Source organism: Mya arenaria, chromosome 4 (assembly GCF_026914265.1).
Source record: "Mya arenaria isolate MELC-2E11 chromosome 4, ASM2691426v1".
In the NCBI taxonomy this organism is placed as follows: domain Eukaryota; kingdom Metazoa; phylum Mollusca; class Bivalvia; order Myida; family Myidae; genus Mya; species Mya arenaria.
Window position 1 is genome coordinate 36,427,341 of NC_069125.1, and position 72,089 is coordinate 36,499,429.

General features: G+C 33.5%; 2 protein-coding genes across 3 annotated transcripts; both read left to right on the top strand.

Annotated features, from left to right (window-relative positions):
* The first annotated feature begins 14,758 nt into the window (after window positions 1-14,758).
* On the top strand, window positions 14,759-48,897 carry LOC128232716 (proton-coupled folate transporter-like). Of its 2 annotated transcripts, none has more exons than XM_052946425.1 (2): window positions 14,759-14,878; window positions 45,531-48,897. In XM_052946425.1, the coding sequence occupies exon 2, from the start codon at window positions 45,608-45,610 to the stop codon at window positions 47,108-47,110; it is 1,503 nt and encodes a 500-aa protein (XP_052802385.1). In that variant the 5' UTR covers window positions 14,759-14,878; window positions 45,531-45,607; the 3' UTR covers window positions 47,111-48,897. The 2 variants fall into 2 exon arrangements, with proteins under 2 accessions (XP_052802385.1, XP_052802386.1); XM_052946426.1 differs by lacking the exon at window positions 14,759-14,878 and adding an exon at window positions 25,762-25,792.
* A 9,180-nt stretch (window positions 48,898-58,077) lies between these two features.
* LOC128230784 (asparagine-rich protein-like) lies at window positions 58,078-61,059 on the top strand. The gene is made up of 3 exons (XM_052943224.1): window positions 58,078-59,284; window positions 59,325-59,751; window positions 59,793-61,059. Exons 1-3 carry the CDS (start codon window positions 58,078-58,080, stop codon window positions 61,057-61,059), a joined length of 2,901 nt encoding a protein of 966 aa, XP_052799184.1.
* Window positions 61,060-72,089: the final 11,030 nt, after the last annotated feature.

The window sequence follows — 72,089 nt, forward strand, 5'->3', positions numbered from 1 at the left end:
CAATTAGTGAGATTATGTTTAAGTTGGACAAAGTACAACCGTCATTGTTTTCAACGTAAAGCAATGGTCATCAATTGTGCCAAATAAAGCGATGAAACTAAATGAACGGTCCAACGGTAGGTAATAAAACTCTTATTTCTCAGGTCGTGTGTTGCAAGAAACATTTTTGAGACACTGCATGTTAATGAAAAATAATTCAATTACATTGTACCCTAAATTGGCTTGAATTGTATCAAAACTTATATTTAATTCAAGATAATATTGATCTTTGTATAAGAAGGATATACGATAAGATGCATTTTTTTTATTTCAACAAAAAGTAATTTATTTACAAATAGAGCTCATAAACACAATTTGTAACCCGTTTTATATTGCGTAACCTACTCATCATTGTATTTGAATTTCCGTATGTAACGTCTTGGTCTTGTCCTATTGCAAACGATTAAGTTTATACATAGCAAAAATAAGGTATTTAGCGAGCACTTGCATCATATAATCTAGCTTTTTGGGAGTAGTTTATACCAGTTAGTTTTTAAAATGCCATTTTTCAAATTGGATAAATGATGAATATTATACGATCTGTACCGGTACATTATGTTATCTGAGAGGTGTGCATCCCCTCGACGATGTATACTGATGTGATAGGGTTTCCTAACACCACACCAAGTTTTGAATATCCGATCGTAGTCGCAGTCGTTGACATCATTTTCCAAACGTGAAACTTACTTTTCCCGAAAATATGAGCAGATGTCATACCCATTATTTTCTAATATTGTCTGAGAAAGCAACATTTATTCCATGGAAACGTGATAAGGTTTTCCATTGAGGAATAAGTAAGCTTTCCTTGTGTACAATAATTATTTCATGTAAAGAAAATGTCATAAACAAGTATCGTTTAATTGAGTCGAGTGTACTCATGTGCTATCCATATATCCTTATTTTGGAACGCTGATGACAATTAATATTTCTCAAAACTGTTTCTAATTTCAGCAATAATTTTCAGACAAGATCATAGTTGGTTTTTGAGTTTGAAAATGCTTTTCCATCAATGATCGCCTCTTCAGCTTATTACTAAAATAATCATACACCATTCAAAAGTGTTTAAATTGCTATTTGTTTAGCTGAATTATATATTATTTTGGTATTCGAAAAAAACGTTTGATACTCATTTTGAGTATTTAAGCGTATTTCAAATAAGTAATTTAAAGTGTCGGCATAAGAAATACTCTTATATTAAGTTCAACACCATGATTTGGTCGGACGAAACGCTGAGTGTTCATTTTTTAGGGCTGAAAGTAACACAACCGTTTGGTAACTGCTCAAAAGACAATAACTTAATTTTTTCTAACTAGAGTTTAATTGCTGTTGAATGATCATTGAGCTTTTATTTCAATTTGAGCTAAGGCATTGTTCCTACTGCATACATTTGTGTCCAACCGAGATCGTCACGACGTAGGTATATATACCGGATCACTCAATAAACAGAAGAAGAGGCAGATAGCGCTTACATTCGGGCGATTTCGCAGTATTTTAAATAACAATTATTTAGTAATTTAGCTGTCGCAGATAAATAGCATGGAAATAAACTCGACGAAATTAAATATTTTGTAAATGTTTGATGATCAGACGTATTACATTGTTTAGTCTTATTACAATGCTCAAAGATCACATGGTTTAAGAAGTATTCAGTAATAAGGTCTAAAATAAGATATTGGTCACAAACAATCTACATCACAAGATAAACAATCACTAGAATATTGAGTTTAGTGTTTACGCTCTGTCAGGTAACAACTTCTTAAGCAAACTATTAAAATGCCTAAGCAAATCGTGCAAACCGCATTGCGGGAGAGTATTTTCACAGTAAATGAATTTACAGACAATAGAAGTATGATTTTTAATGCTAGCAAAGTAGTCCCATGAGAAAACATAATTATTTTCATTATTATCAAAACACTTATTGTAAGTTATCCATCATTAATCAAAAGTTTCTGTATGCATGCAATGAATAAAAATACAACACAAACAACAAAAGGATTGTTTTGTTCTGGAAGCGAGTAGAAATTTAATCTGGAAGGAAGATCCTGAGAAGGCACAAACAGGCAACACAATTTTTTAAAATATCTCACGGTTTGATTGAAACTGTTCTGTGTTCATAATGATTTAACACTGTCAACGCCCGTTACACTGGTATATTTTATTTTAAGGAATCAGTAGGACGCGTTTGATTATCTGGAATGACAAGAAAAAGTAACTACACTGTAATTGACCTAGTCGAAGTACAGGGCGGGCGACTTATCGTGAATTATGACCCAACACGAGAACAACTTATTGTTATAGTCTTAGATACAGTACCGAAATTGTAAATTATGGAGTTTCATTTAAATGTCTTATTTAAAGTGAAAATAGACATCTCCAGTACAGGTTCACTCTTTCGTTGGGCAGTAATATCTTATTTTAGGTTAGTCAAACATTCTTCTCTATTTTTTTTGTAAAAGATACCAGCAGCCAATTGTATAAAAGTTGGTTAGATTTAACCGCTGGGGAAAGTTGTCCAGCGGTTAACTTTAACCAAGTTGGTCATTTTATCCAAACCGTTTATCCGTTTGTATAAAGGCAGAAAATGCGGCGGCTAAGTTAACCAACTTGGACAAATTTAACCTAACCAAAAACTTCATGAAAATACCCACAATGCACTGAAAAACATGGCTCCGATCAGTGCTTGTTTACCGCATTTTTCTCTTAACATCGTTGATTTTTTCGGCATATTCGACGACATTACGAAAAGGTCGTTGAATTTTAATGAAAAAAATACCGATCAAATCCATTACAGCGATTAACACCACAGAAGCGTGAACATGTACCTATTATTTTAATATAGACCAATATATAGGGCTTATGGTGTACTTTTGAAAATGAAAATATAATATATCATGGTACAGTAGTACCAATTTAATAAAATCGCACTTACCTTGTTTCAAGTGCATATTTCCTCTTTATAGAATTCTGTGCATCGGCAGATGTAATGACAAACCTCATTAAATCTGCCCAGCATATTAAAATGGTAAATATTCAACCAAATACCTGAACAAACTGTCAACAATGTATACGCTCCTTCTGTTAAAAATAGTTTGACAAATATTACGCATGCAACATCTGAAGGGATTAGCTCATTCCAGAAACAGTGGTGTTGAACTTTTACTTTGCACAATATGGTTGGTATTGCAGCAACTAAAATGCATGAGCATGCAAACATCATTCATATAATCTTCTTCAATATACCGTAACAAGTTTTAAGAGAATACCAGCTGCTAATAAATTGTATTTGTTAACCCTAAATAAAAAGGACCACTTTCATTAAAATGCAATGGCTTCGTCCATTCAAGTGGGTGTGTTTTGTGGAAGATGCCATCTAAGGAATGTATAGTCAGTTTCAACTTTGTCCTTGAAAATATCAAATGAGTTTTGTATGAGGCCATTACTTTGCTACTAATTTAATATAATTATCATGTTTTTTAAATGTATGTTATATATTATATGATATTCAAAATAGCAGTTTTGACTGTAATAGTTTATGGGTATTATTATTCAAATTTAAACACAGTTATATCATAGGCAACATTTGAAATCAGTAATAATACAGAGACATCATTAGTTTACAATATAACTCTCTCAGCATATAATATTATATTACACTTAACTTATTCACTATATGGCCTTAGATAAACCATTTTTGATTCCATTTCCACTTACCAGGACCACAAAATCAACAGACATGGAATATAATTTCTTGTCTTTATTTCCATAAAACAATGTAAATAAAATCAAAGTCAATGTGTAACAACATACACATGTATTTAAGATTAATCAAATATTTAATGTATGTGTTGAAGATACATGCAAATTTGTTAAAATAACAACACACTGTGGTTATAAAGTAATTATTTTATCATATTTGTTATAATAATTTTTTTGAAACCAACCATTTATCATTTAGACAAAATGTTCTTTATTTAAACCATTTTTACAGTAAATGCAGTCCTGTGTCAATATCAGAAAATGTCAAACATTATATTGTTTAATTTCCAATCCAGCCATTAACTGTTAAATGAATAGTTTACAAAGAAAACTATTCATGATAGTGAAATTTAAATATAAAATGACTTTTTGGTACATTCCAATTAAAAACAATAATCAAACTAAACATTGTTTCAACATGACAAGTGCTATTTGTTATTTCTTTTATATTACACTGTTGGTACTACCCGTTAGTATGATAATTTGAATAGCAAGAAAAATATCTAAGAAAACAAATCTAATGAAAAATATAATAATTTAATTACAATAAACATTTATTATTTAACCCTGTCAATACAAGACGTTGACAAATAAGCCCTCTGGGAGCAGCAATTTGAAACGTTTCCTATTCCTCTCATGAACTTTTAAGTTCCACCTTGTGGTATTTCCTAAAACAGGAGTTTGCCAAATGAACTTGGTCATCCAGTGGCTACAATTTGAAGAATAGTTAAATGAATATGTTAAATCATAACAATCATGTATGTGCGTTTAGGCATTTGAACATATTTTAAAGGTAGATGAATGATAGTATTGCCAATAAAGGGAAAGCCTCTTTAAAACACCATGAAAACTAATGCACTAGTCAGTTGTAACCACGCCCCCTCCAGGTCCGGGGAATAGTGGGGACTTTGACTTTCGGTCAAGCAAACCCCGGGTAAAATCCCCGCCCTGCGGAGACAAACAGCTGGTAAAATCCCCGCCAAATGTCCCCGCACCTCAGGGACCCTAAGTAAGGCCCATTCCCCGCTATATTATTGCGAAGACAAAACCACCGCATTCACTCGGCACTGCGGTTCCACATGGAAGGTAAAAACACGGCCCATTTACCCGGCTATCCCCGGTATACCCCGGACCTGGGGGGGGGGGCGTGGTTAATATTGACTGGTGCATAACCTACATAAGTTACAAGAACTGGAATGTCAAAACATGATTTTAATGCAACAGAATGCAATTTGGTATCTAATGTACTCCAATGTTCAATTTTTAAACTATTTGATAAGCAATAAAGCAGAAGTATCGAAATCCATGCTTTTTTTAAAACTCCATTCCCTACTGTAGCGGACAAGTCTAGAACTAATCAACACTAGTTCTTCCGACTTTGGCTGGTAAAACCACTCAACTGAAACATAAATTTATTATAAACAATATGAGCTAAATAATGTATCTATCTTTTTATCTATGACATGTTATTTGAAGGATAGAGTTAAGGTCTAAAATCACAATTATGCTTACATTTACTCATTTATATCACGTACGTACGCACGCACGCACGCACGCACACACACACTTCTTTATGTGTTTTCAATAATATAATTACATACTACTGAACAATAGCAATTATCCTTCTTGGTGCCTCTACCAGGGTGTATTAAGAGAAAGTTGTAGAAATGGACTTTAGAATGGGTAAGATTCCTTGAAAATGACGTCATTGCTGTTAACTTTTCTCAATGTTTACCTGCGGTTTATTTTGATTGTAAATATGTGCAAATTAAATAAAATATGTTTAAAGCGAGGGTATATCTATACCCAGTAAGGGCGAGACCTGCAAGCTATTGTTGGTCTCGACCCAGAGTCGTGACTTGTGTAAGATTATGGAATAATATGCACTCAATAACAAGGTAAATATCGTTCTCAAAATGCAGCTTGTTGTCACTGTTTTTGTTTCAAGGTTCCGTGGATAAGTTTCATGCATAAATTGGGTCACAAATAAGAAATTAATGTTTTCTTAGCTCTAAATTCATGACTATCATGGATATCGATGTTATAACGTTTGTTTTCTATTAAGGGAGAGTCCATGTGTCTGTAAAATAGTCGAAATAAGTTAGGAATCGAGCTTTTTTTGTGTCTGGTCCGCCATCTTTGTTTTGGATAAGTCAGTTACCCATACTCCTAAGTCGGTTACATTTTGTCTAAAAGTCAGCCGAATCACGCGCTGGTTAGGATAAGTTTAATTTTATACAATCGGTTTTCGGATAACTTGACCAAATCAGGGAGATAACCAAAAGATAACCGCTGGATAGGACTTATCCACGTTTATACAATTGGCTGAGCAGAAGTCCATGTGGCATTTTGAAACAACAACAACTTATTACCGTTATAGGAATAACAACTTTATTGAAGACACCAAACCTCTTATGTATATAATATTTTAGAGGGTTTACACATCGTTGTATTCGACAAGACAAACAACAATAACGCGCGACAAAACTATCAGCTACCGTCGGGGAAATCAGAAGCAAGTGTGGATATTGATGACGCTAATGTTCAACTTGAGAAATAGCCCATCCTTGTCTTATCTTTAAATTACCGTATATTGCTCCCTTCTCTTTGGTCGAGAAGACTGACTTAAAATGTCTGAAATGCGTGTTACAAAATTATCAGAAAATAAAACAAAAACAGCATAAAATGATTAAGAAAACGGTTTAAATGTTAAAAGAGTAGTAGAAATATTAATAGATGGGTAGTTAATTAATGACTTCCTGCCTAACAATTCTTGATTAACATCCTAGTTTTATGTAGTATATATTGCGCGTTGTTTGTGGAGTTTTGTGTTGTTGTTCCGTGATTTTGGTTTGTGGATGATTGTGTTGTTGATCTGTGTTTTTTGGCTTTTTCCTGTGCCATTGAGCCGGGCATTTGCTTTAATCTTTGAGGAATAGTCATATATAGTAGTATTTTATATAAATGTTGTTAATAGTAAGTATTGTATTCATAATATTAAAATGAAAACTAAAGGAACAAGCCCAGTTTGCGATTATCTACAAATGACCCCGTAAATAGGTAAAAACACAATGACACTAAACAAAAGACACACAATGTAAAAAAAAACACCACAGACACACGGCATAATAAACAACACATGCATACCATATCTTATATCTTACATTGCCAAATTGCTTTCTGTATTTTGTAAAGACATTGTATTTCAGAAAATTAAGATGAAAAATGAAAGCACAGAAGAAGAATGAGGTTTATCTTTAAAAAAATGCCAAAGATACAAATTTTGGAAAATGAAACACATTAACGTAAAACAAAAAAAAACACAATATGTGCATATTTTTTTTAAAAAAACACTTCCGTGGATGTGGCCTACCGGGAGCCATATTTATTGCTATAACTAAAGTTCGACTTTGACCATTGACCCATTGACCAAACATTAATCATGAGTAATCTACTGACCACTGTCATTGTATATATCACACTTAAGACTCAACATTAATCATTAACAATAAAATGATCGGAACGGAACGTGTGTGACGACGTCAGACAAAGTAATCCATATGAGTTGCCAATCGTGGCAGACGACACAAAAATAAGTAATAAACACTGTATATAAGTGTAAGGTGCTTCCACGACGCCTACGTTGACAACTTTACACGATGTTCACACCAAACTTGACTTTTAATTTCTGTGTAGGCGACAAGCAAGGAAATAATGTTGACGCCGATACCATGTTCATGAGATTTAGTATTTATAAGACCCTTGCTAATTGATATACAGTAAGCAATCTGATATAGGCCATGAAACAACTACCGATGAATACCCCATCAGGGACCTACCAGCCTTTTCATCTTTTCAATAATGTGAAACATTAACTTCAGAGATTGTGTTCAGTCGGTGAATAATACCTTAAAAGCACAAACTGAAAGACATTAAATATTGATTGTCACAAACCTAGTGGAAGAACAGAATAACTAATGTAATCTTTTGTCGGGTTTGAATACTGACTTTAGATACGTCAAAATGCTATCAGTTTTTTTTTGTTTTTCTGTTAAAGACAGCATATCCGAATTTCATTTTGAATCAGACTTTTTTAAAGTCAGAAAATGACATAATTATATAATAATAACATCAGAAGACAGGAATTCATTTCACATTTCGAAACGTCAACGCTGTAATTGAATTTTCAAAGTTTTTCAGCCTACTCTAAAACAGTGCAAATGGATATGTAACCTTGTTATTGAAACAAAAGCAACTGTATTTATTGGTTTTATTTTTATTAGATAATGTGAAACCAGGCGCAAATTAAGTTGTGGAGTAAAAGAAACGCAAAGGTCTCATAAACACTTGTAATGTAATTGCTTTTCCTGTATCCACCGTGTAAATTGAAGATACTCCTTTTCTTATTTTAATGAAAACTAATAAGTATTTAAACGTGAGAGTGATCTAGGAGTCTAGTTGTCCGCCTACCACCCACAATAACTTTAACGCGTTATTATGAAAACAAAGTCTGTAAACATAGCAATAAAAGCAATACAAGCACGTTACCATAGTACATTATACAGATGTCCTCGAGTCGGTGCCTTGCACTAGAATCCGTGATTGACATGCTTCTGTGTTATTTTACGAATAATATACTGCAGTGATAAAATGTAAACATCAAACAAATATCTCAAACTCTATCTGGTAATTGTGTCTGCTGTTTGTTAAACATCGTTCTCACAACTTCAATGATAGCTGGCACCCTTTGAACGTGTCTAGTAGATCCCCCATCGGATAGGCTAGACTTTATATTCCAAATCAAAAACGTTTTATCGCATTCTGTAAATGAATACTCCCGCTTTAAGAGATATAAACAAAGTATCGCGTACATCTAATAACATAAAAACATCTAATTTTCTGACCGTGTTTATATCAGTTCACAATTTAAATATGTTTATTAAAAGTTGATTCATATAATGCATCAGCAACAACACGTAATGTAAATAAATTGTTGTATTAACGTCATTGAAACGTCACTGAATCTTAACATATCAATTCTCCAATGATCTAACTTAACACTAAAGGTTTGGGAGCTGATAACTTCATAACCCAATGATAGGCCATGTAAAACATGCAGCAGGTATAAAAGGGGTATGCAGATGATTTCACAAATGCATGCAGTGACAGATGCTCAATATATTGAGTTGTTATCCGACTGGACAAACATGAACCCCTTTGTAACTCCCGTTTCGCTGACCACTCCAAGACGGCGTGACCCCAACATTTTTCATAAATATGTTTTGATGCATGTCTGGTTTGTCAGTGTTTATTGTACCTTGTTTGTCTCTTTGTTTTTTTGTGAATTAGACTAAGCATTGTGCTTTTAAAAGGATCTCTGCTAAGTGTTTTGTTCCTTGGCTTGCGCCTGTAGTTTCCATTTTAAAATTGTAAGTTGAGTCGTTCTGAGATTTAGCTCTCTAAATATGCTATTGTTATTAGATTCTTCGTTTAAAAATGGTTTTGATGGCATCTTGATGTGTACCTGTTGGCTTCATTACTTTGCTTAAGTTGTATTTCTTGAAGTTTAGTTTACACCATACACGAGTGGTTATAAATTGGCCAAGCTAAGCGTTGTCCATTTGGTGCCCACAGGCAATATTTATAAGTGACTTTAGTGGGCATTTTTGAATGGACTTATTTCTTTTTAAAATCGATCATACTCAATCAGTTGATAAATATTTAAATGGTTATAAGACATTGAAAAAAATGGAAATTTTATGTGAATAAAGCACTTAAGAGACACGTCTGGGATGTGACGTATTGTTTTTGAGAAAATAAGAGAGTCCTGGGACGTGTTTGATTGAAATAGAAACTCTTTTTATGGACGAAAACATGCATATTATCGTGTATTAGACATATTAAATCGGATAAAAATGCCCAAAGATGCAATCCTTGCCTTTTATATCAGTTGTAATGCGATGTCCAATGGGCGAAAGTCAATCAATTGCTAAACATGAGTGCGCGCATATTGAATACCAGTTTCTTGCATTTGTTTATAATTATGAATATTATTTGCGATATTGTCAGTAAAGCAAGGGGCGTGAATTAAAAACGAACTAAGCCAAAGTAATGCGACATGTTTGTATCTGATCATTGCAGGCACGTTTCCAATGCCTGAACAAATACTACAGTAATTGTTTAGCTGAGTAAAATATCAACATTGGCTTAAAGTTTACAATAGAGACGTCTTAAACTAATAAACAAGAGCAAATTAAATATAACAGTTTGAAATCTAATGACTACATGGACTAATTCATACGAAGTCATTTATCAAGAAGACGACGCTATGGGCAAGGTCACAAACACTTATGAGTCTGTTTTCGAAAAGTTTATCAAACATAAGTTTATTAGTCTTTAAATTATGGTATGTTGTCTCAGCACTTTTTCAAATAGCTGGTTCTATCAGTAATGCCTTCAATTATTACTTGAGAAGTCAGGGCTAAATTAAAGTGTGTTCCGAGGCGTTGAAACAGTTCAAATGAATATATTATTGAGTTACCAAAGTCAGTTAATCGACATTACCAGTGCTTTAAGTTGAAATTAGAAAATAGCAATTCAATCAGGTTTAAAAAAAATCGATTAGACCTGTGTCACTGATACATTGAATGTTAAACACACAAAATAACCATTAATCAAAGCCATGGAAAAATAATTAATTGACATTTATGTATAATGCATGGTATTCCTGTGATCCAACACACCGAGGAATGTTTGAATAGACAGAAATGTATTTGCACATTTAAGAATTCATATGAAAAAGCTAAAACATATTTTGTCAATAAATTGATAGTTAATAATATGCATTTCGAGTAAATCATTCAATGGCATTGTTCGATTGATATAAACAGATGTGACAGATCATTTCACAATAACCTTGTCAGAATATTTCGAAATGATTAATTTACATTTGTTGTAATAAAAACCGTTCCTTTCTCCCTTGTGTATGTCTGGCGCCAAACATTTACCTAAAAAGACATAGAAGTAACTTAATTGGGGAAGCAAGGTCTAACATACAACATGTGCTATGATTTCTCATATATTATGTATTTCAATATGGTTGTAATGCTCATTAAGCAAAACATTTCTGAGTATTATTTAAAATGGTTATCATTGAATTGAGACCCACAATGTCATTATATTTGTGATAAAACAGGCACATGACCATTGGGCAAAAGCTTACTCACTGAAATCTTTGTTGATGCGAGAGCATGCTTGTAATTAGACACACACACACGCACACACACACACACACACACACACACACACACACACACACACACACACACACACACACACACACATGATCAATACAGGATTCTAGGCTTGTGTAATATAAGATACAGCTTTAAATAATTTTATGTTCAAAAGCACAATTACAATTCGTTAGAAATATGTATTGGTACATTTGGGTCGGTTTATAAAAAGGTGACATTAAACTATGGTTTATTATCACAAGCCAAATGCCAGTATCATTAGCTGTATTTGAATATATATATGGAATACAACAGAAACGAGCAAAGTAGTCAAAAGATTCAACATAAACCCAGTTTAATGGCATCATGGAAGCTGCAAACAAACTGAAACACATATGTGCTACGTTGAATTCAATAATTTCATCTCCAAAACGTAGCGCATATGCCTTAAAGCATAACGTTTTCAAGATTTACAAAGTTAAAGCATGGACAAGGGATATATGAACCAAACAATATATTACAACAAATTACGCTGGAATGGAGACGGTAGCTTTGAAGATTATTCGATGTATTGCTTCTGTCACTCAGTCAAGCTGCATGTACTGGAGGAAATAATTTTATGCTTTGTATAATACTTTCACTTGCCAAGGTATGCTAAGGTCAAGTCAATGGTATTAAGAAGTGTGCCCTAAGTCAAATTCATAAGATGAAAAGTGTTTAGTTAAACGAATGTAGTGCTGAACGTGGTTCAAAATCTCGGAGTTGTTCGGTAACGTTGCATTTTTAGACAAAAAAAAATGTTTTTTAAGTGACAAAAGCCTGATAGAAGATAGCTGGTCGGATAGATGTTTTGGAGATAGGGGACAGGTAAGGGTGAAAAGGTAGGCATCTTCAATTTCGCCACACTGACAATATTTTTTGAAATCAAGTTTTCATTAAGATTGCTAAAGTACATCCAGAGCCTTGCATGAGTGCCACTCAAAATAAGAAATTAGAAATGCATTATTTTTGCGTTCATCGTGTCCATTTGTTGGTTTTTAATACCCGCAATTAACTAATTTAACGGGAAAGGCATGCGTTCTCGAATAGTAACAATGTTAATGGCCTCATTGCTATTTATTTCGCAAAGATCGAATAAATAGGGATACGTCTCTTCGACTTTATTGGCATTATTTAAAGGAGGTGTTTCTTTGCGTCATTTTACATTTTACTAGCTGTTTCAAGGCGGAACCTAACAATCCTTAATACACACACCTAGTATCTTTATATAATATATATGTACTTTGATGTGTGTGGAGTTTTGTGCTGTTGATCCATGTTTCTGGTTGTAATTGTTTGTTTTTGTATTCTAAGTATATTTGGCGTCTTCCCCTTTCCCATTAACGGGGTTTATGTTTTAACTTTCGGCTACAGAGCTAGTTTCTGTAGTTTGTTTTCATATAAATATCAAAATTATTGTTGCACACACACACACGCACGCACACATACACACACACACACATATTTACTTTTTTGCATGGTAACATATCGTTACAACAGACATGTAATAAAATATACAGGCAACTGGGTTAACGACATGACGGAAAATAATAAATAAGACAATTTTACCACCGGGTACAGTGACAAAATACTAACAGGCATGATAAGAAAATCAATGTTATACAAAGTTTTACAGCTTAATAAGTTTGCATGTATACTATTGGTTGATTTGCTAGATTTGTAGTAAAATCAAGTTCCTTAAACTTGCCACGGGATATTTTATGAATGGAAATTCGTTGCGTTTTATTGGCTAAAGGTACAAAAAGCACGTACAGGAATTATGCCGGGATTATTGTATCAATGTTTTTTAATCAATTTCGCATTCAATTAACTTGAAAAGGTGACGAGGTCAATCATCATGAAAGTAACTACCAATATACTGGGGATATTTCCTGATTTCAGTTTCACAAGTGGTCATAGAAATATCACTTTTACATGATCATGAGCATAATAAAATTAGATCTTTAACTGAATTTTCTCTTTCTTTCATGCTAAATTTAGTGCATTTAATAATATTTTTTACTTATTGGCTTTAAGTTTATTTTGTTGGGAATCTCACTTACGTACCGGAAAAATCAGGACAAGTACCTCACGAAATAGTTCTCCATTTATTTATAAATTATCTGATTCCTGTTAAATTTCGAACAATATCTGCTTATATTGAACTATGAACTCTATGTTTAAGTTTCATGATTAAAGTATATTTTACGGTTGAAAATAAATATTGTTTAAACGGCGTCTGTAGCGATTCATTGTTTTACTTAGACAGCTAAAGGGCAGCATTTTAAACCATCTTCATGTTCATTGGAACTTTTTTACTTGATTTTATCACTGTCATTGTCAACACATTGGTCTGATTGTGAGTAAAACCCTTATCGTTAACAAGCTGGGGCACCCGCGAACTATTTGTCTAGACCTTATGGATGGACTTTTGTGTTGTTGGTAAATTGTACGGAAAGTTAGTGGAACTAAGTAAGGTAGATAAAAATCATTCAAACTATGATAAAATATTGCAACAATTCGTCGTCGTTTGGTCTTTGTTTTTGTTTGTAATGAATATGAATTTCATCATAACGTTGAAGCTCATTCAGCATCAAAAACGTGATTTAAAAAAAGAAACTATAATTTCCGAATAATGTTTTTGACTTTACAGGTAAGTTATATATAATTATATATTGATTTCAAATATAATTTTTACACTTTTTTGTTTCCTTAGATTGTAATATCTTATGTTTGACTTTTGCTTTAATAAGGATACGTTCATATAAAATTATTAACTTTATTGATACACGTATGGCGTGTGACCTTTTTTCTTATTATTTATCAAAGTAAGCAAAATTCATATCCTATATTCATAGGCAATACTAAGAACATGTCCGATCGTTATCAGGCAATAAGCTGTTTGACTTTCAAGACAAAAACTCTTTTTTTTCAATTAAACATCAACATCCAACGTCATAAAGGAATATTTAAATAATAGTTATTGATGAAAGGGGTAAACTATGTTGATAAATATGGATTTTGCAAGGTGAAATTTTCCCAAGCTTTTAATTCCAACACTCATTTACTTTTCACGTTTATTTCTTTGAGCAAATCCTGAGAAAGATCATGGCAAGGCAGTTTATGACGAATCTCGAAGAATAAGGTGTAATAATACATAAACAGTATTCCATCTATTTTTTTCGACTTTCTTAATTATAAGCAATACTTAATATGTTGACGGTTACTGTATACTGCTTAACACCTTTTTGAATACCATGGTACCTGGCACAACGAAAACCAACCTTGTTAATAAAATAAATAGAAAATAAACAATTCTGCAGAAAAAGCTAATGCGAAAAGGATCGTACATTGTGTATTACACGTGTAGTTTCTGCTAGGCCTTTGAGCCGTTGTGCATTTAAACGTGGTAGTTGTTATTTATAAGGCTTCATGCTTGTCTCTTTGATTTTCATTATATCGTCGTACCAACGATGCGTTTTTTACAACGCTCGACAATAATGCTAACAAAATCGCGCTCTACCTTAAAGCAGAAGCAACAGAGTATTGAAGACGAGTGACAGTATTGGTAAATGAATGTTCGATACATAATTTGACTAGTCGATGAGAAATGGGCGGAGTATATAGAGCATTGTAAATAAAATGGCTTTCCGGCGTTTGCCACGTGGCATCGGTTCCTTTATTCATGACTTTGATACCATTATCCTTCTTGCAATTTCTTTGACGAAGGGTAGTCTGTGCGAAAGAAAGCGTGTGACTCGCTTTGCTCCGCTGGATTAAACAGGTTGATCTCAGAATAAATCCAATAGGTGAGTTTTCGTTTGCAAATTGTACATATTAAAAACAATTTTTATTTAAAGTATTTATGAAAAAAGAGAATTTATATGAAACAAATGATTTGAGTAATTCGTATTCAAACAACTATAAAAATGTTTGGTAGCGAGTCCGTATTGAAGAGAAACTATCATTAGAAAATTAGTAGATTTGTTTTGGTAGAAATATCTGTAAAATATTAGTAAACTAATTTAAGAATTTATACACACTTTTCAGGACATAACATGCTTTGTTTGGATTCTCATTAAGATTGAAATGATTTTGTCATAATCTCTGTAGACCAAATTCGTGACATTTTGTTTCTCTAAACATTTGATGGAAAAATCTAAGAACATATCGAAGAATGTATTCATAACTGAATGTAATAACATGGAATAATAATATTAAATAAGATTAAAATGGTTATATAATTATGTCCTAATATCCGCGAAAACTATTCGTGTAAGTCTTTCATTTGTTAAATCAATGAGAGATTCATTAAATTGATGTGAATCATAATGCAAACGTTAATATAAAGAGTTAAACTGATATTTCATAACACTGCTTATATATTTACAGAGAATTGTTTTTTACTTATGTAATACACTATCTGTACTGTTTTGTACTGTAAAACAATAGTAAAGTGGGTTATTGTCAAAGCTACTTTATTTTCTTACCTTTCATGTTAATTTTTAAACTAAAAATAATTGATTTTTCTTTTGTTTTTAAGTTATATTAAACAATTCTTAATGAATGAAATAAGCAAGGAAATGGTCGAAAAATTAAATACATTTTAATCAATTGAATTGAAGGAAGAGGATATTTAAAATAATCGTTGTCAAAAACCAGGAATTGTATAAAAACTTGAAAACATATATTAGATTCTTTCACAGACAGTCTGTAAAATATTTAAAAAATAGGGTTATACATGTATTTCATCAAATAATATCAACTATCTGGACTGAATGGATAAGAAAGCCGTTTGAAGAAGAAACTGTTCCTCTTGCGCTCCAATTCTCCATCCCACTTGTTTGAAGTGGAAAGAAAGAAATGATTTCAAATTGGTTTAAGGCAAAATATGCGAAAAGAATAGCTATAAAGCTTTAGGAGATTTTGTTAATAAAGCAAACTTGTAAATTCGTTGTATTTTGTGGATTACAATGAATTTGGCTGGACAAATGTGTTGTTAGTCGTTTCAAATGGAATTGGTTTGATAAGGAATCTATAAATATAATTCTTCATACCAATCTACTAGTCTGGTACAACAAGTAATCTGTCCTTTAAATCGCAATGTCAGATAATTTATAAAAAAAATATAAACAAAATGTGTTTCACACTTAGCTATATGATATATAGCTTATTATTTAGATACAATTAAATAGAACCATGATAACATTCTACTCCTCTTTCTTCCCTGATAGTAAATGAACAGCCTACGATATTACTTTGTAATTATAGTATATTCTACCTTTAGATAACGATTATGGCAAACGTTTCGTTTAGTTTCCAAGAACCAAATATCAAAAACATAATTAAGTTGCGATTTGGGGGGTAAATGGACACGTTAGCCAAGTGATATCTCTATGAAAAAATATTGCAGAAGAATCTGTAAGCTGACAAAAACAAACAGACTATTATCTTGCTTTCTATGAATGTGAATTATTTACAAATCAAATACCAATATTCTGCAAGAAAATATGTTATTGAGGCATTATTCCCTGTGAAATGTTATCCGTATAAACTTAATATTCAAACAGACACGAAACAAGCATTAAAGTCGTACTTAAGATAGTATTATATATCTTTGAACGATGTGGTTGTTCAGAATATAAGAACAATACATGGGGGGGGGGGGTGGATTCCTCACTCTATCTTAAGCTCAGTATAATGGTTTATATGATAAATAACGCTGTTAAGCTAATCCCAATACTTCATTGTTTTGCCATTTTCGGCTAAATGATGCCTTCGGATGAGTGATGACTTGTTTTAAGGTTTTTAAAACGATGAATTAAAACTTTGCTGGAGAAAGCAAACCAAGGTCTTAGTTTCTCGAGAAGTTTAAGTCCTTTAAAACAGGATTAAGCTAAGCTCACTATTTATTGTGTAAATTATGTAATTAGTTTCTATTAAAGAGTTTTGAGATGTTATAAGAATAGAAATAATAAACAATGTTTTGGTATTTCAAGGAATCCGGCGGCACAGATGTTCTTGGATAAGAATGAAATGTATAAATTAAACATTTTTGTCTGAATTTAATAGTGATTGCATCTATATTCAACTAATCGCACGGGTGATTTATTCGTTATGAAGAAGTTTTTGCAACGCATTTTAAAAAGGCAAATCGTATTGTTAAGTTAGTACTACTTATAAACTAGCACGTTCGTCGAATTTTAATTTATTAAAAGTCTGGATCCATGCAAAAGCGGCTTAGTGTTTTACCTGCGGTTTTTTAAAGTGTAATTGATGACAAAATATGTCATTCGGTTTTTAAATATAAAAATCAACAAACTTGACATCACATTTCTTTCAATGGATGGACAGTTTCAACTTTCGGTTGATAACTATTGAAACATTCACAATATTAACAATTGAGAGTGATTTGTTTATTACCATTGGGCTGGCCGATAAACATAATACTCGAGTATTAAGGTCATATCTTAAATATATAAACGAATAATACTTATGTGAAAAAACTATAGAAACAAGCTCAGTAGCCAAACGAAAATAAACATAAACCCCGTTTAATGGCACAGAGTAAACGTAAAATGACATAGAACACAAAAAATATCACAAACAAGAAACATGGAACAAAGCTCCACAAACAACACATTGCATATATACTAAAGTGTTAGGTACCGCCTTCGATCGGACAGTAAAAGGTACGTTGACTGTTGTTTTTTTCAACCAGTTTACGTGCATCGACCTCACTCTTATCCCAACAATCCTGAATAAAGAAAAAACCTAAAAGGTAAGCCATAAAGCAGACACAATACTTTTAACAAATTACAGAACATGACCGAAGCTAACGTAAATAACACTGACAACTCTTTCACGAAAATGGCTTTTCACGCAATGTACTTTTTTATTTTTCGTAAGTTGTAATCAGCGGTGTCACGACACCACACTAACATTTAAGAAGAATACAACTGTGTTCACTTAATCAGTACATGGTCAGGCAAATTGTCAATGAAAATATGTGTCACCTTAGAGTCCGTGAACATTTAAGAACTAAACTAAACACAAAACTATAGATCTTTATATCCCAAATATTATTTTATTTTTACGATTCTTAAAGTTATAAACGAAAAGGTTTCACTTGGTAATTTGAATTTGAACTTCATTAAGACTCGCATATCATTTCTGCCAAAGTACTGTATATACGCAGTTGCAAGCCTCGGTAGATAATTATTTGAACTTTCAAAGGTGTGTTATATCTGAACTTTCCAATCAGATTCATTTGGTGGTTGTCCGAAAATCCCGAGATAAACACCTATTAATAATTTAAATATTCGCTAAATTAAACAGTAGATCATGATTAAAAAGATATATAAACACATACCAGAACATCAACGAAGCTGTTGTTAAGAGCTTATTAAAGAAGAATAACCAATCGCACAAGAAAAATGGCTCTTCTTGCATTGAACTTAATCATGTTGAATGGACATGCGATGTGGTCATCACTTTACCCCGCAGGTATCAAGTGGATGGTCCTATAAATAATTTTGCAGGATCAAAATAACAAATGATCAGTAATAGTTAGGCAGACCGTGTCACACGTTAAAGAACTCTACAAACATGTTTTTCACAAATTATGTTTTGTTTATTCTTAGTTAAATGTTCACTGTTATTAAGGGCGAACTAATTTGAATAAACTATGCAGAAACTTATTGCAGCTTATTACATAATTTAGCTTTTGCAAACCATTAAACAATTTCTTCAAAATTACTCGATAAATCGAATATGAATTTTATCCACATCGACAGATGTTACTCGGTTTTTTTTCAGTGAGCTCTGTCTCTAGGACTATGTAATCGACACCAACATCTTTATTTTAAACAATGGGGCTCACGTAGCAAAAGAGTGCCTCGTAAAATGTTAAAATTAATGCTTTCGCAACTGGAACAGGAGGTTGAAGGATAAATTGGTTGCGGCCATAGCCTAACAAAGACGAAATGAAACAAATGGTACCAGTGGCTTTTTCCCTTGGTGCGGTAGTAGGGTAGTAGGATTCAGCTCTGAATTGAATTCCGGGAAGTTGTCTTTCGTGAGCATGTTTTTACACCGAACACGTTAACGGACCATTTCATATTTATTCTTTATGGAGCATTTTGCTGCTTCTTCGAAGGACCTCATTGTCCCACATGATTACTAGTTAATTTGTACTGAGTTATTCTTGATCTGAATATTTTGCATACGTAATGTCACAGGGAAAATACAACCATTTAGATCGACTTGCCAAAGCTTTTAAAACCAACTATTTTCAACACCAACGCTAAAGATTGTCTGCGATGATTTATGTATAGTATTTCATATGCATAGATGATGCTTAAACCTGTTACAAATGATCTAATTGCATGCAAACTAGACATTAAAGGCATCACCAACTACACGACGGAAATTGTTTTTATCATTAAATTAAAGATCCGGTATCTGTTGTAGATTCAGTCTGCGATCCCTGCAAATAACAATATAGTCAGGTGAATAGTTTGACATCATTTGATCGTCGAAGACAAAAATCTATTCATTCATTAATATCTTCGAATATATCACATACTGTGAGATACACCGTTGACATTGTGCGTCAAATATGAATAACATACAATGATAAACGACATTCGATCCATATAATATAACTGTATTAATGGGAAAAACCATCTTAACACAAAGATGGTACAATTAAAAGTAGAAATATGAGAAATGGAACGGCAGACAAATTGTTTATTACTTGTTTTTTAAAACCTACTGCCAACACTACTGTTGTATCTTAATCGACACTATTAATGATTTGTAAATACAGTCAAAACTCGCTTTGTCGAAGTCGTTGGAAGCTCGGGAATAACTTCTAGATAACGAACGTTCGATATAACCGAAATACGAAACAGTGTGAAACTCAACCGAAAAAAGTAAAAATAAAAATCGACATAACCAGAACATCGAGATAACAGAGTTCAACATAGCGAGTTTCTACTGTAATATAGTCAATCACAAACATTGGGAATGCTGCTGGTTTTGAGTGGCCGATTTTGAAGCAAGTATTTTTCTGCCTTATTTAAAGTCATGATTATACAATGCAAGCTACATAGACAAGATCAATAGTCAAGCAGTTAGGCAAAAAGATTTTGATTTACAAGTCTAGGGCCCAAAGAACACTGAACGGGAGACACATAACGCACTATCAACATGTTTAATCTCCTGTAGATGTTTTCAACACTCATTTGTAACAAACATCTTGTTATATTTGTATGGGCATCTTAAGTCAAGCCTAAATGAAATTCTTAACATTGTTATAATATTGTGCATTTCCATTAGATGTGTTTTAAAGTTTAATGAAGTAAGAACATTATTCTCAACTGTCGGATTCTGCAGCCGTTGTATCCATTCTATTTCAGACATTGAGAAAGTATTTAATGTGTTGCATTGTAACTTTAATTATAGTAGGTAAGCAATTGTACATCGTATATGAAATTCAACCGCATCAATTGTGAAAGTCATTTTATCCAAAACAATTGATAAGCAGCATTATGTTCAACTTCATATCAGTATATTGCGATGTGTATAATATTTATCTTTGAAAAGATCATCCCACAGATAGTATCCATATATATGCATATACGTTTTGTGGGTATGTTCGGAAACAGTGAGCTTAAAACAACTGTTTTATTTTGCTGTTGCTGACTGAAGCCTCTCTCAAAATTCGGATATTCTTACGAGCATTACTTTTATGACAAGTGTCGTTCGTGACAACGTGGAACAGAAAATGAAATAAAATAGTTAAGGATTACCATCACAATTACATCAAATAAGGGTATATAATTACCATGACAACTTGATATTTAACGTTACATGAACATACTCGTGTTACATAAGTTTCCTAATCGGTCATGTACGTTTCATCAATAATTTACTAAATAAAATCCTTTCACAAGTAACCGATATCTGCATACTTCAAGGACATGCTTATTATGTATTGAGATGCTGTTGAGTAGTGATGACTATTGTTTGTTTACAAAATGGTGTGAATATGCCACCTTAATGCGCATGCCATTTCAGGACTTACGTCATGTTTTGATTTGGCTTATTTTCCAGACAGTACAAAGGAACACACTCATTCATTTCCACAGCCTATTGAACATCGATAGTGTCAATTATCATTGGCAATAATAAAGGTCGCAGTGGACTTCATTTTTTCTAGGAATCTTGATGCTTACATGGGCTTCACAGTACCTTTTATACCTATATACACACTTAGAAATAATTATGATTCATTACCTTATATAGTATAAATCTGATGGCATGTTAATTTTTTAAAAAATGCGAACAATTAATAGAAAACGCACATTTGAGGAGAACGATTTCTGAAACTGATATGTAATTAATATTATCTGATTATGTGCAAATTAGTAATGAATTTTATATGAGGATAACTAAAAGATAGGTGTCAGACGTGTCGGATGAAGTTTTAAATATCAACCCTTGTATTGATTTGCAAGCTCGCGTCCGCGCGTTCACACTATCTGAATGCGCGAACAATACAAATCAATGCTTGAAAAGCACAAACTGAAGTCTTCAATTTCGGAAAATAACAATCGGTTGAAATAGACTAAGGCAGGTCCAGTTGTAAATACAGTACTTGTCTGTATGTTCGGCAAGTTTCGTTGTTTGATCGGTTGGTATTATTGTCCGTAAAAACCCTTAAAATCAATATATATATATTAATGTTGAATGAACATATCATTTATTTTTTCCATGAAGAATTGACATATTGTGTATCTATGACTTTTGGCGAGAACTTACACGCGTTGTTCTACCATGCATTACCTTTCGGCAAGGATTTGACGCGTTGTCAAACCGAAACCGTGTAGACAAAACTTCAGACGAGGACTTTTGTGCGTTGACATACCTTATAACCCTGTCTCCGGTCGAGGAATTTGGCGCATTGTCATACGATTTAGACCAGTTTTCTATTCAATCTTTGCTGCTTCTGAAATTTTTATACATTTTTTCCCTTTCACCTCTTAACTTGACGGGCTTTTCTGTGTCCAACAGAGCCTTGTTATACAAAAAAGAGCAGCCACGAACATCAATTAGACTTAACAAGCAAAAAAGTATTAGATTTAAGCATGACATCTGATATGTGTAACATATAATGCGAATAAGTTACATTCCCTTAAACATAATCGGTGGCTAGACTGTATTTATATAATTGTAACAAAGACAAACGATATTTTTCGTAATAGAATACTTGTAAGTGGTCTATGACGCTGTTTTCATACGATACTATGACGTGTTTTGGGTCTCTCACTCCCGTCCAAGCTTATTGGTATACCGACGTTGAATCTTTAAAAAGGATGCCCATGTTTCATTTCTTCTTTTGGGCTCCGACATCTTGAGAATTGATAAAATTAAGAAGAGTTAACCCAGTTGGCTTTTGCTCTTTGAATTACATCAAGCAAAAACGTCATATGCTAATGGAAGTTAAACGTCTCTTCAAATCTTCTTCAATAAGACGTTTAGCTGCTGCAATATTTCAAGGCGAATGCTTGCCTTCCAAGCTTTTCCCCTGTATTGTTCATGGCATTATTGAGCCTCCCTGATAATCTTTTTCACCGGTATCGATGAACGCTTTAATATCAGATATATTGATGCGTTATATGACTATATCCAAATCTCACCGTTGAACATGCTTACACCATATTGAACATATTCAGCACGGTTCTCACTTTTAACTTTTGTCAAGAAGTAGTGATGAAGCTTTTAACTATATCTTATATTTATTATAATATTATTTTAGTGTTTTCTGAATTTCAGTCCAAAAGTAGACGGTTTTTCAGATTCCTGTCAAGAAATAATAGTATAACTGCTTTCAAGGGGTGGAGATGACTTGGAAGGAGATTGATATTTGTTACATTATTAACAAATGTTGTATGTAATTTGCACGAATGCCATTCAAGACATAATACCAATTTACTAGATAAAGCGAATCAATGTCTCAAAATCGCCTAATTGACGGTATTGCATATTTTGGGGATTCGAGTTTACGCTAAGAAATGTTAATGTCATTTTACAATTTATTTGACAGTTCGACGTATTTCTGATAGGGTCGCTACTTAACCATTGAAACGAATAATTTAAAATTTGACAACGTTTAGCAAATTAAAACAAAGTCATTCTGAAATGTACTAAACGATTAATTTTAACGTAATATACAGTGTATACCACGTGATAAATTACGTCATGTATGCTACGTCTGGAGGTATCATTTTGCTTATAATGAAGACTTAAAACAAAGAAAACATGTCTTTTACTACATAATTTTAAATATATCTATGCCGCTTAAAGAGCACCGCCTTCGTTTCATAACCGGAGTTTGAAAAGGTGATTAGTTTCTTTAAACCCTTCGACAAAGCTGTTTCCAAACAAATGTTTTGACAGTGCTCCGTCAGACTGCCGCTTTGTAAAAAAAAGTTGTGTCGAATAGTTTTTAGAAACTATACTCTCAATCAAACTCTGTTAAAAGACCAAAGGCGAGGATCCGTAAGCAGAGTAGTCTGCGCTATGTTTCATTTTAAATTGTGACAAAATAGTGGACTTTACTTTGTTTAAAGTCTTCATTCGAAGCAAAATAATGCTCTCCGACGTAGCATCTGTGACGTTATTTATCACGTGGTATACACACACTGATATACCTGTAGCATTGAGTATATTCAATATCAGTAAAAATCATGAATCCTGTTAACACCAGCATGGTTCAATTGTCATCTTAATATAGCAGCAGAGATGTTAATGTGTTTCTTTGAAGTACCGATATCATATTGCTGATATTAATCTTTGATCTATGCTTTTTTGAATGAAATTTAATAATGAAATAAAATATTCTCACGAACGATTTAATGAAACGTACTCTTGTAATCAATTTAAGCCATTTTGACGATTGTTTGTTGCTGTTTAATTTCTGTTAGTCTTGCTGGTATTTCTGTTTTTTGTTTAATTTCCCAAATGGATATTAATACGATTACAAACATAAGTATACAATAAATACGGGCCATTGTTGAGAAATTTCAAGCCGGTATTACTTCCGAAAGTTCACGGGAATTTTAATTCACCAACTCATGGATGCAAATTATCAAACATTTAGGCCAATATAAATCTAGATATATAATAACCAAACTTGAAGGGATATTGCAAGTAGGACTGAATGTAAAGCTCACAAGATATCTTACACTGTGTCGAAAACTCGATGAATACATAACTTGAGAACAAAGGACTTAATAATGATAATTTCTACCTGGTGCGTTTCGATAGAATCTCGGTTCATTATAAGAACATGTAATGAAGGGTAGCTAAGGACGTGACTCAAAGAGCAGTTGTTATGATATTCATGCATTCTTGACGAGTTTCATAACATCTTTCGACGGGTAAGCAGGAAGTGTTCGGTGTACTATTATCGGTTTGTTTCCATTTCATATATTACTAAAGAACAACACATTGTCAGGTACATTTAATAAAACATTGGAAACAACAAGAACAAGCGCAAGTTACATGCTGTCACGAACCTATCTAAATGCACATAGAACAAGGTCAAGCAAACACCACACATATAGAAAACACAATGCCAAATAGGGGGACAAGCCCAGTTGTCGAAAATTCATATAAATAAATCCTTTTGAGTGGCACAAGGCAAGAGCCCAAACGACAATGAACTATAGACACAAACATGCTGCAATCACAAACACATGTATAAACACCAAAAACAATCTTTTGCAAACAAATCAAACCCTAATCAAAATTGATTTACCATGCCAACATTTAGGATAATATAGACAGAAGCTGATCTACGTCTTTTGATACTTACACAATAGTACACATACATTCACTGACTCTTTGAAACGACATTTTATAACATTGACAATCACTTTCTTTGGAAATTTAATTCCATTACATTTACGCGAAACCCCCGCAATAACATCCATAACATTTTGTTTTATTTGTCTGCCAGAAATGGGATGAATGTGATTTGACATAATTTGTTGATAATGCAGAGGAATGCAATTATTGCGGTTTAAAATTTTAGAGAAATTTGGATTTTGAAATATGAACAACATTAAAACCTTTAAACTGATAAACCAATGACAGATTTATTATTCGTATTTTTTATCTGCTGACATGTGTGGGCAATAAAATGGACACGCGCATGATGCAATTAGCATAGAAGATTGGCCTTGCATACACATCAAATTCTGTTTTGCTGGTGAACATGACATCTTAAATCAAGGAAGTCTTCGAAATAAGCTATCACCCTCACGGTTGTCCTTATCGTTATAGTTGAATACCATTGCTGACTTAAGGCGTTTTATAGCAACACGCAGTATCTACGGTTGACTCTTTGCACGAATTATATAATTGTATATTGAAATTATATTCAATAATGTTTATCTCTAAACCTTAATGGGTTTAATGGTTTATCATAAACACTAATTTAACAATGATGACATGCATGTTTAACAAAGTCACTCTTTATTATCTAAATATATATTTATATATTTATTACGTACATTAATATTAAGCTTTTGACGTCTTTTTTACTTTAAACATGATAACATTAACATATTATAGGAGGTATTGACCACAAAGAATGCCCCTTGACAGGAAGAATGCTACACGCACTGTCATTCAACACGGACAAGAATAATGTAAGTTACATATGTTCATCTTCGGTCGCTTCAAGTCTTACGATGCTCATCATATTCGAGACCAAATTCTTATCTAGCTGGTAAAGTAATCATGTGTAGCAATTATCATTAAAAACCCCATTTAATATGTTAAAGTCAATCTGTGTCCTTAAACTATCAAAAACTGTTCGATAAAGACGACACTATCCATTGAGCAAAAGATCAGAACAATTGTATGTCTTGTTGAACATACTTAGCCACAATGATTGTCACAACTGTCAAATCACTAATACAGATCAGACATCGCGTGACCATTAGACAACGAACATAAAACAAGATCCAGCATAATTCGGATTTAAATACTTGTTTGGAAATGTTCCACTAAAAGTATTGGCATCACTGACTTGCTCATATTAATTATGTATTAAACACAAATTATTCATTAATACATGTGCTGGGACAAGTGTAATTTTCAGCACTCGCAAAGCTGGTTAATCACTCAGTGAAAAGTGGCTGATCCTTTCTAGGAGAAACACTTGCTTCTCATCTATTTTTAGTATTAATAACATTTTTTTTCTTGAATTTGTGTCTACTATATGACAAGGAAGTCTTCGAAATAAGAGATCAAAAAGCCAGCCCAAACACAAATTTGGCCAGCCCAATAGCGTTCATATCCCTTATAATGACATCATTAAAGTTATAACTAATAATAACTGAAACACCGTGTGTCATTGAGCGAACTAAACATCAAATGAAAGCTGCATTCGCCGATGGTATTAAGGCAAATCCTAACATATATTGCCAAATGATCGTTGTTAACCTTTTCTTTGTCTTTTTAACCCATTAAACAGGATCACAGCAATAAATTGTCTGCTGGGTTTGTCCCTGTAGTTTCAATTGCATTAATGTACACTATAATCTACCAATAAACGAGTCTTCCGAGGCTCCTCTAAAGAATGATAATCATGCTTACTGGTAATAGCGCAGACTTTAAATGATTATATGTTGAGATTAACGGTCGTAAATCCGAAAAAAGGATTCACCATAAATAAAATTTTCTTTCCAATGTGTCAAAGCGACAGGATCGTAATGAAAATGTGTTAACGGACGCGGAAATAAATAAGGAAGTTTTTAATTTCACCGAGACCTTTGACAAATTTTGTAATGTCATGCAACCAATGCTTTATAAGCGTAAGCATTAATAGGGTGCATATTGCCATTACAGTTTGTAAGAATTGGCCAGACGTATTTTTACGACTTAACTAACAAATATAAACGCTACATGATTAATTGACAGTGACATGCATATTAAATTACGTGTCTAAGCCATAAATGATGCGGAGTTTGCTAGACACTGTGTACACAAATTGCTGTTAAGTGTATCAGGATATGAACGATAGAAATTACAAAATGCTATTTCTCAGTCATGAAGTAATGTTATCCGTGTTTTTGTGTTTTTCTTTAATAAACTATTTTGAAAATCGACAATGTGTTGTTTAAAACCTTCCGATTATGTCAGCATAAAATATATTTGATTGAAAAGTGACAAATTCCTGATATACGTGATCTATTAGGCATAGCCCCGATTCGTTCTCATCCTTTATTATGGCTATCGTACTGGTCTATGAAGGTGGCCATAAAGTATTAAACATTTAATTTGTTATGCATTGTCATCCTAATGGAAAACATTAAACGTCATTAAACTTGGTTGGTAAAACGGTACTTATAAATCTGTAATTTTCAATTTGTAATCTCAAACATTCTCAAAAAAGCAGGATGTTAGGGGTGATTTTTTAAGCTACTGAGCTCATCACAATTCCCAATGTTTAAGTGAAATGCTTTCATTTCGTTTTGTTTTTGTTATTGCTATCTTTAAATTCAAGCTTTTAAACTGGTATATAAACTGGTAAAAATATGCATAAGATACAATAGGAGCTACTGAGAATATACACCAGCACCTCAGTGTAAGTATATTATTTAATCATGAAGTTCGCTATATATGCAAATGTTTTCAATGTTGTTCTTTAGCCGCATTATATTTTTTTAGAATGGTTACACCCATTCTATGTGGTATCAATTTGATATGGATGTTACTGTGTAGACAAAAACAAAGTTTACACCCTCAAACATGGTTTATTAATAAAACTTTGCTTAACCTTTTTGAGGTATCAACACAAATGAAGTGAAATAAACATTTAACGTTTAGAATTGTTAAATTTAAAGCAAAGTAGCTATATATGTAGTTTTTCTCTTAAAATCCATGTTAAAGTACAGTTGTTCTTAATCATTGTTTTTCAAAAGCTGGCAATTGGGGGTACCAAAAAATGGCAATTGTAGTTTAATAAATTTACCCCTCTTAGACACGTTTGCAAGTGTTCTCTAGGATTTGCATAGGATTTAATTGCTGTTTAGCATGTAAGTAAAGGAAGTAAAAACAAATGTCTAGTTTGACCAGTTTTGTACTTTTTTTGTACGTTGGAATATAAAGTGTAAAGTTCCAGTCTACCCAAGATAAACGTTAAGTATTCAGTGTGTTTTATAAGATAAAGTAACATATTGTTATTCAGTCTTATAATGTTGTTTTTTCATAATTTATTCAAGTTATATAGAGTTGGCAGTCTCAAAGTAATTTTAAAACTATCATACATTTTGTAAAAATAGTAAACGTTTTTTTCGTTGCATTTGGTTCATACCTTTTGATATATAAGTCTGAATGAAAATTGAATGACAAGATATTAGCATATTTATTAAAGGACTGCAAACATGCAAAAAAACATTCAACCCACATTAGAAGACAATTCACCCTGTTGCTTGTTTAGAATTAATGTTTATAATCAATTGTTCTAGAGAACGTTTAAAATTAGTTAATACAAGTTCAATTTCAATTGTTCAGTTTCTAAAGGCCACCGGCCCAGGACCTGTCGTGGACTGGTGACTTTTAGCAAAAAACAAATACTTTATTGAAAAAAAAACAATTAAAAACAAATACAAAGAACTTGAGCATGAGGCTTAACAAACCAACATGGAAGGTGTCCGCTTCATGTGTTATGCCTTCATAGCACGTGTACCATTCTGTGATTTAAAATATGACTGAACTTATTAAATGAAATTTTCTTCTTGAATAGTGCCTACAATTTCCTTTTTTCTTGCTAAACGTCATTAAACTGCATGTAACAAGACTTTCTGTTAGACATTCGTTTTCTTTTATCAACACAAAGAAAGCATGTGACCTTAGAACTTAATTTAAACTTTGCGACAAGTGAATGTCAGGTCAACAGCGGAAGAGAAGACCAATTAGTCGTTGATAAAATAAAAGAACATTGCAACCAGGCAACACATATTTTACTTCACAAAGTACTCATTTTCATTAACAACAATCTACAAATCAATATCTAACAAAAAGGACTTCTAATTGAGAAAAACAACATTCTCCAGAGAATTCAATTTCATCCCAAGAGCCTGTTATGTCCGGTAAGGTGGGGGATTTTCCGACCGAAGTTCGTTGATATTTGTACGTTTAATCAGAAAATACTATTAAAGCGTGGGAATTCAAATTCGTGGTAATATATACAAATAACGATTGGACATGAAATGCGAGCAAAACAGGCTACAAAGATAATGGATCTTATATACAATAACAAGAGAACGTAGAAGCGAACGCCAACCCTCATGGTTTTTGTTCATTTAAATATATTAAGCAACTATGCATACATTAACATCATATTCAAGTGTGCATTCTAAAGCGTATTTAAGAAATGTCTGTGAGGGTGTATGCCAGTTACATCAGTAGAAGAAATTTCCAGACCTGATCATAATATTGTTTATTATCTGTAGTGTGTTAACGTATTATTTGTATTTTTTAAGTTCAAAATGATTCCCAGTATATTTCTGCATAATATTTAATATTCCTATTAATATAAGGTGCAGTCCTTATAATAATTGAAATCACTACAAGTTCTACTTGCAGCTTAGCTTTTTATAAATAAATCTGACATTATAAACCGTCCATATAATTATATCCGAGGTTGTTATCGGTGAAAAATTGTCGGGCTCCGATAGGAGCATCATCGAAATGATTCTGTTAGACTTCACAATTCATTCAATGATGAGGGTAAATCCTAACTTGGCAGGGTGGGATCAAGCCGCAATTGATTCAATGAGCGAGAACAGACCTTAAAGGAAATATAAAGAGTGAATGAGCGCATCCTTGAGACGGATAAATATTTCAATTAACGTCCGCTATAATAATGAAAGTCGTGACATTGAATCCACTCCCGTTCAATCTTTAGAATTCTGTCCCAGATTTAGTATCTCCAATTGGGGCATGCTAAAAACCCAGGCGGACTAATTTGATAGAAATGTCGTAGTAGGCTTATAATTATGCGTTATTGCTGTTTCATGTTTGAGGGATGGTGAAAGCTTGGTTTTGTGTGAATTGCAAAGTTTTGTTCGAGAACAACACTACCTAATTCGTCTTTTGTTTCGGTAATAACGCACCAACTTTGAAATAACCGACACATCAAATCGGACGATGACGCAATTTCTAGAGGATTATAAACGTCCCAGCTATAGGCTTCCCCCGCAATCTTTCTTTTGTATTTTTATAGATAATTATGTGTTTGGAAACGTGTGAATCCAAAACGAACAGAAGCTCGTAAAAACCTTATATATAATGCAATCTTTTTGAGATATGACATATTGGTTCAGCTAATTATAATAATGAACGCACGTTGCGTTCTTTGCATATAATTATCGTGAATGTTCAACGATATTAAACTTTTGCTTTACTAAAATATACATATTTCACATTGGTATAATCGGGCGTCATTTGGAGACTTTTAAATAAATGATAAAAACTGTAAAATGCTGTACTTAATATATTCATAATACATCAAATGATGTCATTTGCTTATCTAAATAACTTATGACTTAAGCATTAAAGAAGTCGATTGTTATGATCAAATTTCGCGTTATAGCTCTATTCACATTTCATTCATATAACATAAGTTTAGTCTGAAAGAAAGATACACAGAAATAAAAAAAACAGCACAGTATTGCTTCAATTTCAGCAATAACAGGTGCAGCATGTTCAACAATATGTAATTATGAGTAATATTGTTGACATGAATAATTTGCAATATAGCCAAAATATTTAGCTTAACTATTAATCACTTATAAATGAATATGACATATTCATACAAACACACATTTTTAACCATCACTTGTAAGAAATACACTATAATAAACATTGACGCGTTTCCAATATTACAATGCAAACTATATGGACAAACTCTGTAGCCAAATCAAAAATGCATACCCTGTTTAAAAGCAGACTACAGGAGCCTAACATGTACTGAATAAAGGACAACGAAACATGCTATGGTTATGTGCAGTACAACTCAAAACCTACACACTTTAGTAATCAAGGACTTTGTAAACTGTAACTTTTGAGCTACCAATTCGTTGAAATTTATTTCGTTGACTTAACAAAATAAGATTTTAGAGAGAAAAACATAAAGTATAACCACAATAATCCAAAATCATAATATTTCTAGACTGACAAAGATTAGAATGTTTCTGCCGATTATGATTATCTGTATTGAAACATATCTACCCATAGCCGTCATGTTTAGTCATATACAAGTCCTTGTTATACTTAAGTGGACATTTGCAATTTACTAAGTTACTTCATGTTTATTTAATATTTTATACTAGTTACACGTGTGCCAAAGGGTTCTTTCTCATAGAACTTTAAACTCATCATGGGAACATGATGTTTATAATGCACAGCTAAAAAAATATGGATAAGATATGTACACATTTGGAGATTTATAATCGTTTATTTTCAGGAATTATCCATTGCCTCAACATATCTATACACAAAGAAACACTTTGCAAATACATGTTGTTGTTTTTTGTTATTGTTCTTAGTCTAGTAATTTGGACATTATAATTTTAATGTCGATGTTTATATTTTTATATTCATTAACAATGACAACTTTGCGGAAATACCTTAAATAATGTACTATTTCTTTTTAAATTTCATAACTCTAAAACTCTTATGATGTAAAAATGTCTCTTAATAACAATAATGGCCAATCTAGGAGTGATTTTGAGATAATAATGATTATGCTTAAAACAATGGGCAAATTTGTCCACTAAGTATCATTTTCGTTAGTAATTTACACACAGCTCTTCCCATTATGTAACCTAAGCAACCAATCTAAATTAAAATGGTCTTTAATTTGCACTTTTTTTAACCACAGAACACCATACGACCCATTTAGTAACACCGTCGCCTTAATTATATTATCATGTCATGTCAAAAAGTATTCTTGAAAATACCTGCTTATTTAGCGGTACTAAAGTATGTAGGCCTGCGACAGAAAGCCTAAAAAATAGTTTGCTTTTTGATCACTGGATTCCTTAATGGTATAAACCTCACTGCTAGAAAAAGCTGATGAGAGAGGTTGATTTCATTTCCCGAATCATGTAATAAGTGTCACCTTGAATGGCTTAATTCAAAGCGTAAGATATGAGCGTAGGCAGTTGTGAGAGCTTTTCCGGAGCTGGAAGCCGTCATGTTTCTCAGGAATAAACTAATCTGAACGTAAAAGCCAATTGGATCTGAAAACAAGGCGGTTACAATGTTTTATTGAAGACTCGTGTCCTAATATTCAGCTTTATAGTCGCTTGTAGTATGTCCTGTGATCAAGTAGGAATTCAAAAGCCTGAATCACTTACGGTGATTAACGATACATGTAAACCACGGATCTGGGGCTGCGTTTAGTTAAATTTACTCGAAAATGTTAAACTACTTATTGGAGAAAAAAGATGGTAGCTATGATAAGCTGAAAATAAATAAATAATAATTGTCAGATCAAAATTAATAAGTAGAGTTTCATATACAATCTGTACATTCAAAATGAATGCCATCATTAGATGCATTGGACAGACTACAATGTTCCCGCAAATTCTATCTTATGTTAATGTTGAGCTAAATAGTGGAGACAAATGGCTATCGAATTAAACGTGTTTTTTTTCTCGTAAGACAGGCTGACACGGGTTTGCTCCGACTACCAGGCGCGTCCATTCCATTATCACGTCTGGTTTTCTAAGAAATATGTTCTGCCATACATTTGGTTGACGTCGATGTTGTCGTCATTGTCGTTGTGTAAAACAAAGTCACTTCTGTACCAATTGAATACCTGTCTATTTGTTGATTTCCCTAAAGATCGCTTTTCATTTTTTTCTTGCATAGAATAATGTTACATTAAACAACCCGCATGTTGTATCTTTTTATTAATTCCAACAGCTATTCACATACTCTTCAAGTTTGGAGGTAATCTTTCTGTATGTTAATGAAAGGCCAAAATGTTGTCTTGACAATCCATAACATGAGGCTTGTGAAGTTATCTGGACAAAATCGACAGAAAAGCTTTCTGAATAGAGGAAAACAATCTTGGGATACGTGTTAACATTATCACTTGTCCTTTGGGAAATGAGGAGAAGGTGTCGGCGAATCATTGAACATTTTTAAGATGGACAAGTGACATCCGTCACTGTTTTCATTGAAATTGTCTTATTTTGTGTCAAAGATAGCGTTTTATCTGAATGTATGGTCATATAGAAGTACAACGTTCATTCCCCATTTACTCTTATGTAGCGTACATGACATGCATAATTAAAAAAATGTTTCTCAAATCGTATCAAATAACAAAAATGTTTTAACGACTATGAATTTTAGTACAAAAAGGTGCCAAGTTCTGCGCCCCAAACAGGAGATTAAGATACAAATTTTAATCTTAATATTTTGATCATGTAGAGATAAATATGTTAACGACAGTTTAGAACATACAGTTTACTATCGCATCTCAAAAGGATTTTTAATCGCAAAACAACTGGATAAAGGATTATACACCATTTGAACTGTACCGACAAGTATTAGATCGGAGAAATTGCACCCGGCGATGATGTTTACCGATACTCGGAAGTACACCCAACCATTTCACTTACGTACTTTACATCCGATCTAAGTCCTCGTCATCAATTTACCAGAGTAAGAAATGAGTTTTCCTGATAATTATACCAAATGTAATACCCATTATTTACTAAGAGTGTCTGCGACAGCAATCTTGATTGTATGGAACCGCGATAAAATTTTCCATTGGGAAATAAGAAAGGTCTCTTTTTGTACCAGCACTAAATTTGCTTTTGTGTGAAATAAATGTCACCAACAATTATCGTTAAATTGGTTCGAGTGTCCTAATATGTCAGCGGTATATCCTAGCTTTGGAACGCTAATGAAAACTAATAATATGGCAACAGTTTCTTTATTTTGTCAGCGCTTTTCAAGGTATAACTTAAATAGTAGAAATTCAAAAATGAATAAATGTTTTAATGTCTATTTATATTCCGATTCATTATTTTTGTCATTGAAGAAACGTTTTGGGAGACTGCGTCAAAAATATGTCAACAACTCAAAGGAAAACGGATCATAATTTTAATCGGACAAAACGCTGAGTTTCACATTGAAGGGCTGAAATAAAAAAACGACTGTTTTTGAACTACTAAGAAAACAATATATAGAGATTCCTCACGAGCGTATGGTTAGTCTCTCGTATGGATTTTTTACCTTTTTAGCTGTTTCTTTGCGCGTACTCCATGTACAATTGTGTCAAGTCAAGATGAATTAAGTATATTTAGCGGAACTCTCAATGCAAAGAGGAAGCGGTAAATCCGTTCCATTCTGGACGATTGACTGTTGCTTTACAACAAGAATTGGATATTAAGTTGTATGGCATTTTATCAAACGACACCAATAAAAACATATTTCAACAAATTACGAAGCAGCAAAGTTAAGCAAGATTATACATTTCAAGTTTATTGTATAATTTGTTAGGATATATCAAATACAATTGAATTAATGAACAACAAAACTCATTACTCGCCTTATTTATACTCTTGTTTTGTTTTATTCTGATGTTGTTCTTGTGTAGTTGTATCCGTCCTAGCTCTTTAAAAATGAGGTTTTGTCAATACCTTGATGACGGCGTCATCATGGACATTAGTGCCATCCGAAATGTTGCTATTCGCTAGTTTTATCAGGATCAAAACCTCAAACGAAAATTATCTGACGACACATTACTTTATTCAAATCTTAAATAACCCTTTGTCTACCAGCAAGAGCATAATGCTAAGTTTGTCATATTAACGACGATGTGGCATACTGAATATATTTGTAAGGTATCAATTATACCACACTTTAATTATGGTTAAATCAAATTGTATAAGAAGAAACAATCACTAGAATGTATAATCAGTTTTGTGGAAAGTCCTGTGTATCGTTGAGTTCTGTCAATTCAAACGTTCTTCTGGTAATTAATTAATAAACTTAAGACTGTGGTGAATACTGGATTCCTCGGAGACAAATAATCAGATAATTAAGTCACAGTCAATAAATATTGAAAGAAATATATTATTTTAATGCTCGCAAAGTGGTCCCATGAGATAAACATAAATTGGTGTTTATTTCTATTAATCAAAGCACTTAATCATAAAATGGTGTATATATGACACAGACAAACAGAAAGAACAAAAGGAATTGTAATTAAAAGCGAGTATAAAAGCAATCTGGAAGCTGGACGAAATGTACTCTGGAAGTTAGAAAGCATAAAAATAGTATGAAATTCTCACACGGTTATGAAACTGTTCATTTACCATAATGATACGTGTAACAATGTCATAGGTGGAATTATATTTTAAGGAATCATTAACATGCATTCAATTATTCCTAAGGATCAGCTTAAACAGCTACACCTAAGATAAACAAATGGAAGTACAGGGCGTCTTAGACTAACAGTACTTTCACTTAGGTTCTTAAAGATGCACTATTACTCCCAAATGAGATTTAACACATTTACTACAATTGTTTTAATTTTCCCAAAAGGATGAACAAATGTCGAAAACAATGGTTCTTATAAAGGATACCGCGTTTAATTTAAAAGAAATGTGCAGAAAACATGGTATTTCTACCTTATGAGACCATTGGAAATCGCAGTAAATCTTTTAGCATTCACAAATCATTTAATATTTTTTGCGTTTACAGCTATTAAATACACTGTTATAAAAGTGTTTATGATAATTAATATTTTCCATAAATGCATTATTAAGTATGTAGTTGAGGGTGTATCATTCAAAATTTATGTTTGTTTCACTTGTGTGTGTATTGATTTTGAATAAGAGTGCCTAAGTAAAACACTGAATCGTGACACCAAACAAGGACAATTTGTGGTAATACCATAACGCTGTACATGTATTGTTAACTTTGGTGTCAATTGAAAGTAGTTATGTCTTCTTTAAGTTAAATAAAGTACATATTATAGACCAGAATTTCCTAAATATGTTTGTTCTAATTGCGTAAAAATACAATAAATGTTGAATTTGGAGAGGTGATTTATATCGGTAGGTTGTAACTTTATATCTTAGGTTAGTCTTCCATCCTACAATGTTCTTGTCACAGCTCCCAGAACTCCACATTCTTTGAAACAACAACCACTCCTATCTGCTTAAAGCATTACAACTTTCGTGCAGCCGGCAAACCTCTTTTGCATATGGTATTTTAAGGTAGATTACAGACCGTTGTCTTCGACAAAACAAAACAATCTATTACGCGCGTTAATACTATCAGCTGCCTTTAGGGAAATGAGAAGCGAGTGCGAATGTAGTTTGCGCTGAATGTTTAACTTGAGATATAGCGCCTTCTTGTGTTATCTTTAAATTAACGGAAACGGGAGAGGGTCAGGTCCGTCTCCTGCGCTTCTCCAGACAGACTAGATGTGAGTACAGACACAAATAGAAAATAAACCGAGATAATGTATTATACGACATGCGAAGGCTTAAACATATTTTGTAAACATATTCAAACTAATGATTCAAAGATTATCCCTTTGTGCAAATAAAACAAAGCAAATAAATGTAAAACAATGTTTTCAAAGAATTAGAGGTTTTACGGACATCCAAAATCACGATGCTTTTACTCTTGAATATAACCTTATTTTCAATTTATCCTTAATACTATTGTACCGATGATAAAGGTTCGAAACCAAACCTCAAAGCAAATTTCTGTACGAAGGTATTCGATGGTGTATTTATGTTTTTATCATTTCAATTCGGACATTTACAGTTGTTACCTGGGACAACAAAGGGTCAAGATAGGTACCAAAAGATTTGACTATGCCTTTATTTAGAGGCCCTTCACGGCCATACGTTTTAAAATCCATGACATGATTACTTTTAAGCCTCATTCAAAATGTTTATTTCACACTTTGTCTGCTTTGAGATTTTTTAAATCATGACATGTGTGTATATTGTTAATATCAGAAGAATTTCGCATAACAATTTGAATCTTTTAAACACATAATCGAAAATGCAGCAATTCAACTGTCCCTGTTCATGTGAACTTGGCACTTTTCCCACAAAACCAAGGTGCATTCATTGATTCCAAAGTGGTTTTAGTTGGTATAAGTGGGATTTAAGGAAAATAGATTTAGTATCTGTAAAATAACTGATTTTGGGAATGGCAGATCAGCTCAAATAGGCCAACTGTATATGAACTCAATTTTGGACTTGCGCATGAAGCAACTCAATTATTATCAATATATTTGAATAAACCATTTAATAGACATTTCCAGTCACCCTTTATGAACTATATTAACTATTTAGATGAACGCGTATCAGTACTTTAACATTCAAAACACTCGAGTAACCTAAATGAACTCAAAGATAGACCGGCCACTAGCTTACAAACATACCACGTCTCATTGTGGAAATAAATCATTTTGTTGAAATGCATGACATTGATATGAACACACTCATGAGGCCGCAACGCCTATTCCTGAATGTAAAATATAGGATAAACCATGTTTTTGACAAACTTGATAATAATCTCTAAATTTTATAATCACTTTATGTGTGTCGTAACTTTTTTGAGACATTTTCCATAAATTCTGAAGATTTTAAAACTCCGATGTTGTGTTTACCTTTATGTATTGGTCCTTATTAAAATTATTAAGAGAGTACGCAATTGTTCATTGGACTCTTGCCAAAAGTATCTCCTTTTAATTTCTACTAAAGCACAACGTTACTACAGAAATAAACGTGATCACAACAATGATGTTAAAAGACGGTTATATATTACAAATGTGTTTTAACTACTAAAAAAGTTGTTCTGTTTTTAATTCCTGCTATCCCCCGTGTATTCATTTTTTAGGAGACTTCATTCTAGTTTCTTGTCAGACAAACGATTGGAACATATTTTAAATAAACCTCTGGTAAACACTGCACCGTAAGGAGGGTTTCCATTGAAAGTACTTCACTGGAGACTACAGGGACAAGCTCAGCAAATAATTAACGATTGCCCGCTTTGGATCGTACGATCATGCTCTATGAACAATGACGTGAAATTTAACTTAAGATGCTCTCTCTGTAAAATAAATGTTTTTTTGCACTGAAATAAACAAATATCCTCTGCATATTTTCATTAATTCGTTGTTTTTAAAATATTTTTTTCTAAACCGTCTTTAAACGTCTTATTTTATGTCTCCGTTACATGCGGATTAAGGTCATTGGATATTTATTCATCTAAATAAAAGGGAATAATTTATCAATTATCTCTCTTATTAAGAAGATAATCTCACGACGCTTTCATTGGCAACTTGTCGCAAAGTTCGCAGCAAGCCTGACTTCCTAATTTCAGTGTTGACGACAAACAAAACAAACTGACGCCGATAACAAGTCCATAAGGAATTGTGCTTATAAAGGTTTATCGTCTGGCTCAATGGCATACAGTTAACGTACTGATAAAGTTCCTGATACAAGTTCTGCTTTTTATCCTACCAGCCTTTTCATCTTTTTCAATAATGCGAAACATTATTAACGCCAGAAATTGCACACAGGCGGTGAGAAATACGCTTTAAACACTTACTGAAAGACATAATATGAATAGAAAATATCAATGTTCGTTAGCAGTGTGAATCATTAGGTATGGTTAAGTCTTTTGTTAAGACTGTAAGTAAAACGTATCGTATGGTCACATATATAGATGCTGCAACAAAATTCAACACTAAGTAATTTTATATATTTTTCAGATTATTATTTAAAAAAAACCTCGTATACAAAGGATGCTCAGAAATGTATACTTTTCATTATATGTAAACTTGAAAACAGCATATCCAAATCTCATATAAAATCGGATGTTTTGTTTTAAGTTTGAACATAGCTCTTAAATGATGTATGCAACAAAAATAACAACAAAATCTGACGAACAACAATTTTTTTTCGACTAAAACTTTGATTATAAATTTAACCATCTCTTAACATTGAAATTTGTATGAAGATAATAATGCTATAGACGGGATTGGTTTTGACCTTATGTGTGCACCATGTGCGCATGTACATTAGATATTCCTGAGTCTAAAACAGCTGTTTTGTAGTAATATTATTGACAAACACTCGGATCGTAAAACAAACAGGCAGTTATATAGAAGTCGGCGTTAAAATTGATTTTCACAGCCTACTCTAAACAGTGCAAATGGGAATTTAACATCGTTATTGAAACTGAATCAACTACTTTCATCAGTTTTATTTTTTATAAGATAAATGTGAGACCAACCGATAATTACATTTTAGAGTAAACCACAAAACTAATAAGCACTGGTAACACAATTGTATTTCCTGTAAAGAAACAACCTTTAAACTTTTAGGCACTTCTTCTCTTCGTTATATGGAATTAAATAAAAGTATTCGAACGTGGGAGTCATATAGATATATGGTTTTCCGCTTTTCACTTACATTCCAATCGGTGCGTCATTTTGATGAAGAAAGTTTGCAAACAGAGCATTTTAAATCATGTTTTCATATTATTGGAATTAGTGATGAAACGAATATCGATTACAATCGATAAATCGTCGCTGACAATGCGATAGCGGTTGTCCAAAATCGATATCGTCAATGTAACTTCCGGTAACTACGTATTTTTTGTTCTTCGGTAAACGAAAAGTGCGGTGAATGTAAATACTTTGGCTTAAAAACTGACAAACTCCCTAAATTACAAATTGTTCTTAATTTAATTGTTTATATATTTCATAAAACCTCAGTTATCTATCGCTATAGTGTAGTGGGTCCGGTCTTACCTGCAAAAACCGGGGATCCAGGCTCGATGCATTCTGTTTTTGAAACCTTTTTTGTATCGTTTGTTATTAACAAATTTACTTTGTTGTGAAAGTTTTATGAAATTAGGATATTTTGATAAAATCTTCAATATTACCGGTTATTGGATGATAAGCTGGTTAACAAATAATTAAAATGCTTTTACATGGATAAAATGCTAAGATAACTTACATGATGCGGTGTGCATCATTTTGCAATTTCTGTACAATTATTAAGTACACGTACGTGTTTTGTTGTTATGTTTTTTTCGTTACGTTATTAAAGACAGCAAAAGGTTATGTATATGTGCTTACTGTTGCAAAAAGCATGATTATAGCATCACACATGCTGATTCCAGGTTAAACCATTTAAATGATAATGATTATACTATAAAGAATGTATTCTTAAATGATATTACAAGCTTTCGATTATTGTCCGATAGTAAATCGAAATACATGGTCAAATTCGATTCGATTATCGATAGCAAATGGAGTCCGATTTTCAAACACTAATTGGAATGTTAAACTATGTCCTCGAATAATTGCACTGCATAAATTTCGTGTCAATGATCGTTTTTTGACGAGTGTCGTACTTAGATAACAGATAATATACTGCAGTGATAACATTGGACATCAAACAAATAACTCAAACTTTTTCTGGTAATTGTATAGGATACAACTTTCTCATAGCTTAAAAGGAAGCTGGAACATTTAAACTTGTCTAGTTGAAGCCCTTTGGAATAGCCCAGACTTTATATCTTATTTCAAAGCACGTATGATCATGTTTTTAATGAATCCTTCCGCTTTTATAGATAGAATAAAAGTAACAAAAACATCTAATAACAAACAATAATCTCATTGCTCATTATAATTTCGGTTCACTATTTAGATATGTTGATGAATTTTGGTTCACATTCGGCCTCAGCAACAAATCTCCAAGATACAGTCAATGTTTTGTTAACGTCATCAAAACGTTACTGCGGTCTATTCGTCTGCTTTGTACATTATGTAAATCTTGTTCCTTGTCTCTTAGGCGTAGCATTGTTTGCTTGTCCCGTAGTTCTCATTATATATTATTGGTAGTTGAAAACTCAGCCTCATTATACCTGCTCATATTCCTAGTTTTCAATAGAAGATTTAGTTTTGATATAATCCTAATGTCGACATGCTGCCTTCTTTACCTTAAGAATAGTTCTTTTGAATTCTGAACGCTTATTGGCATATTGTATACCATAAACGCGTTTTCTTTATAAACCACGCTAGCTCAACGAGTCACATATTCATTTATACAGAATGAATTCAAAGCAATCCGCGAGTTACGTCATTTAGTCCGTTTGGTGTTAAAAAGCATTGTGTCTACGTGGCGCTATTATACATATTTAAAAAGGCGTCTGATAACTTTATAAACGTTCCTACAAAAGCAGTTGATACAATATTGAAATTGTATCTAGACACTTTTGTTAGCAATACATTTGGTATCACTGAGCTTGATACAATTACTTATTATATGACCGTGCAGATATGACAGACAATACGACACTGCCCATACATTTCATTGTTTTTAGTTGTACCCAAAAGCAAGGATTATGTGAATAAAGCACTATACAGGATCGTCTGGCAGCTATCGCATTTCATTTTGAGAAATAAGAGGGACTAGGGACGTGTTTGATTGAAATAGACACTCCGGTTTTATGGGATAAAACAGGCGTAATATATTTATCAGACGTATTGAAAAGGATAAAAATGCGCAAAGCATGACCAAATGTTATTTCAATCAGAGCAATGCAACTTCATTATTATGAATGTGCGCCTGTCTCAGAGAAGATTGAGAAATACCAGAAACTTTTGTTATGTCTGAGAAAAACTACAGTCGGTGTTTGGTTCAATATTTATATAAAAAAACTACAGAAACAAGCTCAGTAGCCAAACGTTGAAACATAAACCCCGTTTAATGGCACAGGGTAAACGCCGAAGACATTTAACGCGAAAAAAAAAATCGCAAACAAGAAACATGGAACAACAGCACAAAACTCAAGTCAAAAATAAACATTTGGTTGATGTTTTGAACGAGAAACAACCAAAACTTTTCAACTAGAGTCGTTGTATTTACTGTACATATACATACTATTATTGTTTAATTGTTTGCAAGGTTACATATGAATCCTTTCTTTTATCATGTGTGTATCTAAGTGTATAACAAGGCACAACGCAATTTCATTTAAGCCAGGGAAATAAGATGCAACTTGCTATACATAGTTACTAGTGTTTGAAAATCGGATTCAATTTGCTATCGATAATCGAATGGAATCGGACCAAGCATTTCGATTACTATCAGACCATTATCAAAAGTTTTAAATATAATTTGGGAATACATTCCTTATACATAGTAGCATCATGGTCATTTAAATGGTTTAACCTGGAGTCAGTAAGTGTGACCCTATATTCATGCTTAATTGAGCAGTTAACAAATTTCCATAAACTTGTAGTGACTTTAATACTTTCACGAATGAACATAACAACAAAACACATATATCAGATGCAAAATGATGCACACCGAGTCAAGTACATTTAAGTCAGCATGACAAAAAGGTTATTACCGAAATCAGTAAAAGCGACATCGATTTTGGACAACCACTATCGATTGTCGCCGACATTACATTGTCAACGACGATTTATCGATTGTACTCGATAATCGTTTCATCACTAAAAGTTACATTATGATTGTGGACATATGTAACGAGTTATTTGTACATGTTCTTACTTAGAATATCCAAGTTATGACCACTATTAAATTTTTTACCATTGGAAAGACACAATGTATACACATGCTATGACAACATGCCTCGACCTTTTCTTTCAACAATAAAGAAGATAAACTTAAACATAGTTTTGAAAAAGAGATTTAGTTATCTTAAAACTTCGTAAACCAAAGTTTGACTTGAACAAAATTGGTTTTATTACGAATGCTTTTAAAGAGAACGTGAGAAACTGCATTATGATCTAATTATTCACAACCAAGGGTTTTAAACAATTCAAATGAGGCTGTTACTAGTATTAAGTTACCAAACACAGAAAACTGACATTACCAGGCTTTTGGTTATGATTAGAAAGTATAAATTCAATTAGGTTTTAAAAATCGATATAGCCTTTGTCAGTAATAAAACAACTGTAACGCACAAAATAAACATTACTCACAGCCATGGAAAAGAGTGGTAACTCAACAACTATATATTATGTATGACAGTCCTGTAACTGTTGATCTTGATTCCAATGTATGATAGCACTCCAGGAATATTTGAATAGACAGAACATATTTGCACATTTATTAATGCATTTATGAGAAAATAAAGTTAATTAAACGACCTGGAACTTATTAATATTGGTGGCAGTCAATGATATTCGTTTCAAGTAAATTATTCATTGACATGTTTGAAATAATATAAACACAGATATAACAGATCATTATACACAATTACCTTGTCAGAATAATTTAGAATGATCAATTTACGTATATTATTATAACATCCGCTTCTTTGTTCATTTTTATGTCTGTCGTTATACAGTTATGAGATGGAAAAAAGGTAATTTGCGAACATTGATAAATTCTAAATATTTCATTACCAGCATTCGTCAAAGTCGAACCATAGTATGAAAATTTCAATTAAATTAATGGCTTGCCTAATAATATTCTGCCAGTTTGTCCGTTTTGACAATAAGATAACAGACGAGTTTTAAAGTGCGTGAAGCTGCATTTTAAAATATTTATTTTGCGTTTTTATAACAAAGGCAAAATGGACGGGATTAAAATGTGTTATATGTCTATGAGTACCTAAAAGGTGTAAATAGGCATTATATCTTAACCTATGGTCAAAGTAAATAAGTGTTCGTTTCCAATTTCACTGCAAACAATAAAAGTTAGGTTGGTCGAATTTTTTGTTTAGTAACAGTGTGTCGCAATATCATTCACAAACTGAAAAACATCGCCATTTTGTCTTAATACATTTTCAAGTGATTCACGTGTAAAAAAACTACCTAAAAATTATCCAAAAAATATAAACGGTAGAAAAGGTTTTTCTTGCAACCATTAAGATGCAAAAACAAAACCAAAATCAAACCAAATTTGTTTCTAAGACTATAAATGGTACTATTTATTATCATCTGGATTATTTAAAGAAAATATTTTTACACATGATTTTTACAGTATATATTATTCGGTGATTATGTATTTTGTTGAAGCATGTTGTTGCAGAACGTCAACCTATCATATGGAAAGGCTGTTTTACAATTCTGACTTTATTTGCATCTCAATCATGGTGGCTTGAAGTTTAATGGATATGGGTCACTTGATAGTAATTGACAGGATTGACACCCAGCTGATTTGCTTCAATATATCAAAAGCGAAATCGTTTTCAAATTGACTGAAATCATTCGCGAAGGCTGGTATTATATTAATATTTAATAACGGTATGAAGTGTACAACAGAACCATTTCCGTTAACATCGTCACCTTTAAATAAAACACGAGGCTTACATCAATCATTCATTGTCTTGAAATTCCATAAGAGAGTGATTTTTATGAGTCGATATTCATGCTGTTGCTCATTTCCGGAAATTATAACATTGTCGTTTTCAGCGGGAATAACGTAAACCTGTATTTGTAAGTACGTAATACTTCGACAATTTTACAAAAACAGCATCGATCTATGGATATGTTATATTTGTTTTTAAAACAAAAGCGTTTTGTCCGTTCTGTTACATAAGCATAAACAGTATTTTTACCGATTTATTTCGTATTTGGAATAAAACAAGAACATAAACATCAACATGATTTCTGACAAATCAAAAATTATTGGCAGATTTTGCATACTTTATATGGGATTAAAATGCGTTGCCTTAAAACTCAATGATAAGTTATATTTAACTGATGTTATAAAAGAAAAACGTTGTGGTTATATTATTCTGCAAGCAAGCAACGTCATGTGAAAAAAATCAAAGTAATAGGTTAGAAAATGGTCCTGCTAAACCGAAACTTATGTACGAAATTTAGTTTATAAACAAATAGAAATCCAGTATTTAGATCGGATGCAGTATTCTGTTTCATTCGTAAATAAACTCCATTTGCCATAGAAAAACAGTTGCGCCTTTTAAAAGATATTCTAATTGATATGATCTGACAAACGACGCAAGTTACGAAAAGGCATATAAAGTAACAACAGAAAATAGTTTTCATTGCCGCTGTTCCATACTTCCTTCTTGTTAGTAAGCACTTAACAAACCCTAACATTGAAAAAGGTGAGGGTAAAATAGGATAAAATATACATGCAACATAAAATATAATATTGAAGAATCAGTTTGTTTTTCGCTTTGGTGCATCTTAACTGTATGAAAGTCATACCTGATTTCTAATTCTGTTTTAAACATAAAAACAAATTTTAGAATAACACGGAACATCCCTAGAAGGCAACAAACAAACAATGGCTATTCAAACACTGTTTACATTTATTACCATTCATATAGAATTATTTAACAGCCATGTGTCATTTTTCGTTTCAGGTATCTGAAGGTTGCGGAATGTCAATGAATTCCAATCGGCAAGCTTGAACACCAACGGAAAGGCTACAGAAACAATTATGGACATTACTCTGAGTTATATCAAACAATGGAAGGAAACGATCTCCAGCCGCTACTCGTTCAAGTTTTGGAACTGTCTATACGGGTGTCCAATAGACTTGATTTTCTTCATGTACAACATCGGAGACGCTATGTTGGACGCGGTTTTGCGTCCCAACATTCCACAAATCGTTTGTTTCAACATGTTTCCAGATAGACTTGACATGTGTAGGAACCTAGAAACAACACCTGATCTTGAAGACGACGTTCAAAAACAAGCTACAAACTATATAATTTACCACAAAGTCCTATCTAATTTCCCTGCGCTTATTCTTGGATTGTTTTGCGGAGCATGGAGTGACAAGTATGGAAGAAAGCTCCCAATGGTTCTACCTTCTATAGGAACTACTTTCGCAGTTTTGTTGTACATGCTAGCCAATGTATCTCCGCAATCATCCGTTGCCTTTTTCTTGAGCGGTTCTTTCATACATGGATGTTTTGGTAAAACTTCAATGATCTCAATGGCTGTTCATAGCTACGTGGTTGACATCACTTGCCCAAGTGGAAGGACAAATAAACTAGGTCTCCTTGCAGCAATGCAGTTTCTTGGGATGTTTATTGGATCGCTAATTGCGGGACTTTTATTGGACAATACGAGTGTTTTGACTACTTACTGCACAGCCTCAGCTTGTAACGCCATAGTCGTTGTTCTAGCATTAACTATAGTCAAGGAAACAGTTTCTGCCAGTGAAGGTTCTGAAGTATTTCCATGCAGAACTATATTCAAACCAGAAAACTTTAAAGACTCGTTGATGGTACTTATCAAGAAGAGAGAATTCAATCTTCGGAGAAGTATATGTGCATTGCTTTTCGTACTACTCTTGCACCAAACATGTCGCACCGGCTTAACGGACGTGACCCTACTGTATACAGAGCTACCGCCACTATCATGGCCAACATCTTGGTTTGGATATCTATCAGCCGCTGACAATGCTGCAATGGGAGTGGTGTTGCTTTTCATCTTACCAATATTATCAAACGTCCTTAAGCTCCCCGATGCAGTTATAAGTATCATTGGCCTAGCTTGTGCTAGTATTCGGTTCATCGTTCTTACGTGGAGTAAGCATACGTGGATGGTTTGGGCAGCAGTTATTGTAGGCAGTTTAGGAGGCATGATTAATTCTCCAGCGAGGTCACTTCTGAGTAAACTGGTCCATGAAGATGAAGTAGGCAAGATATTTTCCGTGCTTGGTAGTGGAGAGACGATAGCGAAATTCTTTGCATTGATATTCACCGCGCTGTATGGGACAACATTGGATATATTCCCAGGAATGTCATTCCTAATTGCTTCTGCGCTATATACCATCATGTCATTTCTATTCCTGTTCATTCATATTTCAACACGCGATTATTTAGAAAGAGATAACTCGGAAAATGACTTAGACAGTAGAAGCCAGTCAGATGAATGCATAGAAATGAATAGCAAACACGAAATAAACGGCAAAAGAAAAACAGTAGATTAAAAGCACTACAACTTTATAAATAGTAAATGTATGTATTTTTTTAATTTATTTTAAAACCGATATATACAACATTGAAAGTTATATTTGTGGAGACGATACTATTTTTGTACTAGTTTCTTTATCTGTTTAATAGTTTAGTTTATTTCTCATTGTGAATGTCTGTTATCACAAACTAACAAGCAGTATACCAGTCATAACATTGAACTATTGATTTACTTAATTGAAAATATACAACTATCTTTATAAAAAAAGAGCGTTGTCTATGTGTTTTATTTGCTTAAAAGTTACAATTCAAATATATGCCTCAGTATAATTAGTTTACTATCACATTTCCCCCCAACCATGACATATACAAACATCTATGCCGGCAATCTGATTTGAGTACTTGATATAAAATGATAAAATAAAGATATGTTTTTGATGATAATATTTTTACTTCTGATATTGGTGACCGTGAAGTTACTAAATTTCTTTTTTCGTTCCTTTAAAGTTTTGATTGTTTCAAAATTTAAGTGCTTAAACGTTCATGAATTATACCTAACGTATGCCATACGCATTTGTTTGCAATGACATGTTTCAGGATTGTAGGTGGACACTGAGACTTTCATTAACAGTAGTTGAACGTGCAGCACTGGCAATGCCCTCCTAGGACGGTTTAAACGATATTCTGCAATGAATAAATACATAACTAGACTTTGGCGCACTAGAAGTATAGACCGCCATATTGATCATATAGCCTCAGTATTCAGTACAGTCTTCAGTACTCGTCCCTTTTTGGTAACGTTTTAAAAAAAAACGATAACTGCTTTTTCTAAGATATCATATCAGACAATCTTACGTTTCTCAGTTTTACTTGCAAAGTGTTGATTTCAATAAATTATGAATAAAAATAAACCCGAGTATCAGATTACTTGGTCACTTTACGTACTATACTGAAAGGAAAGTAAAAACAAATGTGTTTTAATCTTTTTTTCCACACACTTATTATTTGTTAATCAGATGTCGTTTCCACTGCTTTGTATCGGCTTTTATGAATTGAAATGTTATAAAAGATAACTAAACTCATTTCTTTGAATATTTATAACTACTAATTACCATTTGTTTTGTCAGATATCGTATTCAATGCTTTGTATATGCTTGTGCAAAGTGAAATGTCCACAAATGATCAACAACGCGTTACTGTTAAACATTTGTTTGTTTCCAAATGAGCCTTAACGCGATTTTATTAATGCTTTTCCTGATAACAATTGATCTTTCACGCCCTGCTATTAAAGCTTTATTCATTAAATGATTATTAAGGCCTTGCCATTCAAGCTGTTACTTGTTAACAAATGATCCTTTACGCGCTGGTATGAAAGCTTTACTCCTCAAATGATGATTTAAGCGCTGCTATTTAAGCTTTACTAGTTTTCAAATGCTTGTTTATACACTTCTGTTATCAAAATCGAATTTACTTTCGCAACTTAAACAGATTTTGTATCTCGATGTAGAAATATTGCCTTTTGTGGATTTTTATGCCTTGTTAAATAATGGTTCAATGAAAGGTTTTATCTGGTGTTTGTGTTCTTTTATCGTTTGGTCTTAGATTTTTATTTGATGCAATTCATTTCATGTTAGTTTGCAAATGGTTTGATTATCTGAAAACACGTAGTTGTCAGTTTCAGCCAATATTTCAGAAGTTAATACGATTGCTAGTCATTAAGCGCAGATTGGTTTCAGAGAAAACATAATTAAAGATTTAATTACTCTCTGATTAAACTGCTTTCTTATTACTAATCTGTTAATAATTGATTGACAATTTGACCGTAACCATTGTTGTATGTTCTGCGCAATGGTGATGTCTTCAAACTGAATTATACGGAATAGATTTTCGTAACTGTTTATAAGTCCAAACAATTTGGACATATATGTCCATTTAAGGTAACGCATTTGACCTTGTTTGGTCTTTGTTCACGTCAGTAATGTTCATATGTGAAAGAGAATGCTTTTTGCAAATCTTAGCCTGAGAATGCGTTGAATAAGGCAGTCTCTTACTTACCTAATTTATTAAATTCGTATGAGCAGAAAACCACAAATAAACACCCCTTTAGTATAGCCGCAATATGTGATGATTTGAATACAACAATACATTTTAGAATTACAATATGGAATAAAACATATCAAAACGGTAATTGTTATTTTTAGCCCAAAAGAAAACTTGAAATATATTTTGTTCTTTAACTATAAGTTTCATATTATGAATATATTATATATTGTTACAGCGGATATGTCGGAGTTAGCTTACCTGTATAAAATGCTTTAAAACATTTGTATTACTTGCTGAACCAAAGCTCGATCCATGTATATAAAAAAAAACATAAACATAATCTTCAAATGAAAAATCAGTAGTTTTGTTCGTTTTTCTTTCCTGTTTAGTGTATTATTCGCGCTTTCTAATACCGTGTTACGTTAAAGCTTTACATTAAACATACATCAGTAATATCACACGTAAAATCGCGTTAGTTATATGATATTGATATTGTATTTAAAAATAGACTAAATCTCATGTTTAAATGTAAATTATAAAATAGTCATCTTGACATTCGATAGTACGTATTAAATGTATCCTCAGTCAGATGATGTTTTATTCTCAATTCAGCATTAATATTCAACAGGCAGTAATAAAAGAGCTTTTGTATCAAATGCCAATATCAGCCGTTCGATTAAACATTTATAGTAGAAGTTGCAAGCTTCCTTTTTATAGCCGTTTCAAATACGTAAATGAGCTTAGAAATTTGTGATTGTCCTTAATAATATCCACAGAGTTATAATGCTATACAATACATTTAAATAAAAAAATACATCTGCTATAAGAGAAGATACGAAACACTTAGTCCACGTGTCTGTGTGAAATAGTTTTCTACGTCATCAATATATGTGTATTTATTGGATTTTTCAATTGTGTCGACGATATCAATTTGTATAATTTGTACAGGTCCTAGTGCACTACTTTATTACGTAATCAATGTATGTGTATTTCGTAGATGTTTCAATCGTAAAGTACATATCCAATATAATAGATCCTGGGACACTTTTTTTTTGTCGAACCGTTTTTACATAAATTCTAGTGGATGAATATTAATCCAACGTAATTGAGTTATTATTGAAGCCGTTGCCTTTGTTAATTTCTATTTGAGACATATCAATTTTTATTAATAAGTAGTTCTGAAAGGTGAATTAAAAGTAGTCATCGTAATGTATTTCCTTCTAATGTCACCGTAGAGTAGAAAATAATGCCTTTCGAGTTTCACCTCAAGGGGACTTATAACGAAGGGAATTTGTTTATTTTCGCTTTAATCTTATTTAGACTGTATCTTAGAGGAATATTTGTTGACGTAAGATAAAAACCAGACTAATTTTTCAAAAGGGAAAAAAGCTTTTACAAAGCCGGTAATAATGTTTATGTAAATGCCCTGAAGAGATCAGGAATAAAACAAATAGTTTCTCTGTTGGAATCAAATAATTCATCATTGCACAGTAATATACCTTATACATTTAAGCTCTTCAAAATAATGTCAATGGCAGCGTTTTTGCCATTCTATTCTGTCATCCCTTGCCAAAGGCAAACTTGGCATTCTCAGTTATACCACACATTAATAACAATCCATATAAAATGTCAATTAGTGAACAACAAACGATTATAATAGTATGTTATTAAAATAATTGAAATCTAGTTTGAAGTCATTCAGTTCTGATCAAATAGAATCTACGCCGCAGGAAAAAGTTGTTTAATGATAGCATGATATATTAAGAGAGTTCAGTAAATGTTATTTAGGATCGAATATACATTTTAAAATAGCAAGCCTATATTTCCAATTTAAAATAATATACATTAAATAACGCATTATTTATGGAAAAATTAGTTTGTAATTAATTTATTAAGGAAATAAATCATCTCAGATTTTCACAACGGTTTTCCATTTATTTTTTATCCAAAACTCGTGTCAGTTTTGGACATTTTAAGCTAACGTAAAGAGATCAAAGCGGTTAAAACAATGTTCATTTAGTATGCGCGCTGTGTTGCATTGCCATTTCATACTTAAGTTAGCAGTGTAGGGCATTTACTTTCAACCTTAATTAATGTTTTATTTCACATGAAATCTTAAAGCTCATGAGAGTGTTTATACTTCCATCTGTCATCTAAATGAATCTTTGTGGTTTTTTGTTGTTACTTGAAACATCTCCTTATGTGTATTCAGAACAAGAGAATAATGCACGGATTCAAATCAACCCTCGAATGCAGTATAAATCTTCATTGAATATTTTCCTATTAAGTTTAGTGACAACATGACATTATAGCAATGTTTCTATTTGATGTTATTATCCCTGTTCAATGTTGCACCTTTTTTGTTCTTGTTCATATACGAATTAAAATAGTCAAAATGTCCTTAACCAATACCGTGTTTCAATATATTCAATTTATACTAGCAATAAACTTGCGAGATGAAAGCAATCTTTATATATCCTAGTGCATAAAGGGTTATCAGTTACTGTTATGAAACTAACTAATTGTGTTATATAAAATATATTTTGGATTTGATCTACATTGCAAATGAACAGTATTGTAAAAAATACCTCCGTTGTATGTATTCAACGCTTTCTTTGAATCAAGTAAAAAGTCTTTGGCCTATGGATTCAATTGATACATCAAATATACCAACGACTTGGACAAATACTTTTACGTACCATATGCAACTTACTACAGAAGAGGCGGTATCATAACCTACTAAGCATCCCAACAATTATTGTCTACATATTTTCACTTCCGTCGAACAATTCAATCGTAGTATTAAATTACGCTTGCAATAAAGACGCGTTGACAAATAGACTGTCTCTTGGATGCAAATGGTCGTCCTTTGCTTTGCTGGTTGACAAGCACGTTTTGCTCAATTCATTTGCAAACTGTTCTTAATGAAGCAGCGGATTTTGAATAATTTATAGAAAAAAAACAGTTAAAATTTGGTAATTACGTTGTTTCGTCAATTGTTAAGTTGATTGTTTCATTGTCTCATTTTGAAATGTTATATTTTGATGCCTGAACGGCTTATCAAATATTGAAATCATATTAAAGTCTTGTTTATAGGTTAAGAATAATGTGTATGTATTTCATACTTGCCAATATCACATTAAATATATTACATTTGTAAAATTGTAGATTTATCCCATATTTCTACTACCAGGTGAGACTATTTATATTTTGTATTGTTGTTTTAGTTGATGTGTTGTACATATTTCTCCACGCTTCAGTTGTATACAATTTTACTTAATTTATATGGATTTCATTTATATGGCATTCTAACAATGGATGTAATACTTTTAAACTAGCAGTTTACAAAATAATTACTACATTAAGAAAACAAACAAATAACAACTGGAAATAATTGTGTATAACCACATTTACAACAACGACCTCCGTATATACAGAAATATACCGTTAAAAAAATTGCACAACATAAATGTATTATAATTGGTTTGCTAAATACCATTAATGGTACATTAAAGATGTATTTTGAAACTTATTACTTACCAAAAGACTAGAATATTTTCATCAGTTGCGTTTCTTTTGCTTTCTGTTTGTTGATATGCCGTGAAAGGTCCTCAAATGATCATCAACGCCATGATTTACTGTTCTGCATATATGATGTAAAAGCTTTACTTGTTTCTAATAGCTCGATTTTGCTAACAAGATTAAACGACTGTTCTTTGTAGCTTTATTTGTATGGTGCACGTCTGTAACAAGTGCATGCGACAAACCTTTTGTTATAAAATGGTTAAATGAAAGGTTTCATATATTGTTTGTGTTGTTCATTTGATTCGTCTGATTCGTTCTTTCGATGCTATTCACACTAAGTTGGGTTCTAAAAGGTTAGAGTATCTGAAAACACACATATGTCAATTTCAGCCAATAATTCAGAAATTAGATTGATGGTCATTAAGCACAGACTGGTTTCAGATAAAACCATTTTAAGATTTGATGATGATTCTTGTTGATTCGCTTTCTAATTACCTAGACAAATTATCTGCCAATAAATAATTTGACGATATATCATTTTGACCAAATTTAAAAGGCATGCGTTTTCAAAACTGTTTTGCCCCTGACATTTACCAAGGAGGTGATTTTGTACTATCCCGATTCTAATAGCATTACAAAGCAACGCAGCAAAATCATATATCACCAGACACCACCAAATGGTTTCTGCATTATTGGGTCCAAAGATAGTGTGGCTATTAATCCCTTTCCCAAATGCATTTTGACTGTGCGCATAAATGTCAGTAATATTCTGCAGCAGCTATTCCGTAAATGTATTTTCCGTTTATAAAGTCCATACAATTTGAAAATATAGACACAGCTAGTGCAGAAACGTATTTCTTTTTTATTTTAGCGCATCAGTAACGGTTTGGAAATATATTTTATCACCTTTTTCACCATTCGTCCAAGACAATATATTTTACAATAATCTAGCGATGGAATACTTTCCGAACCTGGTATCTAGTCAGTGCGTATAAAGAAAAGAAACCCCTCAAATATATGCCTTTTCAACATAAAAACCACACAATGGGTAGAATCAATTTAAATGCATTCGCCATCATTAATTTTAGTTTATACAGCAAACTGCTAACTATCAGAAATTGACCAACAGCACAGGCTATTTTTGTAAGACTTTTGGACAAGGACTTGACATCAGACCAGACACTTCGTTTTTAATGTACCACACACATGTGCAAAGTATTCTTGAAATATATCGGTGCATGACGTGCGCGGACACTCTATATATGTGCAGAAATGAAGCATTCCATAATGATAATCCTGTAGGTGTGACCTTGACCTTTGAAGAAGGGACGTGGGTTGCCTTAATATAACGGATACATGTGCTAATTCATTTTACAACCCCACTGTTCATGACAAAGTTACAAAATTGACACGACAAACTCTACTCTATGTGTTTATGCCGCATTACATAATTATCAAACTCCAAGTGTTACTTTCAACGTTTATATAGGGTCTAGGGGTTTGCAGTCGACATGTGGTCTTTATGTACCAACACTTGTGCTAATTTATTTGTAAATCCCTCTGTGCATGAAGTAACATCCCGGACACGACCATTACATTATTTGCATATAAGCAGCATTTTATAATGATAAACCTATACGTGAGACTTTAAACCGAACACATATGCCAAGTAATTTTAAACCCCTCCATGTATGTCAGGGTACAGCTCAGACTCGGAGAACCGGACATAAGGACTGACAGCGCGAATTAATGTCCACCTTTGGGAAAAAAACTTAACAAATGATTTTACTTTTTAATCAGGATAGGTATTTAATATACTACTTTCGAAATCATCATGGCCATACTACGATGACTGATGTTAATTTTAAGGCTAGTTTATTATACCAAGCAATCCAATACGTTACTTGTTATCAAATGATCCTTTACGCGCTGGTATAAAAGCTTTACTCCTCAAATGATGATTAAAGCGCTGCTATTTAAGCTTTACTAGTTTTCAAATGCTTGTTTATACACTTCTGTTATTAAAATCGATTTTACTTTCGCAACTTAAACAGATTTTGTATCTCGATGTAGAAATATTGCCTTTTGTGGCTTTTTATGCCTTGTTAAATAATGGTTCAAGGAAAGGTTTTATCTGGTGTTTGTGTTCTTTTATCGTTTAGTCTTAGTTTTTTGTTTGATGCAATTCATTTCATGTTAGTTTGCAAATGGTTTGATTATCTGAAAACACGCAGTTGTCAGTTTCAGCCAATATTTCAGAAGTTAATACGATTGCTAGTCATTAAGCGCAGATTGGTTTCAGAGAAAACATAATTAAAGATTTAATTACTCTCTGATTAAACTGCTTTCTAATTACTAATCTGCTTATAATTTATTGATAATTTGACCGTAATCATTGTTGTATTTTCTGCGCAATGGTGATGTCTTCAAACTGAATTATACGGAATAGATTTTCGTAACTGTTTACAGGTCCAAACAATTTGGACATATATGTCCATTTAAGGTAACGCATTTGACCTTGTTTGGTCTTTGTACACGTCAGTAATGTTCATATGTGAAAGAGAATGCTTTTTGCAAATCTTAGCCTAAGAATGCGTTGAATAAGGCAGTCTCTTACCTACCTAAGTTATTAAATTAAAATGAGCAGAAAACCACAAACAAACACCCCTTTAAAATAGCCGCAATATGTGATGAATTGATTACAACATTACATTTTAGAATTATAATATGGAATAAAACATATCAAAACGCTCATTGTTATTTTTAACCCAAAAGAAAACTTAAAATATATTTTGTTCTATAACTATAAGTTTCATATTATGAATATATTATATATTATAACAGCGGATATGTCGGAGTTAGCTAAGATATTCGCTTACCTGTATAAAAAGCTTTAAAACATTTGTATTACATGCTGAACCAAAGCTCGATCCATGTATATGAAAAAAACATAAACATAATCTTCAAATGCAAATTCAGTACTTTTGTTCGGTTTTCTTTGCTGTTCAGTATATTATTCGCGCGTTCTAATACCGTGTTACGTTAAAGCTTTACATTAAACATACATCAGTAATATCACACGTAAAATCGCGTAAGTTATATGATATTGATATTGTATTTAAAAATAGACTAAATCTCATGTTTGAATGTAAATTATTAATGTTGTTCATTGTATTAAGTTAAGCACCATATTCATCTTGACATTCGATATTATGTATTAAATTAATCCTCAGTCAGATGATGCTTTATTCTCAATTCAGCATTAATATTCAACAGGCAGTAATAAAAGAGCTTTTGTATCAAATGTAAATATCAGCCGTTGATTAAACATTTATAGTAGAAGTTGCAAGCTTCCTTTTCATAGCCGTTTCAAGTACGTAAATGAGCTTAGCAATTTGTGTCCTTAATAATTTCCACAGAGTTATAATGCTATACAATACATTTAAATAAAAAAAATACATCTGCTATAAGAGAAGATACGAAACACTTAGTGCACGTGTCTGTGTGAAATAGTTGTCTACGTCATCAATATATGTGTATTTATTGGATGTTTCAATCGTGTAGTCGATATCAATTTGTATAATTTGTACAGGTCCTAGTGCACTACTTTATTACATAATCAATGTATGTGTATTTCGTAGATGTTTCAATCGTAAAGTACATATCCAATATAATAGAACCTGGGACACTTTTTAAATGTATTTGTCTATAATTACCATGAAAAATTATATTCAATAACCGCATTTTTGGTACCTAGAAAACAAACAAAAAATATACTGGGTCCAATATTGTTTTACACATAAGATAAAAAATCCTATATGCCTGAAACGATTTTGTTTTGAACAAATTAAACGTCGTTCCCCCGCTCAGGAGTGATCCTCAACCCCCCTCCTGCCCCGCAACCGTGCAAAGTTTATCGTAATTTCGTAACAAAGAATATGGAAAAATAGGCAAAAAATAATATCGATAGTAACTGGGGTCCTTTGTCAGTAGGCACGTGCAAGATTAACAATAAGGCAACTTCACAGTCACAAAGAAAGCGTTTTATGCGACAGTCCGAGCGCATATCGGAAAAAAATGAAAGCATTTCGGCCAACTAAAATTACGTTTACTGGTTCCTATACCTTCACGTACAAGTACTGATTACAAGTAGAAGTTCGCAACCTCCCTAGTTAGTTTGTAATAAGAACATAGACGAAAACAAACAGCAAATACGACCATGTAAATCAAATAAGAAAATACACAAAATCAAGCAAACACAACCTCTGTAGCTTCGAATATGACTTAAATTACTCAAGTACTGAATAATCAGTTTGCAAACAGTTGCTCGTGACTAGTGATGTCGAGTTGTTGAACATTTTGCTTTATATCTTTTAACAGAACTATAGGTAGGTTAAACATTTTATATATTACCCTTCTCTAATTATCTAAGCAATCATATTTCACATGAAGAACAGCTACTTTTGAAGAAAATAAAACAGTTACTGCTCCATAATGCAGGCTCAAGACTTGAATGTGTGAACTATAGTTTTGGCCCTATTTCAACTAACACAACTGCGTGGTCGTTTATTCGGTTACTAGATAAACATTTCTTCCCCGAGGCATCGTTTAATACAACCTATGGCAAAACCATTGGTCGAGACTAGTGATAATACATGGAAACCACAAGGACAAACTCTGCTATGGTCGTTTGTTATGTTATAATATATAACAGGAAGAAAAACAGACAAAACATGCACATGACAATTAACTGTTCACAAACTTGTTACCGTGTTTTAACCAGGAATTGATCAGTATATATCTTTCCCGACAATGTTTGGTTAGGTATAATAAGATTATAAGTATATTCCATGGCGGCCAAGAGTGTAAGATAGGTTCATCCCGACCCGAGCGTAGGGTGTTTTGCGGAAACAAGGTTTACCGAGTTTCCGCAAAACACCCTGGGCGAGGGTTGGGATGAACCTATCTTCTAGCATGGTTAAATTTTTGGATCTACTTATCTGAGGTGGAAAAAAATATTTTTCCCGGAATACTATTTAGATGTTTATATCAAAGCAAATCGGTATATCGAGAATCATAAACAGAACCGTGCTTCGTTTTTATTGCAAATGAAAGAGCATGAATAGCGACTACAATAATGACCATCTCGGATTACAGAATTATTAGCGGTCGAAATCAGGCGGGAGTCTGCTGTTTATTATTCTGCACACGCCGGCTTCAGATCACGGAATGTTCGAAGTCGAAAAGTTGTTTTTCCTCAAATGGCAAAATACTAACGCTAACCCTTTGTATGTAGACCATCTATATATTATTGCTGTTACACGTTTATTAGTTCTAAATGAATAAACGTGAAATTGAATATGGAGTTGCAAATCTAAATGAATGACATAAATAATACAATGGAAACTTAAAAGTAATGCAAAAGAAACGGACACAAATAACAATTATAATTTATAAATGCATATGGATCAAAGCCTTAGAGATACTTAATGAGCGACTCAATGTGAGACTCATTGAGAGACTCAATGAGAGACTCAACGTTAGACTCAATGAGAGACTCAAAGTGAGACTCAATGTAAGAGTCAATGTGAGACTCCTTGATAGATTCAACGTGGGACTCAATGTAAGCCTCAATGTGAGACTAAACGCGAGACTCAATGTGAGACTCCTGAACGAGAAACAAAACGAGAGACTCAATGCGGGACTCAGTGAGAGACGAAACGGGAGACTTAACGACAGACTCAACGACAGACTCAACGACAGACTCAACGACAGACTCAACGACAGACTCAACGACAGACTCAACGACAGACTCAACGGCAGACTCAACGACAGACTCAACGACAGACTCAACGACAGACTCAACGGCAGACTCAACGACAGACTCAACGGCAGACTCAACGACAGACTCAACGACAGACTCAACGACAGACTCAACGGCAGACTCAACGGCAGACTCAACGACAGACTAAACGACAGACTCAACGGCCGACTCAACGGCAAACTCAACGGCAGACTAAACGACAGACTAAACGACAGACTCAACGGCAGACTCAACGGCAGACTCAACGACAGACTCAACGACAGACTCAACGACAGACTCAACGACAGACTCAACGGCAGACTCAACGACAGACTCAACGGCGGACTCAACGACAGACTCAACGACAGACTCAACGACAGACTCAACGGCAGACTCAACGACAGACTCAACGGCGGACTCAACGACAGACTCAACGACAGACTCAACGACAGACTCAACGACAGACTCAACGGCAGACTCAACGACGGACTCAACGACAGACTCAACGACAGACTCAACGGCAGACTCAACGACAGACTCAACGACAGACTCAACGACAGACTCAACGACAGACTCAACGGCGGACTCAACGACAGACTCAACGACAGACTCAACGACAGACCCAACGACAGACTCAACGACAGACTCAACGACAGACTCAACGGCGGACTCAACGACAGACTCAACGACAGACTCAACGGCAGACTCAACGACGGATTCAACGGCAGACTCAACGGCAGACTCAACGGCAGACTCAACGGCAGACTCAACGACAGACTCAACGGCAGACTCAACGACAGACTCAACGACAGACTCAACGGCAGACTCAACGACAGACTCAACGGCAGACTCAACGACAGACTCAACGACAGACTCAACGACGGACTCAACGGCAGACTCAACGGCAGACTCAACGACAGACTCAACGGCGGACTCAACGGCGGACTCAACGACAGACTCAACGGCAGACTCAACGGCGGACTCAACGACAGACTCAACGACGGACTCAACGGCAGACTCAACGACAAACTCAACGGCAGACTCAACGGCAGACTCAACGACAGACTCAACGGCAGACTCAACGACAGACTCAACGACAGACTCAACGACGGACTCAACGGCAGACTCAACGACAGACTCAACGACAGACTCAACGGCAGACTCAACGACAGACTCAACGGCAGACTCAACGGCAGACTCAACGACAGACTCAACGGCAGACTCAACGACAGACTCAACGACAGACTCAACGGCGGACTCAACGACAGACTCAACGGCAGACTCAACGACAGACTCAACGGCAGACTCAACGACGGACTAAACGACAGACTCAACGGCAGACTCAACGGCAGACTCAACGACAGACTCAACGGCAGACTCAACGACAGACTCAACGGCAGACTAAACGGCAGACTCAACGGCAGACTCAACAGCAGACTCAACGACAGACTCAACGGCAGACTAAACGACAGACTCAACGGCAGACTCAACGGCAGACTCAACGGCAGACTCAACGGCAGACTCAACGGCAGACTAAACGACAGACTCAACGACAGACTCAACGACAGACTCAACGGCAGACTAAACGACAGACTCAACGGCAGACTCAACGGCAGACTCAACGGCAGACTAAACGACAGACTCAACGACAGACTCAACGGCAGACTCAACGACAGACTCAACGGCAGACTAAACGACAGACTCAACGGCAGACTCAACGACAGACTCAACGACAGACTCAACGACAGACTAAACGACAGACTCAACGGCAGACTAAACGACAGACTCAACGGCAGACTAAACGGCAGACAAAACGACAGACTCAACGAGAGACTAAACGGCAGACTCAACGGCAGACTAAACGACAGACTCAACGACAGACTAAACGACAGACTCAACGGCAGACTCAACGGCAGACTAAACGGCAGACTCAACGGCAGACTAAACGACAGACTAAACGGCAGACTCAACGGCAGACTAAACGGCAGACTAAACGGCAGACTAAACGACAGACTCAACGACAGACTAAACGACAGACTCAACGACAGACTCAACGGCAGACTCAACGGCAGACTCAACGGCAGACTCAACGACAGACTAAACGGCAGACTCAACGGCAGACTCAACGAGAGACTCAACGACAGACTCAACGACAGACTCAACGGCAGACTCAACGACAGACTCAACGGCAGACTCAACGGCAGACTCAACGACAGACTCAACGGCAGACTCAACGGCAGACTCAACGACAGACTCAACGACATACTCAACGACAGACTCAACGGCAGACTCAACGACAGACTCAACGACAGACTCAACGGCAGACTCAACGGCAGACTCAACGACAGACTCAACGACAGACTCAACGGCAGACTCAACGGCAGACTCAACGGCAGACTCAACGACAGACTCAACGACAGACTCAACGACAGACTCAACGGCAGACTCAACGACAGACTCAACGACAGACTCAACGACAGACTCAACGACAGACTAAACGGCAGACTCAACGACAGACTCAACGTAATACCTAATAAGAGACACACGACTTTACAAGAAAAAAAACACGCAGCATTCAACAATCGTCACAAATAATAATATTTGCGAAGACAGCTTAAAAAAATCATCGGTAACCATTTTTTTTGTATATTGATGTGACACATCAGTAAGCACAAAAGATCAATTAACTATCAATAATTATATTGAATCTCAGAAATGTGATATTAACTAATATTCCTTACATCCTGAATTTCCTCGAACTCCCATATTATTTCTAGTAAAGTCACCATGACCTTGAATTTTGACCTTTTGACTAAAATCAGTGAGCACCATTCACTGACCATGCCCAATGAGCATACCAAGTTTGATGAAGCTACACCAAATCGTTCACATAAAAGTTGATCGAAACCATCAGAATTCCGCTATTCGGATGTACATCCATAATTCTTCTAATACATATTGAGCCTAACCATCGATAGGGTTATACTACTGACCATAACAAACGTGCAAATTTGAATAGCCTATACCAAGATGTGTCTGCTATGTCTTACGTAAGCAAAATGCATTCTGTATAGTGTGATGTCTATATTTCCTGTCATATTTATATCAATTGAATGTTAAGTATTTGGAGTATTCGTATCATCTACTGTACGACATTGTAGTATCAAAGTTTCCATACCTTGTCTAATGTACTCTACTTTTCTAAGTGTCACTTTCTTTAAATCGAACAAAATAATACTAAAAACATTTTAAACGAATAAATTAATATTGAAAACAGAACAAAATTTCTAAGAAAAACTACAATGCCATCTTCACAAGACGACTGGCCACGGACAAAACCTCATTTACGTTGTGATATTTATATCTATTGTGGCGTGAACAAGATTTAATTAACTTATCTTCACAGCGGTAATGGTTTGGGATAATGCGATTTACACATGGACCCAACAGATGACAAGTAAGAAGGACTCGAGGAAAATGCCCATTCATCAAAATAGCGAACCTCTTGGGACATTCACTCGTATATAAATTCCCATTACCATTGGTAAATATTGGTTTAACTGATAAAAACTTACCCTTAATGATACGAATGTAACATCGCTGAAAACGGACGTGTAAACTGGAATATATTAATGGAAATGTTTTCCTATCGATAGTTAAATGTTTTTAAAAGTGTTTGTATAATATTGTTTATATTTTTAATAATAAAATTGTACTTACAGGAATAATTTACGAACTGAACTAGTGTTCTTATACTTCAGGAAATCTGTGATTCTTGAAAATAGTTTAGATTAAACATATTTATTTTACAACGATTGTGAAACAAGTTATTACAACATTATATTAATCACTCTCGTTGGCACGATTTTACGCGAGAGTGTGGTCTTGTGTTGTGGGGGAAACCGGAGAACCCGGAGAAAACCCACTTGTCCGGCTTGGTGACCACGAACCAAACTCACATGCGCCCGAGCAGTGAATCGAACCCGGGTCGCCTATGTGAGAAGCGAGTGTCCTAACCACTGCGCTAACCGGGCAACCAAACTTGAAAATAGTATGCAGCTTAAATACGCATGTACAAGGTGGCACTGAAATTCAAATCTTAAAAATAGACGTAGGTTTATATACTCATGGTGTATTTTATGTCAAGTGTTGCATGTTTGAACACTACAGTATCATGAAATTGTTGCCAACATTTTTCATTAAAAGTCTTCATTTTTTATTTGAGAAACTGTTCGGATATTTTTCTCTTATCTGCAAAAGCCTAACCCACACTTTTTGGTTAATTGGGCAAATCGAACTCAGAACAATTGGATTACCCGCTTGAACAATATGTTTTGAAACGTCATGAAAGTCCTTATAATTAACTAAGACAAGGTTAAAATATCAATAACAGGGGATAATTTGTCGTTAAAAAGATGTTTTTCATCCATTACCATGATATTCGTTTTATTTTTGCATTAAATAATTTATATATTGATGCATGGAAATCTCATCTAATATTGGCATCATTTCAAAAAGAGGATATTTTCATTACACATGACCCAGATTACTTTAAAGATGCACTCTTATTCCCAAATAAAATTTACCACAATTAATAATATTGTTTTAATATCCCAAAAAGGATAAATAAATGTCGAAAACAATGGTTCTTAGGAAGGATACCGAGTTTAATTTGAAAGAAATGAGCATAAAACACGGTATTTCTACCTCGTGAGACTATAAAAGACCCAGTTAATCTTTTAGCATTCACCAATCATTTGATATTTTTTGCATTTTCTGCTATTAAAAACACAGTTACAGTTTTGTTATCAGTAATTAATATTTTCCATATATGCATTATTTAGTAATTAGTTAAAGGTTTATGTTTTGATTTTAAATAAGAGTGTCACTTTAAAGATGATGCATTAAACATTTTAGACGTCCACTTTACTTCTATTATAATCGAATGCTATATAAAGTGGTGTAAACGATTATTCGATATATTAAAATGTTTAACAAATTCTTAAATTGTGTCAAATTTTACTAATTTCACGTTGGTTTTATCGACCCCACATCCTAACAATATTGGTGGAAGACAGTCGTTTACATAATTGTATTGAATACCATGTTGGGTAATCATACAAACAATAACAGGAAGCGAAAGTGCCTTCACGCAGTTAAAACAAGGACCTACATATACACTACTTCTGTCAAAATACTTCCAAGATATTGTCGAACCATTTATACATAAATTCTGGTGGATGAATATTAATCCAACGTAATTGAGTTATTATTGAAGCCGTTGACTTTGTTATTTCTATTTAAGACATATACATTTTCATTAAATAGCTAGTTCTGAAAAGTTTCACCCTTGGCGTATTAAAAGTAGTCATCGTAATGTATTTCCTGCTAATGTCACCGTAGAGTAGAAAATAATGCCTTTCGTGTTTCACCAAAAGGGCACTTATAACCAAGGGAATTTGTTTATTTTCGCTTTAATCTTTTTTAGACTGTATATTAGAGGAATATTTGTTCACGTAAGATAAAAACCAGACTAATTTTTCAAAAGGGAAAATATTTTTTTACAAAGCCGGTAAAAATGTTTATGTAAATGCCCTGAAGAGATCAGGAATAAAACAAATAGTTTCTCTGTTGGAATCAAATAATTCAGCATTGCACAGTTATATAACTTATACATTTAAGCTCTTCAAAATAATGTCAATGGCAGCGTTTTTGCCATTCTATTTTGTCATCCCTTGCCAAAGGCAAATTTGGCATTCTCAGTTATACCACACATTAATAACAATCCATATAAAATGTCAATTAGTGAACAATAAACGATTATAATAGTATGTAATTAATATAATTGAAATCTAGTTTGAAGTCATTCAGTTCTGATCAAATAGAATCTACGCCGCAGGAAAAAGGTGTTTATTGATAGCATGATATATTAAGAGAGTTCAGTAAATGTTATTTAGGATCGAATATACATTTTAAAATAGCAAGCCTATATTTCCAATTTAAAATAATATACATTAAATAACCCATTATTTTTGGGAAAATGAGTTTGTAATTAATTTATTAAGGAAATAAATCATCTCAGATTTTCAGAACGGTTTTCCATTTATTTTTTATCCAAAACTCGTGTCAAATTTGGACATTTTAAGCTACCGTTAAGAAATCAAAGAGGTTAAAACAATGTTCATTTAGTATGCGCGCTGTGTTGCATTGACATTTCATACTTTCTTACTTAAGTTAGCAGTGTAGGGCCTTTACTTCCAACCTTAATTTATGTTTCACATCTTATCTCAAAGCTCATAAGAGTTTCTTACTTCTTTACTTTTCATCGAGATGAATCGTTTTGTTTTTATTGTTACTTTAAACTTCTCTTTATGTGTTTACAAAACAAAATAATAATGCATGGACTCGAATCAGTTCTCGAATGCAGTATAAATAATCATTGAATATTTTCCTAAAAAAGTCCTAAGCCAATACCGTGTTTCATTATATTCAATTTATACTATCAATGAACTTGCGAGATGAAAGCAATCTTCATATATCCTAGTGCATAAAGGGTTAACAGTTACTGTTATGAAACTAACTAATTGTGTTATATAAAATATATTTTGGATTTGATCTGCATTGCAAATGAACAGTATTGTAAAAAATACCTCCGTTGTACCTACAGGTATTCAACGCTTTCTTTAAATCAAGTAAAAAGTCTTTGGCTTATGGATTAAATTTATACATCAAATATACCAACGACTTGGACAAATACTTTTACGTACCATATGCAACTTATTACAGAAGAGGCGATATCATAACCTACTAAGCATCCCAACAATTATTGTCTACATATTTTCACTTCCGTCGAACAATTCAATCGTAGTATTAAATTACGCTTGCAATAAAGACGCGTTGACAAATAGACTGTCTCTTGGGTGCAAATGGCATCGTGATCGTCCTTTGCTTTGCTGGTTGATAAGCACGTTTTGCTCAATTCATTTGCAAACAGTTCTTAATGAAGCAGCGGATTTTGAATAATTTATAGAAAAAACATAGTTAAAATTTGGTAATTATGTTATTTCGTCAATTGTTAAGTTAATTGTTTCATTTACTCATTTTAAAATGTTATATTTTGATGCCTGAACGGCTTATCAAATATTGAAATCGTATTAAAGTCTTGTTTATAGGTTAAGAATAATGTGTATGTATTTCATACTGGCCAATACCACATTAAATATATAACATTTGCAAAATTGTAGATTTATCCCATATTTCTACTACCAGGTGAGACTAATTATATTTTGTATTGTTGTTTTAGTTGATGTGTACATATTTCTCCACGCTTCAGTTGTGTACAATTTTACTTAATGTATATGGATTTCATTTTATGGCATTCTAACAATGGATGTAATACTTTTAAACCAGCAGTTTACAAAATAATTACTACATTAAGAAAACAATCAAATAACAACTGGAAATAATTGTGTATAACCACATTCACAACAACGACCTCCGTATATACAACTTTTCAAAAAAGATAACAAATCGACTGTCTCTTAAATGTTGTCTATTTGCAAACAGTAGTAATTGAAGCGGTGGAGTTTAAACACTGACTAACTATAACATTACTCTAAGACATGTATAAAAACACAAACTATGTTATCCCGTATACGTAATTATGTGTTTGCTGTCCATCACGAACATCACGGACACGAAGATTTAACAACGCGAACGTTAGTTTGTTTCCTTTCCCTTAAACCTTTAGACGTAAACACGATATTGAAAACATCGCCTTGCAACTTCAAATCACGATCTTCTTTACGGCATACATGTCCTTTCATAACAAAGGTTTTCTGAATGTTTCGTTCACATTCGAAAGAATGTTAAGAAGGGGAATTTCAGTGTTAGAAATAATCGATAAATGGTAAGAATTCGTACAATAGTAATTCAAAATTCTTTATCCAGGAAAGATAAATCGCAATCGTGTCGTCAAGTTTAATCGAACAGTTTGAAAAAGTTTGAAACCATGCTATGATTTCCTGTGACCCGTTTATCCCATATCTGGTAACCTATTAACCCCGCAATTAATAACCAGTTAACATTGATTAAGACGTCAACACTATCTGGGAAATGTTTCATTCATTCATTGGAACCGGAAAATAGATGCAAATTTGGTACGATATAAAGATTATGACCCAATATCATAAAAATGTGGTCACCGCGTGACCAGTCCTTGACGAATGGCGATACGTAGTTCATGTTGGAGGCGTAACATTGTAAGTATCTTCCATGGCTGTGAGTGTAAGATAGGTTCATCCTAACCCGAGCGTATGGTGTTTTGCGGAAGCGATGTTTACGTTAAAGTTAAGAATGACGTCAGTCCACCCGATTTTCGTTGTGTAAAAAAATATGTACAACATATATGTATTATAATTGGTTTGCTAAATACCATTAATGGTACATTAAAGATGTATTTTGAAACTTATTACTTACCAAAAAACTAGAATATTTTCTTTTGCTTTCTGTTTGTTGATATGCCGTGAAAGGTCCTCAAATGATCATCGACGCCATGATTTACTGTTCTGCTGATATGATGTAAAAGCTTTACTTGTTTCTAATAGCTCGATTTTGCTAACAAGATTAAACAACTGTTCTTTGTATCTTTATTTGTATGGTGCACGTCTGTAACAAGTGCATGCGACAAACCTTTTGTTATAAAATGGTTAAATGAAAGGTTTCATATATTGTTTGCGTTGTTCCATTGCTTCGCCTGATTCATTCTTTCGATGATATTCACACTATGTTGGGTTTTAAAAGGTTAGATTATCTGAAAACACACATATGTCAATTTCAGCCAATACTTCAGAAATTAGATTGATGGTCATTAAGCACAGACTGGTTTCAGATAAAACCATTTTAAGATTTGATTACGATTCTTGTTGATTCGCTTTCTAATTACCTAGACAAATTATCTGCCAATAGATAATTGATAATTTGACTATATATCATTTTGACCAAATTTAAAAGCCATACGTTTTCAAAACTGTTTTGCCCCTGACATTTAGAAAGGAGGTAATTTTTTACTGTCCCGATTCCATTACCATTACAAAGCAACACAGCAAAACCATATATCACCAGACACCACCAAATAGTTCGTGCATTATTTGGTGCAAAGATAATGTGGCTATCAATCACCTTTATTTTGACTGTGAATTCCTTTTATATATCTTAATGTTCACCAAAATGTCAGCAATATTCTGCAGCAGCTATCTTTTTCATTAATGTATTTTCTGTTTATAAAGTTCATACAATTTAGAAATATAGATACAGCTAATGCAGAAAATATTTGTCATCACTTTTTCACTATTCGTCCATTCCAATACATTGTTCAATAATCTAGCGATGGAATACTTTCCGAACATAGTCAGTGCGTATTGGGGGGAATCAATTTTAAATGTATTCGCCAGCATTCTTTAATATAAACTTAGTTCATATAGCAATATGCTGACTGTCAGAAATTTGCCAACAGACAGCACATGCTATTTTTTGTGAGCGACAAATGCCCCCGAAGTGACATACAGTTCAATAGAATATGCAGAAGTAATATGCCTACATTCAGGAAGAAATATCATAAACTTTAAACTATTCCAGCCCCTTGCTGGTTGACGTGTTGAGGGGTGATGACGTCAAAGGTAGGGACATGGATCTTAGACATCAGACCAGACACGTCGTTTTTAATGTACCGAACACATGTGCAAAGTACTCTTGAAATATATCGGTGAATGACGTGTACTGATACTCTTTTTTCTATGTCCATATATAAAGCGTTCAATAATGATAAGCCTGTAAGTATGACCTTGACCTTTGAAGAAGGGACGTGGGTTGCTTAAATATAACGAATACATGTGCTAGTTCATCCAACCTAACTATGCATGACAAGTTACAAAATTTATATGCTGCATAGCATTCCTTAATGAAAGACCTCTAACCGTGGAGTTGACGTTTGTGTTAAGGTCGTGATCATTGCATGTGACACTATTTTATGTACTGATACATTTCCCTCTTTGCAATGTTTCAGCCCGAACACGACAAACTATACTCTATGTGTATTTTTGCAGCATTACATAATGATTATATTCCAAGTGTTACTTAAAAGCGTTGGTATAGGGTATAGGGGTTTGCACTCGACATGTGGTATTTATGTACAAGATGTGTGTCTTCCATGGGACACGTCGTTATGTACCGAACACATAAGCCAAGTAATTTTGAATACCTCCTTGCATGGCAGGGTACAGCCTAAACACAAACAACTGGACGGACGGACTGACAGTGCGAAGTTATAGATACCCATCTTTGGGGGCAAAAAAGCTAACACAAAATACCTAAACCAGGAAAGATATTATATATTCAATATGCAACTAACGACATTATTATGGCCATGCCGCGATGATTTATGTCATTGTTCAGGCTTGTTATTTATACATCGCAATCCGATACGCTACACAAATCACAGATTCATTTAAATCCAATACTTAATAACACATAAGGCCCCAATTTCTCAAAACTTCTTAAGTCCCTTATAACAGGATTAAGCTAATTTCACTATTTTTGCTTTTCTATAAAATGCGTTATATTTACTTTTTTAAGAGTTTTTAGAAATTATGTAGGAGTAATCTGTAAGATAATCAGAATAAACCATTTTTCATTTATCAAAATCCTTTTTCAGTATGTGTTTTGGCTAATTGAATTAAGCGACTTAAATCTGTTAAGCTTAAGAAGTTTCGAGAAATTGGGGCCAGAGCTGCATGTTTAAGAAAAAAATAAACTTTAAGGCAGTGGTCAGTATTGATTATCGTCTTTTTATTTATGTCGGATAAGCACAATAATATTGAAATCTTTCTGATCCCAAACTGAATGATACATGCTTTTGTTTCTATTAAATTAGATATCAGATTCATTTTTTTTATTCAATAGTTGTTGTTGATTAAAACTTTTATACCAGATGATGTTCTTATGTAAATTCAGCAACACTATTCATCAGATTTGTTTGTCTCAAACGTAAATGACTGCAAAAACTTCAATCATAATCTTTGGTTGTATTGAGCAATCGCGTTCAGTTAAAATTGCAAATTGCCTTTTCATTGGCGCTATTTGAACATAAAATAGAGAGCATTCGACACAAATCTGTACGAGTACGTGTATAATACTTTGCTACGTCGTCAAGTAATGTGTATTTCGTAGACGTTTGAATCGTTTGCACTTTATCAAGAACAATCTTATGAGGATACGAAAAGGCTCATGTGTGATGAACAGTAACGTCATCTTCACAATGACTTAAAAAGCGTTGTGCGCGAGAGTCAACCAGAAGAAGCATTGCAAACGTCTTTTAAAACCGACTGCAATGCTGTTTTTGTGTTCAGAGGCAGCTTTATGTACAGTTAAAATACAACAAAGGGTTCGCAACCTCGTTAGTCTCTAAATAACACCAAATACAACGTATACATGCTTCGAATGTGATTAACATTCCTCCAGGAGGAAATTCGAATACAGCAACGCCATCATACGTTATATACGTTATAATGATCCAATTATAAGAGAAAACGTAATTGTACGGGTACGTGTACGTGTGAATTACATTTTGTGCGCTACGTTAACTAGGTAATGTGCACGATGAAAGCGTGTAGTCAATTTTCAGGACATGTGTGAAATTTGGGATCTACGTCATACATGTATGAGTAGGCTCCAGAAAGGTAAAAGGCAATTACTACTTCTTCTTTATCACCAAGAGAACGATAAATTAGATAGCCGGAGATCCTATCATTACATGTTGAAGTATAAGTTTGAGAAACGACTTTAAGGTCAATTGCTATGTTTACATGTACAGGTAGCTACACGTACCTGTGCAGCTTTAAATAGAGTTTCTTAAAACATATAATGTTGTGAAAATAATACGATGAAAGGCATACTTGCGACAATAATCGATCATATATATTCATAAAAGAAATACGTTCGTAAGGAGTCGGCTTTTAACTTGATGACATTTTGTTCAGCTGCAAAAAAGGAAACTCTAATTTGTATTGTACACTATTTCAAAATGAATAAATATTATAACTTCTTGTATCGAATTCATTTTACCGTATGGTCTTAGTCTGAATGCATAGAGTACTTTTGAGCGCATTACCGGTGAACAATTTAAGATAATCAGTTACGTCGTTTATTACAATACGTTGAAGGTATATTAATTGATCCGTTGCAAGTTCATAACAAAATAAATTCGTGCATGGGAGCACACACACAATATTTTGTTCATTAAAATGGCATTGCTAATGAATGTTTTACATTCATATTGTTTGATGTACACCATTGGCCTAAAGTTTGAATTTTCACTATAATGCCAAACCCTGTTATAATGAATGACAAGCTGGAAAAATCGACATCGCTTCACACAGGTTTGTGGACCATTTATAAAAATGGGTGAACATTGAATCGTGGTAAAAGGCTGAACCTGCATCACAATATCAATCATCAAAACGAAGTACATCGGTATGAGAACATCATAAACAAAAACGTGCTTCATTAGCAAGGCCATTGAAAGAGCATTAACGGCGAGAAGAATAACGACCTATTCGGATCACAATAGTATATGAGGTCGCAATCAGGCGGGAATATACTGTTTATTATTCTACACACGCCTTATTCAGACCACGGACTGTTCGAAAAGTTCTTGTAGCCACAATGGCAAATTGTTCAAGCAGTAGTCAATTTAATGTAACTGACTATATTATATAGATATCTGTAGATAAACGTTTATATTGTTTGAATTAATACATGCATATAAAGGACTGGGTGTATGTATAAAAACAAAACAAATAATGCAATGAAATTTTGAAGGACATGCCAAGTAGCAGAAACCTTAACTATAAACTTTTATATATAAACATGGATCAAGTTCTAAGAGATACCCAACGAGAGCCGCACGACGTGACAGGAAAACAAATATTAAGTACATTTACGTAAAAGTATAGTTTCAAATAATATAAAACGAAGCTTACTTTCTTAGAAAGTTAATTAAATAAACGTAACAATAGGAGTGATATGGATAAACCAAGTTAGAAATATTTGCGAAGAAATAAAGTTATCATCTTACGGGACACCTATTTAAATTCAGTGTTCTTCTCAGGGATACGTCAGATAGTATCAATTCAATAAATCATCAATAATTATGAAACATTTAGGAAATAAAAGAGTAAATAATATTATCTAAATCCTGCGTTCTCTGAAGCGCCCATATTATTTCCAGTAAATAACACCATGAACATTAACAATAATTATTGACCTAAATCCGAAGGTGTCATCTACAATGAGCATACCTAGTTTGGAGACTACTCCCCAAATCATTCAAAAGCAATTTGTCGGATGTGAACCAACAATTATTTTAGTAAGACCACCATTATCTTGACCTCTGACATTTTGACACTAACACCAAAAGACAAATTGTGCATATTTGAAAAAGTCTAAATTTAATTATTAAAACGTTAAGGATTTGAAATGAAAGCGTAACGCCAATGCTGCAAAGGTGGGCGTTGAGAAAAAACTTAATGTATCGTCCATGTTTCACAGGAGCAAAAATGATTACTCCA

What these genes read in the sequence shown, in the direction of transcription:
- LOC128232716 (XM_052946425.1), top strand. Translation starts at nt 45,608, where the DNA reads ATGGACATTACTCTGAGTTATATCAAACAATGGAAGGAAACGATCTCC.
- LOC128230784 (XM_052943224.1), top strand. Translation starts at nt 58,078, where the DNA reads ATGCAAAAGAAACGGACACAAATAACAATTATAATTTATAAATGCATA. An exon ending in ACTCAACGACAGACTCAACG is followed by an intron (nt 59,285 to 59,324) that starts GCAGACTCAACG and finishes ACTCAACGACAG; the next exon opens with ACTCAACGACAGACTCAACG. An exon ending in GACTCAACGGCAGACTCAAC is followed by an intron (nt 59,752 to 59,792) that starts GACAGACTCAAC and finishes ACTAAACGACAG; the next exon opens with ACTCAACGGCAGACTCAACG.